General features: G+C 43.9%; 1 protein-coding gene across 1 annotated transcript; it reads left to right on the forward strand.

Annotated features, from left to right (window-relative positions):
• The first annotated feature begins 26,910 nt into the window (after positions 1 to 26,910).
• Positions 26,911 to 32,893, forward strand: LOC123396657 (protein trichome birefringence-like 10). Its single transcript, XM_045091529.1, has 4 exons — positions 26,911 to 27,830; positions 30,053 to 30,448; positions 30,942 to 31,100; positions 32,083 to 32,893. The coding sequence occupies exons 1-4, from the start codon at positions 27,382 to 27,384 to the stop codon at positions 32,459 to 32,461; spliced, it is 1,383 nt and encodes a 460-aa protein (XP_044947464.1). The 5' UTR covers positions 26,911 to 27,381; the 3' UTR covers positions 32,462 to 32,893.
• The last annotated feature ends 39,196 nt before the right edge of the window (positions 32,894 to 72,089 follow it).

The raw sequence follows: 72,089 nt of genomic DNA on the forward strand, positions 1-72,089 counted from the left end.
GGGGGGTATTAGCCATGGAAGATTGAAAGTACAGTAACCCAACATCAACACAAGTAGAATTTAAGTTTGCTATAGTACCTAAGGAAGTGGTGGTTTGCTTTCTTGTACTAATGTTATCACGAGTTTCTGTTTAAGTTTCGTGTTGTGAAGTTTTCAAGTTTTGGGTGAAGTTCTTATGGACAAAGAGATAAAGAGTGGCAAGAGCTCAAGCTTGGGGATGCCCAAGGCACCCCAAGAGATTCTAGGATGTCGTAAAAGCCTAAGCTTGGGGATGCCCCGGGAAGGCATCCCCTCTCTCGTCTTCAATCCATCGGTAACGTTACTTGGGGCTATATTTTTATTCACCACATGTTATGTGTTTTTGCTTGGAGCGTCTTGTATCGTAGGAGTCTTCTATTTTTGTTGTGTCACAATCATCCTTGCAGCACACCTAGAGAGAGAGACATGCACACACCGTGATTTTGTCGAGCTTCACTTATATCTTTTGGTAGACAATTCAGCTCACATGTGCTTCACTTATATCCTTGGAGCTAGATACTTTTGCTCTATGTGCTTCACTTATATCTTTTAGAGCGCAGCGGTGTGTGGCTTGGTAGTTGATCTATGCTTTGAAAGTAGTCTCAAAAGGGGTAGTTATCCAAAGGGATACGAAAACTTCCACCTTCATGTGCATTGAATAGTTAGAGAAGTTTGATTCGTCTCAATTAGTTTTGAGTTGTGGTTATGGTAATATTGAAGTCATGCTAGTAAGGTGTTGTGGATCTAGAAATACTTGTGTTGAAGTTAGTGATTCCCGTAGCATGCACGCATGGTGAACCGTTATGTGATGAAATCTGAGCATGATTAGTATATTGATTGTCATCCTTTGCGTGGCGGTCGGGATCGCACGATGGTTTATACCTACCAACCCTTCCCCTAGGAGTATGCGTTGAATGCTTTGTTTCGATTACTAATAAAACTTTTGCAACAAGTATATGAGTTCTTCATGACTAATGTTGAGCCCATGGTTTAGATGCACTTTCACCTTCCACCATCACTATCTTCTTAGTGCCGTGCAACTTTCGCCGGTGCACAAAACCCACCATTAGCCTTCCTCAAAACAGCCACCATACCTACCTACTATGGCTTTTTCAAAGTCATTCTGAGATATATTGCCATGCAACTACCACCATGACATGTGCCACCACGTCTACTTTGCCTTTGCATGATCGTAAGATAGCTAGTATGATGTTTCCATTGATGTCTATACCATGCTAGATCATTGTCACGGTACACTACCGAAGGCATTCCATATAGAGTCATCGTTACTCTAAGTTTTGAGTTGGAAGTGTGATGATCATCATTATTGGAGCATTGTCCCATGTTAGGAAATAAAATAGGCCAAAGAAGCCCTTAAAAAAGAGAGGCCAAAGAGCCCACCAAAAAAATGAGAGAAAAAGAGAGAAGGGACAATGCTACCACTTTTTCCACACTTGTGCATATTCAGCACCATGATCTTCATGATTGAGAGTCTCTCGTTTTGTCACCACCATATAGCTAGTGGGAAATTTTCATTATATAACTTGGCTTGTATATTCCAATTATAGGCTTCCTCAAAATTGCCTTAGGTCTTCGTGAGCAAGCAAGTTGGATGCACACCCACTAGTTTTCTTTAAGAGCTTTCACTTACTCGTAGCTCTAGTGCATCATTTGTATGGCAATCCCTACTCATTCACATTGATATCTATTGATGAGCATCTCCACAGCTCATTGATATGCCTAGTTAATGTGACTATCTTCTCCTTTTTTTTGTCTTGCAACCTCCACTACATTCCACACCATCTATAGTGCTATAACCATGGCTCACGCTCATGTATTGCCTGAGAGTTGAAAATGTTTGAGAAAGTAAAGGTGTGAAACAAATACTTGGCCAATACTGGGGTTGTTCATGATTTAAATTCGTTGTGCAATGATGATAGAGCATAGCCAGACTATATGCTTTTGTAGGGATAACTTTCTTTTGGCCTTGTTATTTTGAAAGTTCATGATTACTTTGCTAGTTTGCTTGAATTATTATTGTTTCCACGTCAATAGCGAACTATTGTTTTGAATCTAATGGATCTGAACATTCACGTCACATAGGAGGAATTACAAAGGACACCTAACCTAGGTAGCATGAAAGCATCAAAAATTCATTCTTATCACTTCCCTACTCGAGGACGAGCAGGAGTTAAGCTTGGAGATGCTTGATACGTCTCAAAAGTATCTATAATTTTTGATGGTTTCACGCTGTTATCTTGTCTTCTTTGGTTGTTTTATGTACCTTTTATATCTTTTTTGGGACTAACTTATTAATTCAGTGCCAAGTGCCAGTTCCTGTTTTTTCCGTGTTTTTGACTCTTTTCAGATCTGATTTTGGAACGGAGTGCAAACGGAAGAAAAACCCCGAAATGATTGTTTCCCTTGAGGAAGAACACCAAGGGGCTTTTGGGCCAAGCCAGGTGGGCTCCAGGGAGCCCACAAGCCCCCACCCCGCCACCAGGGGGAGGCGGCGCTGGGCAGGCTTGTGGCCTCCCTCGCCGCCGCTGACCTAGGTCTTTCACCTATAAATTCCCAAATATTCCGCAAAAAATCAGGGGAGCCTCGAAAATACTTTTCTGCCGCCGCAAGCTTCCGTTTCCGCGAGATCTCATCTGGAGACCCTTCGCGGCACCCTGCCGGAGGGGACTTTGGAGTTGGAGGGCTTCTTCATCATCATCATCGCCCCTCCAATGACTCGTGAGTAGTTCACTTCAGACCTACGGGTCCGTAGTTAGTAGCTAGATGGCTTCTTCTCTCTCTTGGATCTTCAATACAAAGTTCTCCATGATCTTCATGGAGATCTATCCGATGTAATCTTCTTTGGCGGTGTGTTTGTCGAGATCTAATGAATTGTGGAGTTGTGATCAGATTATCTATGATATATATTTGAGTTTTGCTGATTTCTTATATGCATGATTTAATATCCTTGTAAGTCTCTCTGCGTCTTGGGTTTTGTTTGGCCAACTAGATCTATGATTCTTGCAATGGGAGAAGTGCTTGGTTTTGGGTTCTACCATGTGGTGACCTTTCCCAGTGACAGTAGGGGCAGCAAGGCACACATCAAGTAGTTGCCATCAAGGGTAAAAAGATGGGGTTTTTATCATTGGTTTGAGATTATCCCTCTACATCATGTCATCTTGCTTAAGGCGTTACTCTGTTCTTATGGACTTAATACACTAGATGCATGCTCGATAGCGGTCGACGTGTGGAGTAATAGTAGTAGATGCATAAAGTATCGGTCTACTTGTTTCGGACGTGATGCCTATAGAAACAATCATTGCATAGATATCGTCACGACTTTGCGCAGTTCTATCAATTGCTCGACAGTAATTTGTTCACCCACCGTCTACTTGCTTTCATGAGAGAAGCCACTAGTAAACACTACGGCCCCCGGATCTATTCACATCCATCGTTTACACCTCCCCTTTTACTTTGCTTTGTTACTTTGTTGCTTTTAGTTCTCACTTGGCAAACAATCTATAAGGGATTGACAACCCCTTCATAGCGTTGGGAGCAAGTTTTTGTGTTTGTGCAGGATCTTGAGATACTCCTCCACTGGATTGATACCTTGGTTCTCAAACTGAGGGAAGTACTTACCACTGCTACGCTACATCACCCTTTCCGCTTTGAGGGAACACCAATTCAAGGCTCCAAGGCCACGGGGGAAATCCTTTGCATACTTTCCTAGGAAGTCCCTTAAGGCGTAGCCGCAGCTGAAGGATTCCTGGTGCCGTTGCTGAGAAGTATCAAGCAACACTCCTATTTCTGGCGCCGTTGGAAGGTCTTTTGTTGCAGTAGCAGCCACCCCCCAGGCCACACCGTCAGGGCTTGTGGGGCCCACGTGGCTCTACCACCCCCAATTCGAGCGCTATTTATTCCCTTTCGTCCCGGAAAAAATCAAGAGAGAAGATTTCATCGCGTTTTACGATCCAGAGGCGCCGCCACATCCCGTTCTTGCCTTGGAGGGCAGATCTGGAGTCCTGTGACAGCCCGATGCCGACGTTCCAGAAGATTCCCTTTCCTTTCCGTTTTCGTCGTGTGTCTATTTTATTTTGTCGCATCATCATCGCATCATTCACATCATCTGCATTGCATCGGCATCTCCGTTGCCGCCAGTTTTCAAAAGTGCATCCGTTGTTAGTTGCCGGTTCTCGTTGTTGTCCGTTCCGAGCCCGTCCACACACGCACGCGCCCGCGGCATCGTCAAATCCTTGTTTTTAAAAGTGTGTTGAAAACTTTCTCTGATTGGGTTGGAATTTGGCGTGCGGTCTTATTTTGATATAGCTAGGCCGCCTCTCGAATTTCGTCGCAATCGGAGTCCGTCTGGTACCCGAACGGTCGACCGTAGCGGCACCGTATTCGGTCTATTGTCGGACGTTTTCCGGTGTTTTAAAATTACATTGCCGGGTGCCCATTATACCTCTCATCTCCGCCTAGCCCATCTTCAGAGTGCACCGACCCTACGCGCAACCTAGTTCGAAGACCTCCCGGAACCCAAACCCGGCGGTCGTAACCGTTGGATCCGGATCAACCCCGTTTTACCCTAAACCATCATCGGTCTGTTAAATGGTCTCCCTAACCTAGTTATTTTCCGACCGTCTGATTTAATAGAAGGGTCCAAATGCCCCTTTGGACTAACCAAATTATTATTTGTAGTACACCTAGACCTAACCCTAGCCCAATCCTGATCCCCACTATTTTCCTTGATCTCCTCTCCCTCCTCCCGACAGCGCCGCCTCCCTGCCCAGAATCCCACGCGCTCAGCCTCTCCTCCCGATCCCCTCCTCGATCTCATTGCCCTCGCCCCACACGTCCTGCTGCCCGTAGCTCCCTCCGTCCGTGCCACCCAGCAGGCTCACGATCCGAGTACCTCGCCTCCCAGCTTGAGCTCCGAGAGACTCCCCCATGACGCCATGCGTCCTGTTCAAGCCGAGCACGCAGCACCGCGCTCGTGCAGCAGCACCTAGCGCGAAGCTGGACCAGGTCGTCGGTCACTTCTTCCCCTGCTCTTTCTCCTCTCCTTCCTCCTCTAATCTCTCTCTCTCTCTCGTTTTATTTTTCTTCTTCTCTGTCAGGGAACGAACAAGTTTGCAACACGAGCAGTTGGCGAGCGTGGCCGGCTGCCACTGCTGTAGGCTCGCCCCCACCCGCCCCCAAGGACGTCCTCGTCGGATCAGGAGACCCCGGGTCCTCTCTCCTCCATGCCCTGTACCTCCTTCTGTCCCTCTCTCTATCTGAATTTTGTTCTGTACTTGTCTGAATCGAAGCAGCACCCTAGGGCCGCCATGGATGGTTGTCACCGTTGGAATGAGCCGGTCACCTTCAGCATGCCGCCAAGCGCCGGATCTGAACGGGAACGAGTCGATCCGCCCGTTCTCGCGACCTCCATCGCAGCCCTAGCTCGCCTCCCGCCGCCGCGCTGCGCAGTCCCTACGCCGGCCTCTGGTTCGTTCGCTGTGAGTCTTCCCCCAGTCTGAAGCGTTGTTTTCTTTCTTGATCCAATCGGGCCTATAGAGATTACTAGAGCCGCCTCTACTTTTTCACATGAGTAGTTGCTAGCTGAGTTGGCTAGCGCAGCCAACTACCTTGCTGGAGGTCTCTGGTTCGAGTCCTATGAGCAACACATTTTTTTATGGCCCCGGTTACTTTTATTTAGCCTCACATCTGCCTTGTGTTGTTTAGCTAGTTCTTTTAAAAAGACCTCTATATATTATAAGTCACAAGGAAGTAGCCCACTGGCTAGCACCAGCCAGTTTCATCCTATTGATGTGGGGTTCAAATCCTAGCAAAAACCTTTTTGTTTTATTTTGGACAGATTCAAATGCTTTTTTTTTGTAAAATTCATATAAATTTAACCGTGCACCGGTTTAAAATGATTTCAACTTGTAAGTTGCTTAGAATTTTCCGTAGTTTCACAGAAACCAGCTCTCATGCATGTTTAAGGCTGTTAGTGTGTTGTTTGCATCGGTTTGCATGTCGACGTAATATAAACGGTTTAGGTCGTAACTAATTGTCGGTAGCTCCGTTGGAGATGTGCCATATATGTAAATGGAGCAGAACGACAAGTAGAATCACGCGAACCACTTTGTTTTGCCGTTTAACAAACCTAAAATGTGATAAGGACAAATCTGGACAGAATTAAGATTTAACACGTGGGGTCATTTCAGAGATGTTATATGTCGTTTCCGGCCTCATTTAAAATGCCTAGATAGGTAGTTTAATTTGTGCTTCACCCCTTGCCATGTTAACAACATTTTAATATTTTTGTGTAAATAAACGGGAGTGAATTAAATTATTAAGCGTGGAATTTCGTCAATATGCAACTCGTTGCATATTGAGCTTCACTTAATGTGTAGTGTTTGATTGTTTTGATTGTCATGCCTTGCATTAGACCATTCATGCATCATATGTGTTATGCATCGTGTGGTGAATATCGTGTGTTGATTTGTGTTTCGGTTTGCTTCGCCTCGATAGAGTTCCGCAAGCGTGTCGGATTGTGAGGACCCGTTCGACTACATCGGTTTGTCTGCTTCACGGAGTCATTCTTCTTCCAAGCGGGATCTCAGGCAAGATGACCATTTCCCTAGATATCATTACTATCATTGCCATGCTAGTTTTACCGCTTCTATCGATTATGTCTCGTTGCCTACCACATGTTAAATATCAGCCTCTCAACAATGCCATGAAACCTTCAACCTGTTCGACCTAGCAAACCACTGATTGGCTACGTTACCGCTTGCTTAACCCTGTGTAGCGTTGCTAGTTGCAGGTGCAGTTGCTTCCATGTGATTACATGGGTTCCTTGTTATATCACCATATTTTAATTGCTATTTAATTTAATGCACCTATATACTTGGTAAAAGGTGGAAGGCTTGGCCTTTCTAGCCTGGTGTTGTGTTCCACCTTTGCCCCCTTAGTTTCGGTTACCGGTGTTATGTTCCATAAACGAGCGCTCCTAACACGATCGGGGTTGTTATGGGGACCCCCTTGATAATTCGTTTTAGATTAAAGCTGGTCTGGCAAGGCCCAACATTTGTTCTACATTTGCCCAACATAATAATTTGTTAAAATTTGAGATGCATAGGGCGTCATGAACCCGAGGAGTAATTTTACATAAACAGGGGGGGCCAGTGCTGATGGTGTTGGTCCCAAACGGTCTGCCTGCGGGGCCACCACGGGGAAACTCGAGGTTTGGCACACGTAGCTAGTTCCATCCGCCGTGTCCTGAGAACGAGATACGGGGCTCCTATCGGGATCGTCGACACGTCGGGCGGCCTTGCTGGATTAGTTTTACCTTTGACGAGATATCTTGTGCATCGGGATTCCGGTGATGCTTTGGGTAATCTCAGAGTTGAGGTTTTCCACTAAGGAATCCGATGAGATCGCGAGCTTCGTGATTGAGGATTTCTATGCGGCTTGTGGTAATTTGTGATGGACTAGTTGGAGCACCCCTGCAGGGTTAAATCTTTCGGAAAGCCGTCCCGCGGTTATGTGGCAACGTGGAAACTTTGTTTAACACTCGTTCTAGATAACTTGAAGTTAACTTAATTAAAATATGCCAACTGAGTGCGTAACCGTGACTGTCTCTTTCGTGAGTTCCTTCTCCGATCGAGGACACGATGGGGTTATGTCTGACGTAGGTAGGTCTTCAGGATCATTCATTTGATCAACCGTAGTTCACGTCCGTTATGCGTAGATCATCCCCCTCTTTATTCTTGTACTCGTAAGTTAGCCACCTCATATATGCTTAGCCGCTGCTGCAACCTCACCACTTAACCATACCTCACCCATTAAGCTTTGCTAGTCTTGATACCTTTGGAAATGAGATTGCTGAGTCCCCTATGGCTCATAGATTACTACAACACCAGTTGCAGGTACAGGTAAAGGTTACTTGACACGAGCGCGTTGATTGTTCATTTGGAGTTGCTTCTTCTTCTTCTTCATCATCGATCTAGGATGGGTTTCAGGCCGGCAGCCTGGGATAGCAAGGATGGACGTCGTTCTTATTTTCTCGTTTGTTTTTCGTCCATAGTTGGACCCTGCTCTTACTGTTGATGATTATGTAATGCACTGATGTGACTCTGATGTAGCTTGTGGCGAGTGTAAGCCAATTATATTATATATCTCTTCTTTTCAGTACATGTACTTGTAACGATATCCATTCTTGCGACACGACGAGATGCGCTTCTATCCCTGACGAGGCCTTCGTGCCAAATTGAGGATAGGGTCGCATCTTGGGCATGACAAGTCCGTTTTGGGCTCCGGATCAAGGAGATCGTCGCCATCGTCATCATCAACCTTCTTCCCTCTCCAATTCCATGAAGCTCTTCATCGTTCGTGAGTAATCTATTCGTAGGCTCGCTGGGCGGTGATGAGTAGGATGAGATCTATCATGTAATCGAGTTAGTTTTGACGAGGATTGATCCCTAGTATCCACTATGTTCTGAGATTGATGTTGCTACTACTTTGCCATGCTTAATGCTTTGTCACTAGGGCCCGAGTGCCATGATTTCAGATCTGAAATTATTATGTTGTCACCAATATATGTGTGTTTTAGATCCGATTTTGCAAGTTGTAGTTACCTACTATGTGTTATGATCCGGCAACCCCGGATTGACAATAACTGGAACCACTCCCGGTGATGACCATAGTTTGAGGAGTTCATGTGTTCACCAAGTGCTAACGTGTTGGTCCGGTTCTTTATTAAAAGGAGAACCTTAATATCCTGTAGTATCCATTTGGACCCCGTTGCCACAGGAGGGATGGACAATAGATGTCATGCAACTTCTTTTCCCTAAGCACGCATGTCTACACACGGAATGCATGCCTACATCACATCGATGAACGGGAGCTAGCCACATATCTCTCTGTGTTATAACTGTTGCATGATGAATGTCATCCAATGAATCACCGATCCATTGCCTACGAGTTTGTCCCAGTGCTACTGTTACTTGCTTTGCTCTGCTGTTGTTACTACTGTTGCTGCTATTGTTACTTGCTGCTACTGTTACTTGCTTTGTCCTGCTGCTGTTTGCACTACTGTTGCTACTACTGTTACTTGTTGTTGCTATTTGCTACTGCTATCACTACTGATGTTCCTTGCCACTGTTGTTACTCGTTACACTGCTGCTACATGCTACAATACTTTTCTAGCGCCATTGATACAACAATTAGGAATAGTCTGCCTTGTCAACAGATCGTTTCTCGCACCGTTGCTATCTGATATGTCTCAAACGTATCTATTATTTTTGATGGTTTCACGCTGTTATCTTGTCTTTTTTGGTTTTTTTATGTATCTTTTTATATCTTTTTGGGACTAACTTATTAATTCAGTGCCAAGTGCCAGTTCCTGTTTTTTCCGTGTTTTTGACGTTTTTCAGATCTGATTTTGGAACGGAGTCCAAACGGAAGAAAAACCCCGAAATGATTTTTTCTTGAACGGAAGAAGACCAGGGGATTAAGGGCCAAGCCAGGTGGGCTCCAGGGAGCCCACAAGCCCCCACTCCGCCACCAGGGGGAGGCGGCGGTGGGCAGGCTTGTGGCCTCCCTCGCCGCCCCCTGACCTAGGTCTTTCACCTATAAATTCCCAAATATTCCGCAAAAAATCAGGGGAGCCTCGAAAATACTTTTCCGCCGCCGCAAGCTTCCGTTTCCACGGGATCTCATCTAGAGACCCTTCCCGGCACCCTACCAGAGGGGACTTTGGAGTTGGAGGGCTTCTTCATCATCATCATCGCCCCTCCAATGACTCATGAGTAGTTCACTTCAGACCTACGGGTCCGTAGTTAGTAGCTAGATGGCTTCTTCTCTTTCTTGGATCTTCAATACAAAGTTCTCCATGATCTTCATGAAGATCTATCCGATGTAATCTTCTTTGGCGGTGTGTTTGTCGAGATCCGATGAATTGTGGATTTGTGACCAGATTATCTATGATAAATATTTGAGTCTTTGCTGATTTCTTATATGCATGATTTGATATCCTTGTAAGTCTCTCCGAGTCTTGGGTTTTGTTTGGCCAACTAGATCTATGATTCTTGCAATGGGAGAAGTGCTTGGTTTTGGGTTCTGCCATGTGGTGACCTTTCCCAGTGAAAGTAGGGGCAGCAAGGCACACATCAACTAGTTGCCATCAAGGGTAAAAAGATGGGGTTTTTATCATTGGTTTGAGATTATCCCTCTACATCATGTCATCTTGCTTAAGGCGTTACTCTGTTCTTATGGACTTAATACACTAGATGCATGCTGGATAGCGGTCGACGTGTGGAGTAATCGTAGTAGATGCAGAAAGTATCGGTCTACTTGTTTCGGACGTGATGCCTATGGAAACAATCATTGCATAGATATTGTCACGACTTTGCGCGGTTCTATCAATTGCTCGACAGTAATTTGTTCACCCACCGTCTACTTGCTTTCATGAGAGAAGCCACTAGTAAACACTACGGCCCCCGGGTCTATTCACATCCATCGTTTACATCTCCGCTTTTACTTTGCTTTGTTACTTTGTTGCTTTCAGTTCTCACTTTGCAAACAATCTATAAGGGATTGACAACACCTTCATAGTGTTAGGAGCAAGTTTTTGTGTTTGTGCAGGATCTTGAGATACTCCTCCACTCGATTGATACCTTGGTTCTCAAACTGAGGGAAGTACTTACCACCGCTACGCTACATCACCCTTTCCACTTCGAGGGAAATCCAACACAAGGTTCCAAGGCCACGGGGGAAATCCTTTGCATACTTGCCTAGGAAGTCCCTTAAGGCGTAGCCGCAGCTGAAGGTTTCCTGGTGCCCTTGTTGAGGAGTATCAAGCAACACTCCTATTTCTGGCGCTGTTGGAAGGTCTTTTGTTGCAGTAGCACTATCATACTACCTTTGCTGCCTATATCCTGCTTGCAGATACTAATCTTTCAGGTGTGGTTGAACCGACAACTCAACTTCTAATACTGGAGAATATTCTTTCACTCCCATTGTGTCGAACCAACAAATTTGGGTTGAATACTCTACCATCGAAAACTGCCGCGATCCCACATGCTGGTGGGCCATTGCAAGAAAATTGCTAATTGTTGAGCAACTGGAAGCAACTCTTTTGTGGCGCCATTGCCGGGGAGGCATCAAGTCAGGAATAGTTGCACGTCAATAGGACATAATCCTTTTGTGCAGCAATGAGGACAATCCTCGGTTTACGGACCGAGTCTGCACAATTGCTACTATCATCTTTCAACTTAGTTTTCTCTAGGAACATATCAAAAACAGGGGAGCTACAACACAAGCTAATCATCTACAACATAATTTGCAAAGACATTTTGACTATGTTCATGATAATGGATTAAATTAATCATATTACTTAAGAACTCCCTCTCAAATTGACATCCCTCTGGTCATTCGAGTGGTACATGATCCAAATCCACCAACCCATGTCCGATCATCACGTGAGATGAGGTGGCTTCAATGGTGAACATTGTTGGAATTATGCCCTAGAGGCAATAATAAATATAGTTATTATTATAATTCCTGTATCAAGATAATCGTTTATTATCCATGCTATAATTGTATTGAATGAAGACTCATTTACATGTGTGGATACATTGACAAAACACTGTCCCTAGCAAGCCTCTAGTTGGCTAGCCAGTTGATCAAAGATAGTCAGTGTCTTCTGATTATGAACAAGGTGTTGTTGCTTGATAACTGGATCACGTCATTAGGAGAATCACGTGATGGACTAGACCCAAACTAATAGACGTAGCATGTTGATCGTGTCATTTTGTTGCTACTATTTTCTGCGTGTCAAGTATTTGTTCCTATGACCATGAGATCATATAACTCACTAACACCGGAGGGGTACTTTGTGTGTATCAAACGTCGCAACGTAATTGGGTGACTATAAAGATGCTCTACAGGTATCTCCGAAGGTGTTCGTTGAGTTAGTATGGATCAAGACTGGGATTTGTCGCTCCGTGTGACGGAGAGGTATCTCGGGGCCCACTCGGTAATACAACATCACACACAAGCCTTGCAAGCAATGTAACTTAGTGTAAGTTGCGGGATCTTGTATTACGGAACGAGTAAAGAGACTTGCCGGTAAACGAGATTGAAATAGGTATGCGGATACCGACGACCGAATCTCGGGCAAGTAACATACCGAAGGACAAAGGGAATGACATACGGGATTATATGAATCCTTGGCACTGAGATTCAAACGATAAGATCTTCGTAGAATATGTAGGATCCAATATGGGCATCCAGGTCCCGCTATTGGATATTGACCGAGGAGTCTCTCGGGTCATGTCTACATAGTTCTCGAACCCGTAGGGTCTGCACACTTAAGGTTCGACGTTGTTTTATGCGTATTTGAGTTATATGGTTGGTTACCGAATGTTGTTCGGAGTCCCGGATGAGATCACGGACGTCACGAGGGTTTCCGGAATGGTCTGGAAACGAAGATTGATATATAGGATGACCTCATTTGATTACCAGAAGGTTTTCGGAGTTACCGGGAATGTACCGGGAATGACGAATGGGTTCCGGGAGTTCACCGGGGGGGCAACCCACCCCGGGGAAGCCCATAGGCCTTGAGGGTGGTGCATCAGCCCTTAGTGGGCTGGTGGGACAACCCAAAAGGGCCCTATGCGCATTGAAAGAAAAATCAAAGAGAAAAGAAAAAAAAAGGAGGAGGTGGGAAATGAAAGAAGGACTCCACCCACCAAACCAAGTAGGACTCGGTTTGGGAGGGAGTCCTTCCCCCCTTTGGCTCGGCCGACCCCCTTGGGGCTCCTTGAGCCCCAAGGCAAGGTGCCCCCTCTCCCACCTATATATACGGAGGTTTTAGGGCTGATTTGAGACGACTTTTCCACGGCAGCCCGACCACATACCTCCACGGTTTTTCCTCTAGATCGCGTTTCTGCGGAGCTCGGGCGGAGCCCTGCTGAGACAAGGTCATCACCAACCTCTGGAGCGCCGTCACGCTGCCGGAGAACTCTTCTACCTCTCCGTCTCTCTTGCTGGATCAACAAGGCCGAGATCATCGTCGAGCTGTACGTGTGCTGAACGCGGAGGTGCCGTCCGTTCGACACTAGATCGTGGGACTGATCGCGGGGCGGATCGAGGGACGTGAGGACGTTCCACTACATCAACCGCGTTCACTAACGCTTCTGCTGTATGGTCTACAAGGGTACGTAGATCACTCATCCCCTCTCGTAGATGGACATCACCAAGATAGGTCTTCGTGCGCGTAGGAAAATTTTTGTTTCCCATGCGACGTTCCCCAACAAACATCTCCATGTTTATCATATCTACTATATGACTCATGTTCGACCTTTCGGTCTCCTGTGTTCCGAGGCCATGTGTGTACATGCTAGGCTCGTCAAGTTTAACCCGAGTGTTCCACGTGTGCAAAACTATCTTACACCCTGTTGTATGTGAATGCAAAGTCTATCACGCCCGATCATCACGTGGTGTCTCGAAACGACGAACTATCACAACAGTGCACACTCGGGGAGAACACAATTTTTCTTGAAATTTTAATGAGGGGATCACCTTATAATGCTACCGTGGTCCTAAGCAAAACAAGGTGCATAAAAGGATTAACATCACATGCAAATCATAAGTGACATGATATGGACATGATCCTGTGCTTTATCTCCATCTCCAAAGCACCGACATGATCTCCATCGTCACTAGCACAACACCATGATCTCCATCATCATGTTCTCCATCATTGTGCTTCCATCGAGGTTGTCGCGCCAACTATGCTAGTACTACCATTGCTACTAATTTAGCGATAAAGTAAAGCATCACTAAGCGCCAAAAAATTAAAGACAACCCTATGGCTCTTGTTGGTTGCCGTAGCATCGACATGCAAGTCGATACTAACTATTACAACGTGATCATCTCATACATCAAATATGTAACATCATGTTCTTGGCCATATCATATCACGACATACCCTGCAAAAACAAGTTAGACGTCCTCTAATTTGTTGTTGCATGTTTTACGTGGCTGCTATGGGTATCTAGCAAGAATGATTCTTACCTACGCAAAAACACAATGATGATATACAAGTTGCTATTTAACCTTCTCCAAGGATCGCCACTGTCGAATCCGATTCAACTAAAGTAGGAGAGACAGACACCCGCCAACCATATTTATGCAACAAGTTGCATGTTAGTCGATGGAACCGGTCTCTCGTACGTGGACGAGTAAGGTTGGTCCGGGCTGCTTCATCCCACAATACCGTCGAATCAAGAAAATACTAAGGTGGGTAGCAATCTGAATATCAACACCCACCTTTCCCAACTACATGGGCCTTGAGTGACTTGTGCGCTTGGCCCAATAAGGCCACAATGTCTCCCCTCAGCCCATGCAAACCCTTGGGACGTGGTAGAACCATTGGTGGACTGCCAGACTCCTCCGAAAGTTCCGTAACATTCTAGAAGCTTCCCGGTACAATACCGGAAAAACCCAAAAATTTCCCGGTAGCCAAAATATGACTTCCCATATATAAATATTTACCTCCGAACCAGTCTGGAGCTCCTCGTGACGTTCAGGATCTCATCCAGGACTCCGTACAACTTTCAGTTACCATCATACATAACTCAGCAATACCATATCGTTGCCGAACCTTAAGTGTGCAGACCCTGCGGGTTCGAGAACTATGCAGACATGACCAAGACACTCTCCGACCAATAACCAAATAGCGGGACCTGGATGCCCATATTGGCTCCTACATATTCTACGGAGATCTTTATCGGTTGAACCACGATATCAAGGATTCAATCAATCCTGTATAATGTTCCCTTTGTCCATCGGTATGTTACTTGACCGAGATTCGATCATCAGTATCTCTATACTGTTGGGAACGTCGCATGGGAAACAAAAAATTTCCTACGCGCACGAAGATCTATCATGGTGATGTCCATCTACGAGAGGGGATGAGTGATCTACGTACCCTTGTAGATCGTACAGCAGAAGCGTTAGTGAACGCGGTTGATGTAGTGGAACGTCCTCACGTCCCTCGATCCGCCCCGCGAACAATCCCGCGATCAGTCCCACGATCTAGTACTGAACGGACGGCACCTCCGCGTTCAGCACACGTACAGCTCGACGATGATCTCGGCCTTCTTGATCCAGCAAGAGAGACGGAGAGGTAGAAGAGTTCTCCGGCAGCGTGACGGCGCTCCGGAGGTTGGTGATGACCTTGTCTCAGCAGGGCTCCGCCCGAGCTCCGCAAAAACGCGATCTAGAGGAAAAACCGTGGAGGTATGTGGTCGGGCTGTCGTGGAAAAGTCGTCTCAAATCAGCCCTAAAACCTCCGTATATATAGGTGGGAGGGAGGGGACCTTGCCTTGGGGCTCAAGGAGCCCCAAGGGGGTCGGCCGAGTCCAAGGGGGAAGGCTCCCCCCCCAAACCGAGTTGGACTTGGTTTGGTGGGTGGGAGTCCTTCCTTCCCTTCCCACCTCCTCTTTTTTTTCTTTTCTCTTTGATTTTCTTTCCTAGGCGCATAGGGCCCTTTTGGGCTGTCCCACCAGCCCACTAATGGCTGGTGTGCCACCCTCAAGGCCTATGGGCTTCCCCGAGGTGGGTTGCCCCCCCTGGTGAACTCCCGGAACCCATTCATCATTCCCGGTACATTCCCGGTAACTCCGAAAACCTTCCGGTAATCAAATGAGGTCATCCTATATATCAATCTTCATTTCCGGACCATTTCGGAAACCCTCGTGACTTCCGTGATCTCATCCGGGACTCCGAACAACATTCGGTAACCAACCATATAACTCAAATACGCATAAAACAACGTCGAACCTTAAGTGTGCAGACCCTGCGGGTTCGAGAACTATGTAGACATGATCCGAGAGACTCCTCGGTCAATATCCAATAGCGGGACCTGGATGCCCATATTGGATCCTACATATTCTACGAAGATCTTATCATTTGAATCTCAGTGCCAAGGATTCATATAATCCCGTATGTCATTCCCTTTGTCCTTCGGTATGTTACTTGCCCGAGATTCGATCGTCGGTATCCGCATACCTATTTCAATCTCGTTTACCGGCAAGTCTCTTTACTCGTTCTGTAATACAAGATCCCGCAACTTACACTAAGTTACATTGCTTGCAAGGCTTGTGTGTGATGTTGTATTACCGAGTCGGCCCCGAGATACCTCTCCGTCACACGGAGTGACAAATCTCAGTCTTGATCCATACTAACTCAACTAACACCTTCGGAGATACCTGTAGAGCATCTTTATAGTCACCCAGTTACGTTGCGACGTTTGATATACACAAAGCATTCCTCCGGTGTCAGTGAGTTATATGATCTCATGGTCATAGGAATAAATACTTGACACGCAGAAAACAGTAGCAACAAAATGACACGATCAACATGCTACGTCTATTAGTTTGGGTCTAGTCCATCACGTGATTCTCCTAATGACGTGATCCAGTTATCAAGCAACAACACTTTGTTCATAGTCAGAAGACACTGACTATCTTTGATCAACTGGCTAGCCAACTAGAGGCTTGCTAGGGACGGTGTTTTGTCTATGTATCCACACATGTAAATGAGTCTTCATTCAATACAATTATAGCATGGATAATAAACGATTATCTTGATACAGGAATTATAATAATAACTATATTTATTATTGCCTCTAGGGCATAATTCCAAGAGTCTCCCACTTGCACTAGAGTCAATAATCTAGCCCTCACATCATCATGTGAATTACATTGTAATAAATCTAACACCCATACAGTTTTGGTGTTGATCATGCTTTGGCCGTGGAAGAGGTTTAGTCAGCGGGTCTGCTACATTCAGATCTGTGTGCACTTTGCATATATTTACGTCCTCACCCTCGACGTAGTCGCGGATGAGGTTGAAGCGTCGTTTGATGTGTCTGGTCTTCTTGTGAAACCGTGGTTCCTTTGCTAAGGCAATGGCACCCGTGTTGTCACAGAACAAGGTTATTGGATTCAGTGCGCTTGTCACCACTCCAAGATCCGTCATGAACTGCTTCATCGAGACACCCTCCTTAGCCGCCTCCGAGGCAGCCATGTACTCCGCTTCACATGTAGAATCTGCTACGACGCTTTGCTTGGAACTGCATCAGCTTACCGCACCCCCATTAAGAATAAATACGTATCCGGTTTGCGACTTAGAGTCGTCCGGATCTGTGTCAAAGCTTGCATCGACGTAACCTTTTACGGCGAGCTCTTCGTCACCTCCATACACGAGAAACATCTCCTTAGTCCTTTTCAGGTACTTCAGGATATTCTTGACCGCTGTCCAGTGATCCACTCCTGGATTACTCTGGAACCTACCTACCATACTTATGGCTAGGCTAACATCCGGTCTAGTGCACAGCATTGCATACATGATAGAACCTATGGCTGAAGCATAGGGGACGGAGCGCATATGCTCTCTATCTTCATCAGTTGCTGGGCACTGAGTCTTACTCAATCTCGTACCTTGTAAAACTGGCAAGAACCCTTTCTTGGACTGTTCCATTTTGAACCTCTTCAAAACTTTATCAAGGTATGTGCTTTGTGAAAGTCCTATCAGGCGTTTTGATCTATCCCTATAGATCTTAATGCCTAGAATGTAAGCAGCTTCTCCTAGGTCCTTCATAGAGAAACTTTTATTCAAGTAACCCTTTATGCTCTCCAAAAATTCTACGTTGTTTCCAATCAGTAATATGTCATCCACATATAATATTAGAAATGTCACAGAGCTCCCACTCACTTTCTTGTAAATACAAGATTCTCCAACCACTTGTATAAACCCAAATGCTTTGATCACCTCATCAAAGCGTTTGTTCCAACTCCGAGATGCTTGCACTAGTCCATAAATGGATCGCTGGAGCTTGCACACCTTGTTAGCATTCTTAGGATCGACAAAACCTTCGGGTTGTATCATATACAACTCTTCCTTAAGGAAACCGTTAAGGAACGCCGTTTTGACATCCATCTGTCAGATTTCATAATCGAAAAATGCAGCTATTGCTAACATGATTCTGACGGACTTAAGCATCTCTACGGGTGAGAATGTCTCATCGTAGTCAACTCCTTGAACTTGTGAAAAACCCTTTGCCACAAGTCGAGCTTTATAAACGGTCACATTGCCGTCAGCGTCCGTCTTCCTCTTAAAGATCCATTTGTTCTGAATAGCCTTGCGGCCCTCAGGTAGTACCTCCAAAGTCCACACTTTGTTCTCATACATGGATCCTATCTCGGACTTCATGGCTTCTAGCCATTTGTTGGAATCTGGGCCCACCATTGCTTCTTCATAGTTTGCAGGTTCATTGTTGTCTAACAACATGATTGATAAGACGGGATTACCGTACCACTCTGGAGCAGCACGTGGTCTCGTCGACCTGCGTGGTTTGACAGAAACTTGAACCGGAGTTTCATGATCATCATCATTAACTTCCTCCTCAACCGGCGTCGCAACGACAGAGGTTTCCCCTTGCCCTGCGCCACCATCCAGAGGGATGAGAGGTTCGACAACCTCGTCAAGTTCTATCTTCCTCCCACTCAATTCTCTCGAGAGAAACTCCTTCTCGAGAAAAGCTCCGTTTTTAGCAACAAACACTTTGCCCTCGGATTTGAGATAGAAGGTGTACCCAACTGTCTCTTTTGGGTAACCTATGAAGACGCACTTTTCCGCTTTGGGTTCCAGCTTTTCAGGCTGAAGCTTTTTGACATAAGCATCACATCCCCAAACTTTAAGAAACGACACCTTTGGCCTTTTGCCATACCACAGTTCGTATGGTGTCGTCTCAACAGATTTTGATGGTGCCCTATTTAAAGTGAATGCAGCTGTTTCTAATGCATAACCCCAAAACGACAACGGCAAATCGGTAAGAGACATCATAGATCGCACCATCTCTAATAAAGTACGATTACGACGTTCGGACACACCATTACGCTGTGGTGTTCCAGGCGGTGTTAACTGTGAAACAATTCCACATTGTCTTAAGTGAGCACCAAACTCGAAACTCAGATATTCACCCCCACGATCAGACCGTAGGAACTTGATCTTCTTGTTACGATGATTTTCAACTTCACTCTGAAATTGCTTGAACTTTTCAAATGTTTCAGACTTGTGCTTCATTAAGTAGACATAACCATATCTACTCAAATCGTCAGTGAAGGTGAGAAAATAACGATATCCGCCGCGTGCCTCCACGCTCATCGGACCACACACATCGGTATGTATGATTTCCAACAAGTCACTTGCACGCTCCATTGTTCCGGAGAACGGAGTCTTAGTCATCTTGCCCATGAGGCATGGTTCGCACGTGTCAAGTGAATCAAAGTCAAGTGACTCCAAAAGTCCATCAGCATGGAGTTTCTTCATGCGCTTTACACCAATATGACCTAAGCGGCAGTGCCACAAAAATATGGCGCTATCATTGTTAACTCTAACTCTTTTGGTCTCAATGTTATGTATATGCGTATCGCTATCAAGATTCAATATGAACAATCCTCTCACATTAGGTGCATGACCATAAAAGATGTTACTCATAGAAATAGAACAACCATTATTCTCTGACTTAAAAGAGTAACCGTCTTGCTATAAACAAGATCCAGATATAATGTTCATGCTCAACGCAGGCACTAAATAACAATGATTTAAGTTCATCACTAATCCTGATGGTAACTGAAGTGAAACTGTGCCGACGGCGATTGCATCAACTTTGGAACCATTTCCTACGCGCATCGTCACTTCATCTTTCGCCAGCCTTCGTCTATTCCGCAGTTCCTGTTTCGAGTTGCAAATATGAGCAACAGAACCGGTATCGAATACCCAGGCACTACTACGAGAGCCGGTTAAGTACACATCAATAACATGTATATCAAATATACCTGATTTTTCTTTGGCCGCCTTCTTATCTGCCAGATACTTGGGGCAACTGCGCTTCCAGTGACCCATACCCTTGCAATAGTAACACTCCATTTCAGGCTTAGGTCCAGCTTTGGGTTTCTTCGTCGGATTGGCAACAGGCTTGCCGCTCTTCTTTGAATTACCCCGCTTGCCTTTGCCGTTTCTCTTGAAACTAGTGGTCTTATTCACCATCAACACTTGATGCTCTTTACGGAGTTCAGACTCTGCGACTTTCAGCATCGCAAACAACTCGCCGGGAGACTTGTTCATCCCTTGCATGTTGTAGTTCAATACAAAGCCTTTATAGCTTGGCGGCAGTGATTGAAGGATTCTGTCAGTGATAGCCTCTTGCGGGAGTTCAATCCCCAGCTCAGCTAGACGGTTTGAGTACCCAGACATTTTGAGCACATGTTCACTGACAAACGAGTTCTCCTCCATCTTGCAAGCATAGAATTTATCGGAGGTCTCATACCTCTCGATTCGGGCGTTCTTCTGAAAGATAAACTTCAACTCCTGGAACATCTCAAATGCTCCATGACGCTCAAAGCGATGTTGAAGTCCCGGTTCTAAGCCATACAAGACTGCACATTGAACTATTGAGTAGTCCTCCTTACGTGCTAACCAAGCGTTCTTAACATCCTGATCAGCCGTAGCGGGTGGTTCATCTCCTAGCGCAGCATTAAGGACATAATCCTTCTTCCCAGCTTGTAAGATTAGCTTAAGATTACGAGCCCAGTCTACAAAGTTGCTTCCATCATCTTTCAACTTAGCTTTCTCTAGGAACGTATTAAAATTCAGGATGACTGTAGCGTGAGCCATGATCTACAACACAAATATATTCAAAGTGGACTTAGACTATGTTCAAGATAATTAGAGTTTAACTTAATCAAATTATTCGCTAAACTCCCACTCAAAAAGTACATCTCTCTAGTCATTTGAGTGGTTCATGATCCACTTACACTAGCTCAAGTCCGATCATCACGTGAGTTGAGTATAGTTTCAGTGGTAAGCATCCCTATGCTAATCATATCATCTATATGATTCATGATCGACCTTTCGGTCTCATGTGTTCCGAGGCCATGTCTGCACATGCTAGGCTCGTCAAGCTTAACCCGAGTGTTCCGCGTGCGCAACTATTTTGCACCCGTTGTATGTGAACGTTGAGTCTATCACACCCGATCATCACGTGGTGTCTCGAAACGACGAACTGTAGCAACGGTGCACAGTCGGGGAGAACACAATTTCGTCTTGAAATTTTAGTGAGAGATCACCTCATAATGCTACCGTCGTTCTAAGCAAAATAAGGTGCATAAAAGGATTAACATCACATGCAATTCATAAGTGACATGATATGGCCATCATCACGTGCTTCTTGATCTCCATCACCAAAGCACCGGCACGATCTTCTTGTCACCGGCGCCACACCATGATCTCCATCAACATGTTGCCATCGGGGTTGTCGTGCTACTCATGCTATTACTACTAAAGCTACATCCTAGCAAAATAGTAAACGCATCTGCAAGCACAAACGTTAGTATAAAGACAACCCTATGGCTCCTGCCGGTTGCCGTACCATCGACGTGCAAGTCAATATTTTCTATTACAACACGATCATCTCATACATCCAATATATCACATCACATCGTTGGCCATATCACATCACAAGCATACCCTGCAAAAACAAGTTAGACGTCCTCTAATTTTGTTGTTGCATGTTTTACGTGGTGACCATGGGTATCTAGTAGGATCGCATCTTACTTACGCAAACACCACAACAGAGATATATGAGTTGCTATTTAACCTCATCCAAGGACCTCCTCGGTGAAATCCGATTCAACTAAAGTTGGATAAACCGACACTTGCCAGTCATCTTTGAGCAACGGGGTTAGTCGTAGCGATGAAACCAGTCTCTCGTAAGCATACGAGTAATGTCGGTCCAAGCCGCTTCAATCCAACAATACCGCGGAATCAAGAAAAGACTAAAGAGGGCAGCAAAACGCACATCACCGCCCACAAAAACTTTTGTGTTCTACTCGAGAAGACATCTACGCATGAACCTAGCTCATGATGCCACTGTTGGGAACGTCGCATGGGAAACAAAAAATTTCCTACGCGCACGAAGACCTATCATGGTGATGTCCATCTACGAGAGGGGATGAGTGATCTACGTACCCTTGTAGATCGTACAGCAGAAGCGTTAGTGAACGCGGTTGATGTAGTGGAACGTCCTCACGTCCCTCGATCCACCCCGCGAACAATCCCGCGATCAGTCCCACGATCTAGTACCGAACGGACGGCACCTCCGCGTTCAGCACACGTACAGCTCGACGATGATCTCGGCCTTCTTGATCCAGCAAGATAGACGGAGAGGTAGAAGAGTTCTCCGGCAGCGTGACGGCGCTCCGGAGGTTGGTGATGACCTTGTCTCAGCAGGGCTCCGCCCGAGCTCCGCAGAAACGCGATCTAGAGGAAAAACCGTGGAGGTATGTGGTCGGGCTGCCGTGGAAAAGTCGTCTCAAATCAGCCCTAAAACCTCCGTATATATAGGTGGGAGGAAGGGGAACTTGCCTTGGGGCTCGGGGGTCGGCCGAGTCCAAGGGGGAAGGCTCCCCCCCCCAAACCGAGTTGGACTTGGTTTGGTGGGTGGGAGTCCTTCCTTCCCTTCCCACCTCCTCTTTTTTTTCTCTTTGATTTTCTTTCCTAGGCGCATAGGGCCCTTTTGGGCTGTCCCACCAGCCCACTAAGGGCTGGTGTGCCACCCTCAAGGCCTATGGGCTTCCCTGGGGTGGGTTGCCCCCCTGGTGAACTCCCGGAACCCATTCGTCATTCCCGGTACATTCCCGGTAACTCCGAAAACCTTCCGGTAATCAAATGAGGTCATCCTATATATCAATCTTCGTTTCCGGACCATTCCGAAAACCCTCGTGACGCCCGTGATCTCATCCGGGACTCCGAACAACATTCGGTAACCAACCATATAACTCAAATACGCATAAAACAACGTCGAACCTTAAGCGTGCAGACCCTGCGGGTTCGAGAACTATGTAGACATGTCCCGAGAGACTCCTCGGTCAATATCCAATAGCGGGACCTGGATTCCCATATTGGATCCTACATATTCTACGAATATCTTATCGTTTGAATCTCAGTGCCAAGGATTCATATAATCCCGTATGTCATTCCCTTTGTCCTTCGGTATGTTACTTGCCCGAGATTCGATCGTTAGTATCCGCATACCTATTTCAATCTCGTTTACCGGCAAGTCTCTTTACTCGTTCCGTAATACAAGATCCCGCAACTTACACTAAGTTACATTGCTTGCAAGGCTTGTGTGTGATGTTGTATTACCGAGTGGGCCCCGAGATACCTCTCCATCACACGGAGTGACAAATCCCAGTCTTGATCCATACTAACTCAACTAACACCTTCGGAGATACCTGTAGAGCATCTTTATAGTCACCCAGTTACGTTGCGACGGTTGATACACACAAAGCATTCCTCCGGTGTCAGTGAGTTATATGATCTCATGGTCATAGGAATAAATACTTGACACTCAGAAAACAGTAGCAACAAAATGACACGATCAACATGCTACGTCTATTAGTTTGGGTCTAGTCCATCACGTGATTCTCCTAATGACGTGATCCAGTTATCAAGCAACAACACTTTGTTCATAATCAGAAGACACTGACTATCTTTGATCAACTGGCTAGCCAACTAGAGGCTTGCTAGGGACGGTGTTTTGTCTATGTATCCACACATGTAAATGAGTCTTCATTCAATACAATTATAGCATGGATAATAAACGATTATTTTGATACAGGAATTATAATAATAACTATATTTATTATTGCCTCTAGGGCATAATTCCAACATATACCTAGTTCAATCTCGTTACCAGCAAGTCTCTTTACTTGTTCCCTAATACAAGATCACATGACTAACTCCTTAGTCACATTGCTTGCAAGCTTCTTCTGATGTTGTATTACCGAGTGGGCCTAGAGATACCTCTCCATCATATGGAGTGACAAATCCCAGTCTCGATTCATGCCAACCCAACATACACCTTTGGAGATACTTGTAGAGCACCTTTATAGTCACCCAGTAACGTCGTGACGTTTGATACACACAAGGCATTCCTCCGATGCCCGGGAGTTGCATGATCTCATGGTCATAGAAACATATACTTGACATGTAGAAAACAGTAGCAATAAACTAACACAATCACATGCTACATTCATAGTTTGGGTCTTGTCCATCACATCATTCTCCTAATGATGTGATCCCGTTGTCAAATGACAACTCATGTCTATGGTCAGAAAACCTTGACCATCTTTGGTCATCGAGCTAGTCCTTAGAGGCCCACTAGGGACAATATGTTGTTTATGTATCCACATATGTATTTGAGTTTCCGATCAATACAATTCTAGTATGGGTAATAAACGATTATCATGAACAAGGAAATATAATAATAACTAATGTATTGTTGCCTCTAGGGCATATTTCCAACAAGTAGACATCATAAACCCAATCAATATGAATAAACCCCATTATTTTATCCTTAGTACCAATAATACAAATACGTGACTTGTCCCCTTTCTGTCACTCGGATATAGAGCACCGCAAGATTGACCTACTATAACGCACCACTCCACCTGAGGATAAATCAATCGAGTCAAACCAAATGGATAGATTGGAGAGAAATTCAAAGCTATAACAATCATGCATAATAGAATTCAGAGAATACTAAATTACTTTCAACGAATAATCTAATCATAAACCCACAATTCATCAGATCCCAACAAACGCACCGCAAAAGAAGATTACATCGGATAAATCATCATGAGAATCGCGACGAATATGGTATTGAGGATCAAAGAGAGAGAAGAAGCCATCTAGCTACTAGCTATGGACCGTATGTCTATGGTGAACTACCCACACATCATCATGGAGGCGAGAAGGTTGATGTAGAAGGCCTTCATGATTAATTCCCGCTCTAGCAGGGTACCAAAAAGGTCTCCAAATGGCATTGTGGCGGAACACAGACTTGCAGCGGCGAAGAAAGTGTTTCGGGTGGCTCTCTCATGTTTCTAGAATATTTGAGGATTTATAGAGGCAAAATTATACCATGAGGTGCCACGAGGTGCCCATGAGCTCATGGGTCGCGCCTTACCCCTTGGCCATACCCAGGCTTGTCACTCATGGCTCCTCATGTCTTCTTTCGAGGTCACCTGAGTCTCTTTTGGTTCAGAAAAATTTACCAAAAAGTTTCATCGTGTTTGGACTCCGTTTGGTATTGATTTTCTGCAAAAGTCAAAAGCACACAAAAGATAGGAACTGACACTTGGCACTAGGTTAATAGGTTAGTTCTCCAAAATGATATAAAATAACATATTATTGCATAGAAAGTATCCAAGATTGATAATATAGTAGCATGAAATAATCAAAAATTATAGATACGTTGGAGACGTATGAGGCAACCCTGAAAAGCCTAGCCCGCCACTCCTAGGCATTCGTGAAATAGTGAAGGTCTATAGGTGGCATCCACATGGGCCTTTGGGCCCATTAAGCTGAGCGCCACCCCAAGCCTTGTCCCCCTAAGCTAAGGGGTGCGACTAGGGTATGGGGAGCCCCACGCCTTTGGTGCGTCGCCCCATATGGGAAGGATCCCCTCCTCAAAGGTGGATGCCCTCCCCTCGACCTATATATTCCCAAAGGGGGAGGCCCTCTTTGCACACAATTTTCTGCGCAAAGGATCACCCTTCTTTCTCATTCTACAACAAAGTTATCCCTCCCTAAATGGCTTCTCATCCCTCCTCTTTTACATCGGCATCATCGAGCTTTCGGTGGCGAAGCGCTATTGGAACACATGTGTCCTATGCGTGCAATCAGTAGAGGGATCATACATTCAATTCTTGTTCGAGGGAATTGTTCGTGGGACTTCGTGGTCTTCACCAACTCTTCTTCCGTTGCAACTCGAATTTGGTAGCAATCAGGAAGCCTTATGCATCTTCATAGTGGCCCTAAAAACTTGATTCGTAGGGCACATTTTTTTCCTGTTTTCTACTGCATTTCCTAACACTTGTGAGCCCTTATTGGTGACGACACGGCTTCCCGTCTTGAGCTCGGCTGTCTGCATAATACGAGTGGTGATCAAAACTAAAAGCCCTCCCTCCCTACACCCGTCAATTTGCTTCGTTGTCTTCATTGATGACGTCGTAGCCAGCTATGTCATACCCGTATCCGACGAGGTCCTTGAGAGCCCTCACCGAGAAGCACATGGCCGATATCTACGTGCATGTGCGTGTTGTCAATCCAATTTGTGCCCCATGAGAGACCCCCTAGCAGCGACCGTGTGATCTTGGCGTGCGTGGCCTATTGAATTCATGCTCCAACTAATTCATCTAAAAGTCCGAGCTAATGGAGGGACTTGAACCTGGGTGGCTAGGTTGTACATTCACTCCACAGCCAAGTGAGCTAGTCTCACTGCAGGCAATATATTTTGAACAATTCCTCTCATATTTAGATTGTCTTAGGCTTTAGACGGGAGGTTTGTGTATGTTGTTACTATTTTTAGCCTTGAACTCGAAACCTCCTAAAGCTGATACAATATTGAATCTATGTTTCAGTCAATCAATCGAGAAATGTGAACTCATGATGAGAAATGGGCAACATATTTCAATAATGCCAAGGAGCCATTTTTGACTACATGGAAAAAACGACATTCCAAAGTGAGACTAGTACCCACTCTGTCCCATAATGTAAAAAATGTTTTTATATTACAAAACGGAGTAAGTAATATGTTATTGGTGACATATAAGTAACACATGCTTCGTTGATCAAATTGAGGGCTAAAAAACCACACATGGCCTATAAACCAGATACGGGGAGCAAATGAGAGCGATAAAATTTGATTGTGGATTACCAACTCATTACTCCTACCTATCCTAGCCGGCACGTCCGGATCTGCAGGCTTCCCATCCAGCCTTCTCCCCCGCCTCCACTTCTACCTTGCCCCTCTTTCCACGGCCCCTCACCCACACCAACACTTAACCCGTAATGCCGTAATGGCTCATCATGGCGAGCGAACGGAGTACTTTGGAACTAGCCGTCGTAGTACATGCCAAATACTCCCCACACGCATCGCTTTCCCCCAAATCAAAACCCAGCAGAGAGACGGAGATGATTCGCTTGCTGCTTCCTTCCCCCGCTCGTCCACATCCCCGTCCCGTCTCATAAACTTCGGCCTCTCTGCAACTCCCTCCTCCCCCACTACTTTCCTCCAACTTCCCACTCCTTTAATTGAAGCCAGAGCCGCGGGGGCTCGCGAGTCGTGATTAGCTAGCCTGCTGCGCGGCCGGCCGAGGAGGAGGAGATCTCTTGCCTGTGCTGTTGGTCTCTTTTCTCCTTGCTTCACGAATCACGAGGGTGGGGAGGGGAGGGGCGATGGTGGGGTCGCCGACGAAGCGGCTGGCGCGGCGGGTGATGAAGAGGCCGCTGGAGAAGGCCGGGATGGTGGGGCTCGCCGTGATGGCCACGGCCACCGCCGCGCTCCTGCTGCTCGTCTGCGCCGCGTCGCTCCGCTGCTCCGCCGCCCTCGACTACGCGCTCGCGGCGCCCAGGAAGCTCTGGAGCGGCGGGGTCTCCATCGCGGCCGAGACGTCGCCGTCGCCGTCGGCGGAGAGGGGGCGCGGCGCCCATGCGGCGGCGGCGATGGTGGTAGGGGAGGAGTGCGACCTGTTCAACGGGAGCTGGATGTGGGATGACACCTACCCGCTCTACGAGTCCAAGGACTGCCCCTTCTTAGACGTCGGGTTCCGGTGCTCGGAAAACGGCCGGCCGGACGCTTCCTATGTCAAATGGCGGTGGCAGCCGTCGCGCTGCGATCTACCCAGGTTGGTTGGACTTCACTACTTCTTGCTTGTGCAGTTGTTACTAGTACCCCTCCATTTTTTAAGAATCGACTTGAATCCAGTCACGAGAACCTTAAATTCTTTATCTGTCATGAATTTTAACATGGCGCTCGATGGTGAGATGAATGCAAATTCGCATTTGTATTCACAAGTTCCAATCCATTACGGGTCCTTGGTCACGTGGATAGGTTGGCTTTGCAGTTTGTAGTTTCTTGGGCTAACTTGTCAAAAAGAAGATAATAGGATGGCGATGGTTTGTTAAATAAACGTGATGCAATCTAGCGATCAACATGTTGCATTTTGTACATAATGGGGATTAAAATTGCAGCAGTAGTTCTGACTAGTGAGATGGGTGCGCATTTTATAATCTGAACCCTACTTAACATTAGATTATTCAAACATGGCGCTGCGGACGACCGATTCACCTTAGGAATTGGTACTGTGCACTGCACAGTACGATTGGGAACTCACCTTTTCACACTTTGCTCTGATTGAATCTCCAATGCTCGGAGTTAGCAATCAACATAGTGCATTTTCTATATAATGGGAATTAAAATTGCAGCAGTTGTTCTGACTTGTGAGATGTGGATCCATGGGTGTGCATTTTATAATCTTAACCCTACTTAATATTAGATTATCCGAACATGGTGCTGCAGGCAACCGCCTCACTTTAGGAGTCTGGCACAGCAGTACGATTGTGAATACCCTTTAACTCTTTGCACTGATTGACTTAGAAAATAATGTTATGTGCTGAGTTAGTCTTCGGGTAAATATATTAGTTATTTCGGGAAAATAATGTTATGCGCTGAATTAGCCTTCGGGAAAATAATAATGATATTGTTCAATTATTTGGGTCTGACATGACGTTGCCGTCTTTCTTGCCACATGAGATTGTAACTTGTCTCTTCCTGTAATTTGCCAAATCCTCTGGTATTTCTATTGTTAGTGTTATGTTCAGCTGCACTGTGAAATGTGGGATATGTTGTTGGTTCGCTTTCTTAGTTAAATGTCTTGTTTTCATGCATGTGAATAGCCTTTAATTGAAGATATTTCGTTGTCCTTCATAATTACAATTATAGGTTATCTCACAGAGCTATTCTTTCTTGAACACATTTTACATAGCTATGCTGGAATATTGCTATGTTAGGGTAGTTAATTTGATGGGAATACTCATGCAACTGTAGAATGTTGAATGTTTGTAGATTTCTTTTTCTTTGGGTAACCCAACCCAATTTAGGTGAAGTTAATACTTCAATTTATTTTTCTAAAAAATGATGTCTCAGTAGGCATAGAAGCTCCCACACAAGGTGGGGTCTGGGAGGGATTATACGAACCTATTCTTACCCCTGCGAAGTGCAATGTAGAGAGGCTGGTTTGAACCCAGGATCTCTTGGCACAAGTGGGGAGGACTTCATCACTGCGTCATGCCTGCCCTCCAGTAGGCAATACAAGTCTCACCCAAAATTATTTTTGTGAAACAAATCGCCATCTAATACCATTAGCAGCATTATGTTGTATAATAGTTTTAGTACCAAACAATTAGGGATGATGGCGTTAGTTACATGGGGCTACGCTGACTGTAGCCATGCTTTACCATGGGTCATCATCTTTGCAGGAGTAGCTAAATAACAACACATTGTGCCATTACTTGCTGCCATTTAATTTGTGTCAATGACGGTGATTTAGAAAATCTGCATGTTTGCAACATGTAAGAGGACGGGTGCATGTGTTGGGTCTTATAATAATGTGTATGACTGTGACTGCAGCAAATAGTTTACTGTGCTTAGCACATCACTAATGGACAGACAAATAGTGAGCCTTTATGGTGAAACTGAAGAGCTGTGCATTGTAATGAACTTTGTGAATTGTGATATAGTCCACCTTTACTTAGAATAATCACAGTAACGATCTTACTGAGTGCCAGCGCCATTGAGCAACTTTGAACACTTTGCAAATTGAAATCCTACAAATAACAGCTGATCATCAATTACTTTGTACTCCCTCCGTCCCAAAATAAGTGTCGCTGCTTTAGTGCTAACTTAGTACAAAATTTGCGACACTTATTTTGGGACGGAGGGAGTATCATGTAAGTTCATGATTTTGCTTACTGCTAATCATGTCAATGTGAGAACAATATGCTTTTCTCCTCTAAGCATAATTTATTTCAGCTTCTAACTTAAATCCTTTTTCCTCCCGTTTCCTAGATTTGATGCCAAATTTATGCTCGAGAAGCTACGGAATAGAAGGGTGGTATTTGTTGGTGATTCAATTGGAAGGAACCAATGGGAGTCTCTGCTTTGTATGCTCTCTAGTGCTGTTCCTAACAAGAAGTCCATCTATGAAATTAATGGGAGTCCCATCACAAAGCACATGGGTTTCTTGATTTTCAAATTTAGCGACTACAATTGCACTGTGGAGTATTACAGATCTCCTTTTATAGTCCTTCAAGGCCGTGCACCAGCTGGAGCCCCTAAGGTTGTTAAGTACACAGTTAGGGTGGATGCCATGGATTGGATGTCGGGCCGCGGTAAGTGGAGCAGTGCTGATATTTTGATCTTTAACACCGGGCATTGGTGGAACTACGAGAAAACTACCAGAGGGTAAGCAACTAAGAATATACATTATATCGACTTAATAACTTGTCCTGTTTCACTGTTAAATGTTTCTTGTAGATGTTGTCCTTTTTTTACCATCACTTTCTTCATGTTCACGAATTCACCTTTCAAATTCGAAATTATCATCTACTGGTGATTAGTATACGCACCAGCAGAGTAGCATTTGATTAGTATACACACTCTTGTAATTTGATCACATGTATACTTTTCTGATAGTTATTTAACAGAATTATGATAGCATGATTCGTGAAACTACCGAGGGTATGGAATGAATGCATTAAAAAATAGGCCTATGAACTCTTTTGTTCTTTAATAGAACATACATAGAACTTAATAGTATGCGATTTCTGGTTCCCAACCTGATCTATGTGATGACTATTGACTGATATATCTTTATCTGTGGTTCATTTCTTTTGGAATCACCACAATTGAATCTGCCATAATCGGCTTAAAACTAGGGTTACTTTGTCTGTACCAGGGGCGCCTATTTCCAAGAAGGAAGTGAGGTGAAGATGGAGATGACTGTTATTGATGCGTACCAAAAATCAATACGAACACTATCCAATTGGCTTCACAAAGAAGTTAACACAAGCAACACCCAGGTCATCTTCCGTACTTATGCTCCTGTGCACTTCAGGTCTGTATAACGAAACACTTATCAACGCTATGTCTTCCTTTTTATGTTTCCTTGCTAAAGCATTTTCATTGACAATGCTTATGTTTCCAGGCCTTGAAACATAAGCATTCTCTTTTTTTTTCCCGCAGAAAAAAGAGAATGCTTATGTTTCGAGGCCAAAATAATCATCACAGGCTGCTTGGCTTGACACAGTAAATTTTGGAGTCGGAAGTTACTCATTATATTTTTGATTCGAAGCTTTATGAATTCCACTTCATCAAAACATCTTGTGCAATATATGATCAACCTTTCACCAGCCGTTTTGCATTTTACCAATACAGTATATGACAGTATGGGTTATATAGGCACTTAAAAAGGCAGATAAATGGTGGCTTCCTGACTTCTTTTCTACTCCCTCTCTTCCTTTTTTTTCGAGAAAGCGCAAAGGACCTTTGCGTTTCATTATATTGAAAAGATAGAGTTTGTTACAATCCTCCTAGGAGGCAGGATACAAGCATTCTAATGCTACTTAGTGTACATCCCATGTCTGCGGTAGGATAACCCGAAGCCCTTTGGCTCCAGCCCGTGCCCATAAGGTAGCCTCCTCCTTGATTTTTGACATTAGTGCAGCAATGGAGGGCTGTGCCCTGTCAAACACGCAATCGTTGCGGTGCTTCCATACCATCCAGGGTAGTAGCAGGGTGATGGATGCCATCCCTTTCTGCTGTGGGTGGGGCCCTCTCTTCCTAAATATAAGTCTTTTTAGAGATTTCACTACGGACTACATACCGAGCAAAATGAGTGAATCTACACTCTAAAGTGTGTCTATATACATCCGTATGTAGTCCGTATTGAAACCTCTAAAAATACTTATATTTAGGAACGGAGGGAGTATCATACACTGCATTAATTTCTCTAGTTGATGTTTTTTAATCTATTCAACTATTTAAATACATAAATAAATTGACTGATCTTTAACTAGAGTAATCCATGTTTTCCTCAGAGGTGGTGACTGGAGGAGTGGAGGGAGTTGCCACTTGGAAACTCTTCCTGACGCGACGCCACTCAAATCACTGGAGCAATGGGCTGACATGCTTCAACCTGTGCATAATGTTCTTGGGAGCAGCATCAGGCCCAAGCTGGCTGGGTTGGCTATATTGAACGTGACACAGATGACAGCGCAGCGGAAAGATGGTCACCTCTCAGTATACCTCAGCCCTTCAGGGCCTGTCCCTCTGCACAGACAGGATTGCAGCCATTGGTGCTTGCCTGGAGTTCCTGATACATGGAACGAGCTTCTGTACGCTGTCTTCATGAAAAGGCAAACGATGATGAACCAAAATGTTTCTCTTGCTGGCTCAACAACACTGAACACAGGCTGACTAAAATCCTGGGGTAGGTTACCTGATGCTCGCCCGGTGAAGCTTGGCATCTAAGGTTCGTGCCTGTGACGATGATGCTGTCGATGTGCTTCCCACTTAGGTAGCCTAATGGTGAAATGCATTTTTGGCACAAGATAGGAGCTGGCTTGCAGGAAGCTGCACCAATCTGCTCTGTTGTATGCCGAGAGGTTAGTGAGTATAAGAGCAAAATTGAAGAAAGTCGTACATATAGCTGAAATGTGATAGTCTGTGTTTCGTAGAGGCGGCAAAAGTGTTAGCCGATGTGATCACAGATTAGGGGGGCTGCAGTCGGTGATGCAGGTAGTATATTGGCTGCTGTCATAATGAGGGTGTTACCGTGGTGACTGTATGTAATTCATGAATTTTTTATCCTTCACGGCATATTCTCAGTGGCTACAGCAGTTTTTTTTAGTGTTGGTAGATTGTCTGCCAAATCCATTGATTAGGGGTGGAAACAATTACAGAGGTACCCCAGGTGCAGTGGCAGACCCAGAAATTGAAGTTTGCTGGGGCGAGCATTTAGTGCTTAATTCTTTTCCAGTACAAATGCAACTCTATTCAGCCAAAACTCGTAGCATTCAACAACAAAAGAATAAACATGTTCTTAAAAACTACTAGTAAGCTGCTAGCATGGACTCTTGTCATTTGAAATGCTTACTTATGACAAAATATGATCCCATAATTCTAATTTCCAAATGAGACCCACAAAATTATGAATGCATTAGCACAAGTGTGATGGGAGTTGTATATTTTGTTATGGTCATATGATGGTAATTGGGTGGTAGTATACTTTTAAGATGTAATTGCATAATAAATACAGGGTTGTGGAGGTAGATAATCTCAGATGGCTCTTCAAGGCATGAAAATGAACCATAATCTCTTTATCACTAATTTTAGCAAATATCTAGCACTCAACAAAGAAAACCATCAAATCATTAAGCAAATCATCACCTATCTTGTTTTGAAGATCCGTCTTTTATAATATTCATGGCCAAGAACGCCGTCTTGTGGAGGTAGATAATCTCAGATGGCTCTTCAAGGCATGAAAATGAACCATAATCTCTTTATCACTAATTTTAGCAAATATCTAGCACTCAACAAAGAAAACCATCAAATCATTAAGCAAATCATCACCTATCTTGTTTTGAAGATCCGTCTTTTATAATATTCATGGCCAAGAACGCCGTCTCAACTGATGCAGTTGCCACTGGTAATGGCAATGCAAGTCTGATGAGCCGATAAACCAACTGAAATACCAGATCTTGTCCACTTTGAATCAACTTGAGAGCAAGAGAACTCAAACTATTGCAAGCTAAGAATTCAATACTTCTTTTCATCACATCAATATATATTTTGAGTTGACCAGTCAACAAATAGCGCTCTTGTGAAGAGAAATCAACATAGTAAAAATTTGCAAGCTCAACTAGCTTATCATGCTGCTGGTGGTGGTCGTTGGATTCATGTGGTCACTTCCGCGTGGTTGATCTGCCTAGTCCAGCTCCATCATATGATCTTGGCGCCTAAGCTTCCGCCCCTGCCACAGTCGCAGCCTCATCTTCAACTTCTTTGAAAGCACAATTGCTCCCTGATACGTCTCAAACGTATTTATAATTTTTGATGGTTTCATGCTGTTATCTTGTCATCTTTGGATGTTTTATGTACCTTTTATATCTTTTTTGGGACTAACTTATTAATTCAGTGCCAAGTGCCAGTTCCTGTTTTTTCCGTATTTTTTGGCTCTTTTCAGATCTGATTTTGGAACGGAGTCCAAACGGAATAAAATCCTCGAAATATTTTTTTCCCGAACGGAAGAAGATCAGGGGGCTTGAGGGCCAATGCAGGAGAGCTACAGGGGGCCCACAAGCCCTGTAGCCGCCACCAGGGGGCGGCGGCTACCAGGCTTGTGGCCTCCCTGGCGCCCCCCTGACCTAGCTCCTTCGCCTATATATTCCCTAAAATACAGAAAAATAGGGGAATCCACGAAAACACTTTTCCGCCGCCGCAAGCTTCCGTTTTCGCGAGATCTCATCTGGAGACCCTTCCGGGTGCCCTGCCGGAGGGGACTTTGGAGTTGGAGGGCTTCTACATCAACATCATCGCCCCTCCAATGACTCATGAGTAGTTCACTTCAGATGGGCTTTTATCGTAGATATGAGATTGTCCATCTACATCATGCCATCTTGCTTAAGGCGTTACTCTGTTCTTTTGGACTTAATACACTAGATGCATGCTGGATAGCGGTCCACGTGTGGAGTAATAGTAGTAGATGCAGAAAGTATTGGTCTACTTGTTTTGGACGTGATGCCTATAGATATAATCATTGCCATAGATGACGCCACGACTTTGCGTGGTTCTATCAATTGCTCGACAGTAATTTGTTCACCCACCGTCTAGTTGCTTTCATGAGAGAAGCCACTAGTGAACACTACTGCCCCCCGGGTCTATTCACACCTATCGTTTCCACTTTCGCTTTTATTTTGCTTTGTTACTTTGTTGCTTTCAGTTCTCACTTGGCAAACAATCTATAAGGGATTGACAACCCCTTCATAGCGTTGGGAGAAAGCTCTTTGTGTTTGTGCAGGTACTTGTGATATTCCTTCACTCGATCGATACCTTGGTTCTCAAAACTGAGGGAAATACTTACCGCCGCTGTGCTACATCACCCTTTCTGCTTCGAGGGAACACCAATGCAAGGCTCCAAGGCCATGGGGGAAATCCTTTGCATATTTTCCTAGGAAGTCCCTAAAGGCGTAGCCGTAGCATAAGGATTCCTGGTGCCGTTACTGAGGAGTATCAAGACAAGAATAGTCTCCCGTCAGCACGTGTTTCTGGCGCCGTTGGAAGGTCTTTGGTTGAAGTAGCACTCCCTACGGTGGTTTTGATAATTGATCACGACGTATTCATCATTGGACTAATATGTTTTCCAAGTATATTTTAGAAAAAGTTCAAAAGATGCTATGGCTTAAGGTTTATGTGGAGATGCCCCTGGATGCAAGAAAGGAACAATGTTGGCTCAAGCTTCACGCTAGAAGACTCTTCATTTTATATTTGTGAGAAATCACATTTCGAGTCCATAGGAAAGCCAATACTATTAAAAGGGGGTGAGGTAGTAAAATGAACTGATTGCTCAAATGCTAAAAGTTAGCCACCAAAACACCCAGTCATTTTTCCCACATATCCACTCTGTCAAGATCCACATACACAAATTCAGTGTCACCAACATTTCCATATCGGACCCACCGAGTTTGACCTCAAACAAAAACTCTAGCCATTCCCACCAAATCGGTGCAACCAAAACCAAGTCGGTGCTACCGAGTTCAGTGTGACCAACATTCTATTGGCAAGATATACAAAATCAGAATTTCTGAGTTTGAGTATCGGTGCCACCGAGTTTGGCCATCTGAACGTTAGTAACCTTTTCGGTGCCATCGAGCTTCGTATATCGTTCTCACCGAGATTCAAAAGTTCACACTTTTAGTGCTAATCGGTACCACCGAGTTTTCAACTTCGGTGTCACCGAGTTTGCCCTATTGTGTGTAACTGTTGGATTTTGGCTGCTACCTATATACACCCTTTCACCCACCTCTCATTCGTGGGAGAAGCACTCAGAGCACACACTTCATTGCCAAATCCATTTTCTCAGAGAGAACCACCTACTCATGTGTTGAGACCAAGATATTCCAATCTTATCATTTGAAACTTGATCTCTAGCCTCCCAAACTGTTTTTCCACCAAACCAACCTCTCCTACCCATGCATATTCTGTGAGAGAGTGATTTGTGTTGATGAGACTATCTTTAGAAGCACAAGTGCAAGGAGTTCATTGATCTACCACATCTATTACTTTTTGGAGGGTGGTGCCTCCTAGATTGGTTAGGTGTCGCTTGGGAGCCTCCTACTTCGTGTTGTGGAGTTGAACCAAGATGTTTGTAAGGGCAAGGAGATCGCCTACTTCGTGATGATCTACCGTGAGTAAGGCTAGTCCTCCGTGGACGGAAGCCATGGTGGAATAGACAAGGCCGCTTCTTTGTGGACCCTCCATGGGTGGAGCCCTCCGTGGACTCTCGCAGCCGTTACCCTCCGTGAGTTGAAGTCTCCACTAACATGGACGTACGATAGCGCCACCTATCGGAACTATGTCAAAATCGCCGTGTCAACCTCATGCGTTTGATGTCCCTACCTTACTCCTCTACTTTACACTTGCATGTTTTATGTTCCGCTGCTATACTATTAGAATTGCATGTGTAGGGTGTACTTGACTTATTATAACTATCATAGCTGCTTCTCAAGTAAAATTGGGAAAAGGTAATTTTTTTTATCTTGTCAAGTAGTTAATCACCCCCTCTAGACATACTTTCGATCCTACAAGTGGTATGAGAGCTTTGGTCTCTATTTCATTGGTTTAACAACCTAGGAGAGTATGGCATCCAGTGAGGGAAATATCATCGTAGAGGTCCATATATCGATGGCACTAATTTTGCTAGTTGGAAGCATAAAATAAAAATGCATATTCTTGGCTTTAATCCTCATGTTTGGGATGTTATTCATGTTGGTGTGCAAGGTAACTTCTTTGGAGAAGGGCACGAGCCAGATCGTGATGCGACAACTGATGAACTGAAGATGTTGCAACTTAATGCTCAAGCCCATGACATCATCTTCTACTTCCTATGCCCCGAAGAATTCAACAAAATCAGTCATCTTGAGAATGCAAAATAAATTTGGGATACTTTGGTTGATATGCATGAAGGTATTGATTCTATCAGAGAATCTAAGTTGGATGTGCTTCAAAGTCAGCTTGACAAGTTCAAGATGAAGGATGGTGAAGGTGTCGCTGAAATGTACTCCAGGCTAGCTCTCATCACCAATGAGATTGCCGGCTTAGGAAGCGAAGAGATGACCGACAAATTCATTATCAAGAACATACTTAGAGCTCTCGATGTCAAGTATGACACAGTGTGCACATTCAGCCAAATGATGCCAAATTACAAAGATATCAAGCCAACAGAAGTCATTGGTAGTATTATTGCTCATGAGATGTCACTCAAGGACAAAGATGAGCTGCACAACAAGTCAAGCGGTGCTTATAAAGCTTCATGTGATGCTCTCACTACTTCAAAGGACAATCTTGTCACTGATGAAGAGATAAGGCTCATTATCAGAAAATTAAACAAGTTCTATAAGAGTAGAGGCAAAGAGAGAAGCTCAAGCTCGAGACATGAAGAGAAGCATTCGTCCAGTCATGACCGAAACTCCTACAATTGTGGGAAGCCCGGACACTACTCAAATGAGTGCTCGGGTCCCTACAAAAGAAGGGAAGAGTCACCTCGAAGACGAAGCTCAAGAGATGAGTCACCTCATAGAGAGAGAAGGAGTAGAGAAGATCACTATGAACAAAGACACTCACAAAGAGGCAAGGTATCGGAGAAGAAGGACAAATACACCAAGAGCAGTTCAAGAAGAAGACATCAAGCTCGTGTTGGTGAATGGGTGTCTAGCTCCGAGTCTGATCACCACTCCGAGAGAAGCTATCACTCCAACTCCGACTATAGTCAAGATGAAGGTGTTGCCGGTATTGCACTTGTTTCCACCAACTCCTATGACTTATTTGATTGACCAAATAAGGGAGTCGGAAACTGCTTCATGGCTAAAGGCCCCAAGGTATCACATCCCGAGTATCTTGATTTTAATAGTGATGAGGATGAATTGTTAGGAGAAGATGACTTGCTTCTTGATAAAACTAGTGATTGCATTGAAAATGAACTTAGTAATTATCATGCTAGTCAAGAGAAATCGAATGATGATGATAGGAAAGAAATTGAACGGCTAACTCAAGAATTAAAAACTCTTAAGGTAGCTCATGAGACTACTCTAGAAGATCATAGAGAGCTTGCATGAACCCATGAGAAGCTACGCTTCGAGAAGCTAAATTTAGAGCAAGAGCATGAGTTCTTAAAAGTGATCAATGATGATATTTGAAAGATGAGTTCTTATTATCTAGCCAAACGATTACCCTTGTCCAACTTTGTTCCACAAGTTAAACCTAGGAACACTAGTAACAAAGACAAGAAGGTTTCTTCGTCTAGTAAGAACTATGATAAAGCTAGATCCAGTAATGTTGTTGCTAGTAGATCTATTGATTCCACTAACAATTCTCTTAGCCAAGTTACACTTCAGCAAGAAAATGATCTATTAAAAGGGATTATATAGAAAGGTGTCTTCAAGAGCCTTGCCTGAAGTAAACAATTCAAGGAAATTGTGCGCAAGCAAGGAGGACATCGGAGGAAACAAGGTGTTGGCTACTTCAATGTCAACGTAGATGATTGGGAAGAAGGTCCATATCCCACTTCTAATTTTGTTCCCCAAGAGGAGAAGTGTGATCCCACTCCTCCCAAAGGAACAAGCTCACAAGATGGCCTTCTACCACAATACCACAAAGGCAAGGGAAAGCTTCAAGATGACATTGACCTTTTTGAAGAAGAACCCCAAGCCAAGGTCAAGTGGGTTCCCAAGGACACTACTAGATCTACCTCAACAAGTGCTACCACAACTCCAAGGATTCCCGTCAATTTGATGTGGATCCCCAAGAGGAAGAACTAGGGAAATTCTTGAGGGATGACTCCGCGAATGAAATTCACTCTTGTTCATTTTGGCAAGAACTATTTGCAATCAACCTCAACCATATGCATTAGTTCAAGGAGTCGCACATTCCCTCAAAGGTGAGAAAGGAACATGGTAATTAATGCATCTTTGGACATCATCCCATTTGTGTTTCACTCCATGTCCATAGATATTCTTGCATATGTTCCTCGTGCTTTGGGACTAACCCATGTAGGTGAGAAGAGTATGAAAACAACAAGGATTGCTCCCAACTCAAGATGATCTTCATCAACATTGAGCATCCACCACTATTTCACCTACTTGAAGTCTTCTACGACAAAACCCAAGGTTAGTTGGTCCCTCTTAGTGGGGATGTCATATCAAGGGGGAGCTTTAATCTATGACTTGAGTATAAGCATCTCCTAAGGATATGAACACATTAATGCTTATGTAGAAGTGGTAACCCCACTTGTGCTTAATGATGAGTATGACCTATGATCAAGTATTCTTACTTGGATCCTATGTCAATATACTCATATATAGACGACTTTGTCATCGCCCAAGTGCTTGATAGCTGCTAGGATGTTTGTGCATGCTCACCATGTTTTTCTCTATCATTCTTATTACGTGAGCATGTTGGTCTGCATGTGTTTGCTCATTCGAGGACATCCAATTGTTGTTATATGGCTCTTGATTTATCTTTTGCCAATTGGATGGACAAGAATGCCTAGGATCCTTCTCTAGCTATCTATGCTATCTCATCTGAAGTTCTATTCATGCTTCATCACAAAAATGGAACAAGCACTTGTCGATCCTTCTGTGTGAAGGTGCACTCGGAGTTTCGCATCGTCAATGGCTGACCTCCAAAACCTCCTTGTGAATGAACTCGGTGAAACCAACTTCACAAACTCGGTTCCACCGAATTCCAGAGTTGATCTAGGTTTTCCATCTCGGTACCACCAGAATCACAAACTCGGTTCCACCGAGTTTCCCTGTCAACTGACAGTAGAGGAACTCGGTGACACCGATTTCGTAATCTCGGTGACACCGACAACGAATGGGTATATATTCCAGCAGACCAAACCTTTGATTTCACTTCATCAAAGCCATTTCGTCCCAAAACTCTACGCTGCCTGTGGACCCCTAGTCGTTGCCCTTGAATCCCCAAGCGTTTCCGCCGTTGGGAATCGCCTCCGCCGACGGAATCCTCACCGCCGTCGCCGCCGTAGCCGGACCACCTCCGAGTTAGGGTATGGTTCGGATCCCCTCTGTGTCCCCCATCTAATTATTACGTAATGGGAAGATTTATCCACAAGCCACCATCTGCATCCTCTCCATCTACCACATGAATCCATAGATTAGAGAACTAGGAGATTTTTAGGGTTAACCGTCCGCAGACTCCATCTCGGTGCCTCCGAGTTGCAAAACTCGGTGCTACTGATTTTGGACCTAGGGTTAATGAGAATGAACTCGGTGAGACCGAGTTGTCGTTTTCGGTTCCACCAAAATGATGACCAAGTTTCTGTTAAGGAGTTCATGTGTCTCGGTGATACCGAAAGTTCGAACTCGGTTCCACTGATATGTGTTGTGCAGAAAGTTAAAACTAAGGATTTCTCGTTTGAATTTTTTTAAAAACATCTGAATTTTGTGATGCTCATCCTTTATGTCTTTCCTATATCTACTTCACAGGTTTTGCTGTTTGCTGCTGAGTTTGTGCGTGTGTGTCAGATATGTGTGGTTCAGAAGATAGTCAAAATGACTTGAGAGAGCAGAGCGTAGAGATGGAATCGGGCACTAGTCCAGAGAAGTCTGCCTCTGACCCAAGTTCTCCCAGCTCCCATGGTTTTCCCAAGGCAGCCACTAGGAAAAGTCCTGAGGAGATCCCAGTTCCTCCCAAGAATAAGAAGCTGATGGCTGATGCTATGAGATTTGTTCCTAAGCCTCCTACCAAAGCAAAGAAGGTTGTAGCTCCCAGAAGGACTACCAAGGACATACCTGCAGTTGTCAATAGAAAAGTCCCTGCATCAAGTGCCCATGCTGCAAAGGAGGTAGAAGATGAGAATGCGCCAATTCTCAGGAAGCTCAGACCAACCCTGCCTATTCACATTGCTTCTCATCCAATAGCAGAAGATATGAAGAAGAGGAAGGATGTCAGACTAAGAAAGTGGAGAGCTAATGATCCATATGATGTCAGGAGAAGAACTTTTGTTGATCCAAGGTTTCACACTAAGGAACAACAAGATTTTTATGAGACTATCATGTTTGACAAGAGTCCTGCTATCAGTGATAGGAGGTATGTAGACTGGGCATATATCAAGGAAAATGAGAATTTCTTTCCCCATGTCCAATAAAACTTCTGGCTAGTGGACATTGAAAAGTTTGTTGGCAAAGAGATGGCCCCATGGAATGACGAGCTGATCATGCAATTCTATGCAACTATTCATTTTTATGGAGATGGTTCTTTAGTCTGGATGACTGATGTTCACAAGTATGAAACCACAATTGATTGATGGGCTACTATCGTTGGTCCCCCCAAGCAGGAAGATCGAGATGTAGATGTGTACTCAAAAGCAAAGCAGAGTCACAATTAAATGGCCAATATGTATAAGACAATTCCACACTAGTACTTGGCTAGTCACAAGATGGGTTCTCTGTACTTTCTGCAAGCAGTCGTTCCTACTACAAACACTATTCTGAGACACACCATGATGCCTAAATCAAGGGATGAAAATATGATCAAAGGACATTCCATCAACCTACTGCACCTGATAGACACCCATACCAGATTCAGAGTGATGGATTCGATAGTAGAGACTATCCGGAGGACTGCTGCGGATCAGAAGAGATCATGTGGATATGATCCTTACATTCAAATGCTTATCAATGCCAAGCTAGGCAAGCATGCATATCTACTTGATCGTCCCCATCTACCTCTTCACCCAGAGTTTGAAGAAAATGAAGTGGTAATGGACAACAATGATCCCAACTCAGTGATACGTCTCCAACGTATCTATATTTTTTGATGGTTTCATGCTATTATATTGTCAGACTTTGGATGTTTTGCATGCCTTTTATATATTTTTTGGGACTAACTTATTAACTTAGTGCCAAGTGCCAGTTCCTGTTATTTCCATGTTTTGACCCCTTTCAGAGGAGATGGTGAAACGGAGTCCAAACGGAATAAAATCCCCAAAAAGAATTTTTCCGTAACGGAAGAAGATCAGGAGACTTGAGAGCCAAGGCAGGGGGGCCCCAGGGACCCCACAAGCCGTCACCCCGCGACCAGGGGGGAGGCCATGGCCCACAGGCTTGTGGTCCCCCTGGACGCCATTTGCCCTAGGGGTTGCGCCTATATATTCCCTAAAAATCCCAAAAAAATCAGGAGATCATCGAAAGTACTTTTCCGCCACCGCAAGCTTCTGTCTCTGCAAGATCCCATCTGGGGCACGTTCTGGTGCCCTGCCAGAGGGGCGATTCAGACACGGAGGGCTTCTTCATCAACACCATGACCTCTCCGATGATGCGTGAGTAGTTCACCATAGACCTACGGGTCCAAAGCTAGTAACTAGATGGCTTCTTTTCTCTCTTGGATCTTTAATACAAAGTTCTCCATGATCTTCATGGAGATCTATCCGATGTAATCTTCTTTTGCGGTGTGTTTGTCGAGATCCGATGAATTGTGGATTTATGATCAGATTATCTATGAATCTTATTTGAGTTTCTTCTGATCTCTCTTATGCATGATTTCATATCCTTGTAATTCTCTTCAAGTTGTGGGTTTTGTCTGGCCAACTAGATCTATGATTCTTGCAATGGGAGAAGTACTTGGTTTTGGGTTCATACCGTGCGGTGACCTCACCCACTGACAGAACGGGTAGCGAGGTACGCATCGTGTTGTTGCCATCAAGGGTAAAAATATGGGGTTTTCATCATTGGTTTGAGATTATCCCTCTACATCATGTCATCTTGCTTAAGGCGTTACTCTGTTCGTCATGAACTCAATACACTAGATGCATGCTGGATAGCGGTCGATGTGTGGAGTAATAGTAGTAGATGCAGAAAGTATCGGTCTATTTGTCTCGGACGTGATGCCTATATGTATGATCATTGCCTTAGATATCGTCATGACTTTGCGCGGTTCTATCAATTGCTCGACAGTAATTTGTTCACCCACCGTGATATTTGCTATTTTGAGAGAAGCCTCTAGTGAACACTATGGCCCCCGGGTCTACTCCACACCATATTTTCAGCCTTATAATTTTTACTTCGTTGCACTTTCCGCCTTCAGATCTCACTTTTGCAAACAATCTTGAAGGGATTGACAACCCCTTTGAAGCATTGGGTGCAAGCTTGTTTGTGTTTGCGTAGGTACTCTGGACTTGACGATACCCTCCTTCTGGATCGATACCTTGGTTCTCAAACTGAGGGAAATACTTACTGCTCCTGTGCTGCATCACCCTTTCCTCTTCAAGGGAAAAACCAATGCAAGCCCAGTCTCCGTCAACGTGTCAATTTCTGGCGCTTTTGTCTGTTGCCGTAGCAGAAGAATTTCTGGCACCGTTGCAGGGGAGGAAGATCAAGTCAAGAACTCATCCAAGTAGGTGTCGCAAACTCATCTCTTGCATTTACTTTGTTTGGCAGTTGCCTCTCATTTTCCTCTCCACCACTTCACAATTTGCCTTTTTTGTTTGCCTTTTCGTTCGCCTTTTCGTTCGCCCTTTTCTCTCGCTTACTTTCTGTTCGTCTGTGTGGGATAGTCTATCCTGATGGCTAGATCCACCACTTCGAACGATACTCACGAGAGCGAAGTCCTCAATTTCAAACAAATCGAGGAAGAAAACTTAAAGGACGCTTGGTATAGGATTTGCAATGCTCGGAGTAGATCCACTCATAAGCACTCCACTACCGTCCTGCTTCACAGATTTTATGTGGGTGTTTCTCCTTGGAATAGGTACATTCTTGACACCACCGTAGGTGGAAATTTCTTGGGTAGCCATACCGTTGATTCTTACGGAGCTGTGATAAATTTGGTAGGCTCACCCCCACTCATGGTTAATGGAACTACCTTAACTCTGGAACATGTGATGCGTAGGCTGGACGTCATTGAAAATAAAGTTGCTACGATTGAACTCATTGAGAATTTGGATAAAAAGATCCACAATCAAATCTCTCAATACGGATCCAAGGTGGGAGTGGTTTTGAAAATTTAAAGGAGAAGGAACCCATAGTTAACGAAAAACTAGGTCATGATTCCACTAGGATTGGCAAACTAGAGGATGTTATAACCAACTTGGGTTCCGCTTTTGCCGCTGTGTAGAATACTCCAAACTTTGCCCACAATAAGGTCACCAAATCTGTTTTTGTTCCCAAAAATAGTGGTGATTCATCTATCAAGAAAGATGAAAACCTTAAGATGATCAGTGATCACGTTACTTATGGTTTGAGCACCAAAGACGACGATACATGATTCTATCGCTTTTATGCCTAGCTAGGGGCGTTAAACAATAGCGCCTGTTGGGAGACAACCCAATGAATTTATCTTTTTCTTTCTGTTTTGTTGCGTCTACACCATCAAAATTCTGTTGTGATTGCGTTTTTTGTGTTTCCTTTTGTGTTTGAGCCGAGCAAAACCTTTATCACTAGTCCTGGTAATGGTTGTTTGATCCTGCTGGAAAAAGACAGAAACTTTCCGCTCACGAGATGATTTTTCATTTTTATTCAGAAAGAGATTTTGAGTTGATTCTTTTTGCTGCTAGTTGATATGCCTTTTTGCCAGGCCGTCGTAATTTGTCAGATTGTTTGAGGTACCAGAAGTATACGAAGTATACAGATTGCTACAGACTGGTCTGTTTTTGACAAATTCTGTTTTTATTGAGTTTGTTGCTTGTTTTGATGAAACTATGGTTAGTATCGGGGGTACTAGCCATGGAAAAGTGAGAACACAGTATCCCAACACCAATATAGGTAGAATTCAAGTTTGCTACAGTACCAAAAGAAGTCGTAGTTTGTTTTCTTGTGCTAATGTTATCATGAGTTTCTGTTTAAGTTTTGTGTTGTGAAGTTTTCAAGTTTTGGGTGATGTTCTCATGGACAAAGAGATAAGGAGTGGAAAGAGCTCAAGCTTGGGGATGCCCAAGGCATCCCAAGCCAAATTCAAGGACACCAAAAAGCCTAATCTTGGGGATTCCCCGGGAAGGCATCCCCTCTTTCGTCTTCAATCCATCGGTAACATTACTTGGAGCTATATTTTTATTCACCACATGATATGTGTTTTGCTTGGAGCGTCTTGTATCTTAGGAGTCTTTTCTTTTTGTTGTGTCACAATCATCCTTGCTGCACAACTTTTTGAGAGAGAGAGACATGCACTCATCGTGATTTTGCAAGAATACTCATAGTGCTTCACTTATATCTTTTGAGCTAGATACTTTTGCTCATAGTGCTTCACTTATATGTTTTGAGCTAGATACTTTTGCTCTTTGTGCTTCACTTATATCTTTTAGAGCATGGTGGTGCGTGATTTGGAAGTTGGCTTATGCTATGAAAGTAGTCCCAAATGTGATAAGTACCCAAAGAGGATGCAAAAACCTCCATCTTCATGTGCATTGAGTAGAAAGAGAAGTTTTGGTTCCTCTCAATTAGTTTTGAGACATGGATTTGGTAATATTAAGAGCTATGTTAGTAGGGTGTTTTGAATCTAGAAATACTTGTGTTGATGTTAGTGATTCCCGTAGCATGCACGTATGGTGAACCGCTATGTTAGGAAGTCGGAGCATAATTGATCTATTGATTGTCATCCTTTGTGTTGATGTCGGGATCGCGCAATGGTTAACACCTACCAATGCTTCCCCTAGGAGTATGCGTTAGCACTTTGTTTCGATTACTAATGAAAACTTTCGCAACAAGTATGCGAGTTCTTCATGAGTAATGTGAGTCCATGGTATAGATGCACTTTCACCTTCCACCATTTCTAGCCTCTCTAGTGCCGCACAATTCTCGCCGGTGCACAAACCCACCATATGCCTTCCTCAAAACAGCCACCATGCCTACCTACTATGGCATTTTCATAGCCATTCTGAGATATATTGCCATGCAACTCCCACCGTTCCGTCTCATGACTTGTGCCGTCACTCTCATATTGCCATTGCATGATCGTAAGATAGCTAGCAAGATGTTTCAACGTCATACGCCATGCTAGATCGTTGCACATCCCAGTACACTATCAGAGGCATTTCCTATCGAGTCATCATCATTTTGAGCTGTGAGTAAATAAAAGTGTGATTATCATCATTATTAGAGCATTGTCCGATGTGAGGAAATAATAATAAAAAAAGAGAGGCCTAAGAGCCCAATTGAAAAAAATAGAGAAAAGAGAGAAGGGACAATGCTACTATCTTTTTTCACACTTGTGCTCCATAATAGCACCATGTTCTTCATGATTGAGAGCTTCTTGCTTTGTCACTACCATATGCTAGTGGGAATCTTCATTATATAACTTGGCTTGTATATTCCAATGATGGGCTTCCTCAAAATTTCCCTAGGTCTACGTGAGCAAGCAACTTGGATGCACACCCACTAGTTCTACTTTTGAGCTTTCACATACTTATAGCTCTAGTGCATCCCTTGTATGGCAATCCCTACTCATTCACATTGATATCTATTAATGGGCATCTCCATAGCCTTTTGATATGCCGAGTCAATGTGACCATCTCCTCCTTTTTGTTTCACAATCACCACCACAGTCTATTCCACTTATAGTGTTATGTCCATGGCTCACGCTCTTGTATTGCGTGATAGTTATAAAAAGTTTGAGAAAGTAAGAGTGCGGAAACAATTACTTGGCCAATACCGGGGTTGTGCATGATTTACATCAGTTGTGTGAGGATGATGGAGCATAGCCAGACTATATGATTTTATAGGGAGAACTTTCCTTGGCCTTGTTATTTTGAAAGTTCATGATTACTTTGCTAGTTTGCTTGAAGTATTATTGTTTTCATGTCAATAGCAAACTATTGTTTTGAATCTTACGGATCTGAACATTCATGTCACGTGAAAGAAGTTGCAAAGCACAACTATGCTAGGTAGCATTCCACATCAAAAATTCATTCTTTATCACTTCCCTAGTCGAGGACGAGCAAGAGTTAAGCTTGGAGATGCTTGATACGTCTCCAACGTATCTATAATTTTTGATGGTTTCATGCTATTATCTTGTCAGACTTTGGATGTTTTGCATGCCTTTTATATATTTTTTGGGACTAACTTATTAACTCAGTGCTAAGTGCCAGTTCCTATTTTTCCATGTTTTTGACCACTTTCAGAGGAGATTTTGAAACGGAGTCCAAACGGAATAAAATCCCCGAAAATAATTTTTCCATAACGGAAGAAGATCAGGAGACTTGAGAGCCAAGGCAGGGGGCCCCAGGGGCCCCACAAGCCCTCACCACGCGGCCAGGGGGGAGGCTGCGGCCCACAGGCTTGTGGGATCCCTCGACGCCCTTTGCCCTTGGGGTTGCGCCTATATATTCCCTAAAAATCCCAAAAAAATCAGGAGATCATTGAAAGTACTTTTCTGCCGGCGCAAGCTTCTGCCTCCACAAGATCCCATGCGGGGCACGTTCCGGTGCCCTGCCGGAGGGGGGATTCGGACACGAAGGGCTTCTTCATCAACACCATGACCTCTCCAATGATGCGTGAGTAGTTCACCATAGACCTACGCGTCCATAGCTAGTAACTAGATGGCTTCTTCTCTCTCTTGGATCTTCAATACAAAGTTCTCCATGATCTTCATGGAGATCTATCCGATGTAATCTTCTTTTGCGGTGTGTTTGTCGAGATCCGATGAATTGTGGATTTACGATCATATTATCTATGAATCTTATTTGAGTTTCTTCTGATCTCTCTTATGCATGATTTCATATCCTTGTAATTCTCTTCAAGTTGTGGGTTTTGTCTGGCCAACTAGATCTATGATTCTTGCAACGGGAGAAGTGCTTGGTTTTGGGTTCATACCGTGCGGTGACCTCACCCACTGACAGAACGGGTAGCGAGGTACGCATCGTGTTGTTGCCATCAAGGGTAAAAATATGGGGTTTTCATCATTGGTTTGAGATTATCCCTCTACATCATGTCATCTTGCTTAAGGCGTTACTCTGTTCGTCATGAACTCAATACACTAGATGCATGCTGGATAGTGGTCGATGTGTGGAGTAATAGTAGTAGATGCAGAAAGTATGGGTCTACTTTTCTCGGACGTGATGTCTATATGTATGATCATTGCCTTAGATATCGTCATGACTTTGCGCGGTTCTATCAATTGCTCGACAGTAATTTGTTCACCCACCGTGATATTTGCTATTTTGAGAGAAGCCTCTAGTGAACATATGGCCCCCGGGTCTACTCCACACCATATTTTCAGCCTTATACGTTTTACTTCGTTGCACTTTCCGCCTTCAGATCTCACTTTTGCAAACAATCTTGAAGGGATTGACAACCCCTTTGAAGCGTTGGGTGCAAGCTTGTTTGTGTCTACGCAGGTACTCTGGACTTGACGAGACCCTCCTTCTGGATCTGTACCTTGGTTCTCAAACTGAGGGAAATACTTACCGCTGCTGTGCTGCATCACCCTTTCCTCTTCAAGGGAAAAACCAACGCAAGCCCAGTCTTCGTCAATGTGTGAATTTCTGGCGCTGTTGTCTGTTGCCGTTGCAGTCAGCTGCAACAAGAATGGGAGCACAGGCAGCAGAAGCCGAGGTTGCTAGAAATAGGCCACCACCAGTTCCATAGCTCAGAACTCAAGTTGCGCAAATGGCATTTCAAGTTAGCTATGTCCAAGGCATGGAGAAGAACATCGAGGAGATACTTCAAAGTCAGAAAAGCCTTGAGAGAGTTGTGGAAACTAAGTTTCATGACATGTATGTGAAGGTTTCTGAGTTGACAACTATAGTCAAACAACTTCAACATGAAGTTGACTCAGTGGAGCTCCCGCGCTCAGATGAGGAAGATGATGATGATGGTGAGGAAGAGTCTCCTCCTCCCAGTACTACTTAGTTCAACACGAGGCCTAGGTCAGCTATTGTACCTGCTCAGGAGACAAGACAGGCATCTTGAGCACCTTCAGCACCAGCTCCAGCTCAAGCACCTTCAGTATCAACTCTTCCAGCTCCAGGACATTCAGGAGAAGCCTTCGCGGACGCTCTTTTGTCGACTCCGTCATCTGCTGCCCAGAGAGGCGAGTAGTTCTATACTTTTGAACTTTTTGGTAACTTGTTGCCAAAGGGGGAGAAATGTATAGATCATTGACTTCAATATATATATATATATATATATATATATATATATATATATATATATATATATATATATAGAGAGAGAGAGAGAGAGAGAGAGCTTTTGACCTTATTTGTTCTCATTTTGTTTTAAAAACTTTGGTCTTTTGGATGACTTTATCCTATCTGTGTGATTGATCATACGCTTTGCTTGTTTGATGCTACACTATTATCTCTTAGCTATCTTTGTGATGATCATTCACTTATCTTGTTGGTGCCATGTGCATTGCTATTCATTCCAATTTTGTATGCGCACCACCAAGACGTACCTGACATGGAAGAGTGACCAATGATCTTAATCAATTGTGATTTGCATTCAAATGCAAATTTTAAATAATGCACAAATTTAGGGGGAGCTCTTGCTTTTCACATACTTATCAAAGCGTCGATGCTAACCATTCATTATATCTGTTGCCGAAGCTTTGATCTATATGCTGTCATCTATTACCAAAAAGGGTGAGATTGAAAGCACAATTGATCCCTAGGGTGGTTTTGATAATTGATCACAACATATGCATCATTGGAGTAATATGTTTTCCAAGTATATTTCAGAAAAAGTTCATAAGATGCTATGGCTTAAGGTTTATGTGGATATGCCCCTGGATGCAAGAAAGGAACAATGTTGGATCAAGCTTCAAGCTAGAAGACTCTTCATTTTATATTTGTGAGAAATCGCTTTTGAGTCCATAGGAAATCCAATACTATTAAAAGGGGGTGAGGTATTAAAATGAACTGATTGCTCAAATGCTCAAAGTTAGCCACCAAAACACTCATTCATGTTTCCCACATATTAACTCTGTCAAGATCCATATACACAAATTCGGTGTCACCAACATTTCCATATCGGACCCACCGAGTTTGACCTCAAACAAAAACTCTAGCCATTCCCACCAAATCGGTGCAACCAAAACCAAGTCGGTGCTACCAAGTTCAGTGTGACCAACATTTTGTTGCCAAGATACACAAAATCAGAATTTCCGAGTTTGAGTATCGGTGCCACCTAGTTTGGCCATCTCACTGTTAGTCACATTTTCGGTGCCACTGAGTTTCGTATATCGGTCTCACCGAGATTCAAAAGTTCACACTTTTAGTGCTAATCGATACTACCGAGTTTTCAACTTCGGTGTAATCGAGTTTGCCCTTTTGTGTGTAACGGTTGGATTTTGGCTGCTGCCTATATATACCCTTTCACCCACCTCTCATTCGCGGGAGAATCACTCAGAACACACACTTCATTGCGAGATCCATTTTCTGAGAGAGAACCACCTACTCATGTGTTGAGACCAAGATATTCCAATCCTAGGCTTTGAAACTTGATCTATAGCCTCCCCAAACTCCTTTCCACCAAATAAACCTCTCCTACCCATCATATTCCATGAGAGAGTGATTTGTGTTGAGGAGACTATCTTTAGAAGCACAAGAGCAAGGAGTTCATTGATCTACCACATCTATTACCTTTTGGTGGGTGGTGCCTCCTAGATTGGTTAGGTGTCGCTTGGGAGCCTCCTAATTCGTGTTGTGGAGTTGAACCAAGATGTTTGTAAAGGCAAGGAGATCGCCTACTTCGTGATGGTCTACCATGAGTAAGGCTAGTCCTGCGTGGACGGAAGCCGTGGTGGAATAGACAAGTGTTGACCCACAAGTGTAGGGGATCTATCGTAGTCCTTTCGATAAGTAAGAGTGTCGAACCCAACGAGGAGCAGAAGGATCTGACAAGTGGTTTTCAGCAAGGTATTCTGTGCAAGCACTGAAATTATCAATAACATATAGTTGTGTGATAAGATGATTCGTAGCAAGTAGCAAGTAACAATAGTAACAAAGGTGCAGCAAGATGGCCCAATCCCTTTTGTAGCAAGGGACAAGCCTGGACAAACTCTTATAGGAGGTAAAGCGCTCCCGATGACACATGGGAATTTCGGTCAAGCTAGTTTTCATCATGTTCATATGATTCACGTTCGCTACTTTGATAGTTTGATATGTGGGTGGACCGGTGCTTGGGTGCTGCCCTTACTTGGACAAAACATCCCACTTATGATTAACCCCTCTCGCAAGCATCCGCAACTACAAAAGAAGAATTAAGACAAAGTCTAACCATAGCATTAAAATAGTGGATCCAAATCAGCCCCTTACAAAGCAACGCATAAACTAGGGTTTAAGCTTGTGTCACTCTAGCAACCCATCATCTACTTATTACTTTCCAATGCCTTCCTCTAGGCCCAAATAATGGTGAAGTGTTATGTAGTCGACGTTCACATAACACCACTAGAGGAGAGACAACATACAACACATCAAAATATCGAACGAATACTAAATTCACATGACTACTTATAGGAAGACTTATCCCATGTCCTCAGGAACAAAAGTGACTACTCACAAAGCAAAATTATGTTCATGACCAGAGAGGTATTGAATAGCATCAACGATCTTAACATATAATCTTCCACCGAGTAATCCAACTAGCATCAACTACAAAGAGTAATTAACACTACTAGCAACCTTACAAGTACCAATCGGAGTCGCGAGACACAGATTGGTTACAAGAGATGAACTAGTGTGACGCCCTCGTTTTAATCGTACGCTAATCATACACGCAAATGCGTACGATCAAACTCAAGGACTCACGGGAAGATATCACAACACAACTCTAGACACAAATAAAACAATATCAGCTTCATATTGCAAGCCAGGGGCCTCGAGGGCTAGAATACAGAAGCTCGATAAACACACGAGTCAGCGGAAGCAACAATATCTGAGTACAGACATAAAACATGGGGTGCCTTAGAGAAGGCTAGCACAAAAGAAACACGATCGAACGAGGCGAGGCCTCCTTCCTGGGAACCTCCTAACTACTCCTATCTTCGGCGGCCTCCACGAAGAAGACACCATTGGGGCGGCAGGCATTGGCAGGAATCTCCATTTCCTGGGCACTATCATCTGGTCGCAACAACCGATCAAAGGGACAAAGGGGGAGCAAAGAAACGGTGAGTACTCATCCAAAGTACTCGCTAGTCTTACATCAGAACTATTCTAAGTATGCATCAGTATCAAAGAAGGGGTTTATATGTGGACTGACAGCAGCAATGCGAGAATAGAGAGAGAAGGCTTAGTCCTATCGAAGACTAGCATCTTCAGGGTCTTGCAGCAATAGACGAGAGTAGAACAGGTGTAACACAATTAATAGTCATATTGTTGCAGCAATATTAAAGTGAGGTCATGCCCAGAGATCCTCCCTTGACTTCCTGCGAGGAAGCGATCCCGGGGCAACTAATTCCAGTTAAGTAACAATTGTAGTTGTATAAGATCAGGGGTCAACTCCAAGTCGTCCTGTAACCGTGGACACGGCTATTCAAATAGTTAATTTTCATCCGTGCAGGGGTGCACCACATTTCCCGTCACGCTCGATAACACTCTGGCCAGACACACTTTTCTGGGTCATGCCCGGCCTCGGAATATCGACACGTCGCAGCCCGACCTAAGACTCAACAGAGAGGCCACCCCGCCGGTCTAACTCCTAACCACAAAGGGTTCGTGGGCCCAATTCCCCTTCACGCTCCTGCACGATGCGTGGGCGGCCGACGTCAGTCCTAGCATCCCTTAATCACAAGAGCGATGCATCTCGGGACCACTCGGGTGCGCGCCGCTCTATTGCTAACATCTGAAAAGCTCCGGCTGATACCGCGACGTCAAGTACCCATAATTCTTCCCGCGTAGCCGGTTAGTGCGAAAAGGTCTCCAACCAATCCAGATCAAATACCCAAATCCATTTTCATTTTAATTAGGCAATCGACACAATCTCACGGGAATCCACCCGTCTAACAACAAATCACCAATGATCCCAGTAACATGGTCGAGTAACTGTGTGGTTGTAACATCGGGGGTGGGGGGAATCCGAGGTATCACCCTCGTTGGATTCCGAACAATGTATCCGTGAAGGTGGGCTTAGAGGAATCACCCTCGGGGGTCCCACACTTGAGGGGTTGCACGACATAGGCATCGTCGGGAATGGTGAAAGAAGAATCACCCTCGATAACCACGACCAACTAGCAGTTCTACAAAGATATCATCAGGAGTACTTAGCGAGGTGTCACCCTCGGTACCCGATAGTATCTCTGTAGTGTCGTACAACTAAGGGGGGTGTATGTGCTGTGTCGGGTCTGACTCGTCGATCAGGGATCGAGATTTGAAAACAAAGCGGGGCAACTGGACTACGGGGTCAGAAGGGATGACTGCTCCACCTATACTAAGCAGATTTAAAGTATAGTACTGAAAGTAGCAGTTCATCAAAATTAGGCTATGCATCAGATATAGGAGCTAAGTACAACAGTAGCAAAATTATAATGCAAGCATGAGGGAGAAAGACATAGGCGATATAGGGATGATCAAGGGGGGGGGGGGGGGTTTGCTTGCCTTGCTGCTCTGCGGCAAAGGACTGATCGGCAGGGTCGTAGGAGTACCCGGCAGCAGCGTCAATCTCGGGGTCTACCGGTAAGAAGAGGGGGAATAAACAATAAATAATAGCAACGGTGCAACACAATGCATGACATGGGAAGAAGCAGGTTAGGCATGAGCTAACGCAGCAACATCCGTCATAGACGGGTCGGAAGAATATCTCACGATATTTTTCGGGTCTGTGGCTACTACCGGTCAGACGAGAAATGATGGAAAAGTTCCATGTTTGCTATGCTAGGGACGCGTGACACACGAATGGACCATGTATCCGGGTTCGTCTCGTTCTGCTGATCAACTTTCATGTTGAAAATATTTTGATGTGACTTACGGATTATTTTATATAAATTTTAAAGTTTTATTCAATATTTAGGAATTAAAAACAGATTTAATTAATTTAATTAAATGCAATTATGACATCAGCATGATGTCATGCTGACATCAGTAGTTGACTGGTCAACTGACCAGTGGGTCCTACATGTCATAGACACAAGCTTTTAATTAAGATATAATATTAATTAATCAGATTAAATTAGTGGGGGACCCACGTGTCATACTCTAATTATTCTAATTACTTAATCAACCATTTAATTAATTAAATAATATATCTATCTATCTATTTATTTATTTAATAAAAACATATATTTATTTTTATATTTTTATTTTTATTTTCATTTTTATTTGACAACGTGTGGGGCCTCCCTGTAAGTGGGAGTGGGGGTTTTGCCCCACCGGTAAGTGGCATAGGCCACATACACACAAAACACACATATACATATTGTATTATTTTTACATACATGCATATATACGCAATACATACACACATACGTATAATACATAAACAATATAATACATACATGCTTTTAATACATTCTTATTTTTCTTTTCTAACTTCTCATCTCCAACCTTTGTGTTAACATGCTCTCTCTCAACAGAGAGAGAGAGAGAGAGAGAGAGAGAGAGAGAGAGAGAGAGAGAGAGAGCGAGAGAGAGAGAGAGAGAGAGAGAGAGAGAGAGAGAGAGGAGGCAACTCGACCTCCACCTCCCGGAGCACAACGGTGCCGGAGCACGACAACAATCGCCAGAACGGAACAAAGAGAGGGAGGAGGAGAGGATGGCCGGGGCCCGGAGCTCACCGGCGTTGACGGGAAGGCCCGGTGAAGCCGGAGTGCACGGGCAGTCGGCGCAGTTCCGGCGAGGAGGAGCCCCCGGTGGTGGTGGTGGCCGGCGGGGAAGCTTTGGTGACGAGGGGGGGAGGGGGGGCGGCCGGATCCGGCCCGGAGGAGTCGAGGCGGCCGCCAGAGGGCCGCCGGAGGGGCTCGACCGGCGGAAGTGTGGAGAGGCGCCGACGAGTGGAGGTAGAGGCGCGGTGGTGGGGTGGATCTGGGTGGGATGGGGCACCGGTCCTGGAGGCAGGGGGCGATGGGGGGCTCCGATCGGCGTGGGGGTGTAGGGGGAGCGAGCTCCGGCCTGTGGGAGGTGGGCTCGGCCGCCGGAGGTGGTGAGGGACGGGGGTCGAGTGGAATGGAGGGCGCCGGCGTGGGGCGCTGAAGAGGCGCCGACGCTGGTGGCGGGGGTTGGGGCGACGGGGTTCTGGAAGGGACGGGAAGGGCGCGAGAGGGGGGGGGGCGCTGGGGAGGGGAGCTTGCGCACGGGAGCGCTAGCGCTTGAGGGGAGAAGGTGGGTAGCGACGGGAAGGTAGGTGGGGCACGGGAGGGCGCTCGCGAGGCTGGGTTCCCCTGACGAGGAGGGTAGGTGGCGAGGGGGGGGGGGAGGGAACCGCACGGTTCCCTCGTTGCTGGCAGCGGCGGAGGGACTCGCTGGGGGGGGGTGTGCCCTCGATAGGGTTGCCCCGGTGGGGGGCTTTATACCCCACCATTAGGTGGGCTGAGAGGGAGATGGCGAGCTGGGCCACTTGGCCTAGTTGGCCACGGTTTTTTTCCTTTCTTTCTTCATTATTATTTATTTTAATCTTTTTTATATTCTTTTTCATTTTTTTATACTTTCTTTTATTTAATTTTTTTATTCTTTTATTATTCCTGTTTTAAATATATAGGGTTTTAATCAAATTTAAAATGCCTGATTTATTTTTATAAATCATTAGGGGATTTTTCATCCAACCGTATTGCATTCGAAACTTTCCCCATTTCATTTTATTTTCAAACCTCGAATTCGAATTGTTTTGAAGTAATGCGAGATCAACGATAGAATCACGGTGACGTGGCATCATTAGCGTGTGATCACTGTAGCTTAATTACAATCATCACTGTAGCTAAAGTTGAGGATGCCACAAGTCTCCCCTACTAACAAGAATTCTCATCCCGAGAATTTAGAGGTCGAAGGAGAGAGCTCGGGGTATTCATCACGAAGATGATCCTCGCGTTCCCAAATGGCTTCATCTTCAGAATGATTTGACCACTGCACTTTAAGGAATCTTGGTGACTTTGCGATGAGTCTTACGTTCAGCCTCGTCGAGAATGTGGACCGGATGCTCTTTATAAGAGAGCTCCTGTTACAACTCAAGCATATCATGATCCACTTCTCGAATAGGATCCTTGAAGCAACGACAGATCTGAGAAACATGGACGACATCGTGAACCTGAGAAAGGTTCGCCGGCAGTTCCAATTGATAAGCCACTCTTCCACGCCTTTCGAGAATAGTGAAAGGACCAATATAGCGAGGAGCTAACTTGCCTTTGATCCCAAAACAAGGTGCACCTCTCATTGGTGTTACACGAAGATAAGCCTTTCCGTCAGGTTGATAGACCATATCTTGATGATGACAGTCATACTGACTCTTCTGACGAGACTGAGTAGCCCTCAGATTCTCATCAATAATGCAGACTTGATCTTTGACATGTTGGATAATATCCGGACCGAAGAGTGATCGGTCCATTGAACGGTGGCTCGAGAATTACATACGAAGCCAAGTGTAAAGGATACTTTGGAGTCAAAGATGCACATGAGAGCCAAGTTTCAATCCTGTGGAACTTTGGGTTATGGGTCCACCATGTGGGCCGAGAGTAGGTAGAGGGGTGACATATTATACGGTCTTGGTAGCAAGACATGCCAGATGATAAGCTGCTAGTTATGTCGGCAACAACATCGGTACCAAGGGCGGGGGGGGGGGGGGGGGGGCGAATAGAACCATTTTCCCGCTCGTTGAAATGAGGCGGACCAATAGGCAAGGTTCTCGTCCACCGGCGGCTACCGGAATGTTATCCACAATAGTAATAGGGTTTTACTGAGAGAGTTGTATACCGAGATTTCTACCTAAGCAGGGAATTAACACTTCTTAGATAAGTTATGCCACAAGAAAGGTCAAATAGACCAATGGGAAGGAAATGTGTTCACACACATACGTATTAAAGTATACCATTCCCGAGGAAAACATAGAGTATGGTATACATGATAGGCCATCCAGTACATAACCATTATGATATATAGGCAAGAAGAATCATGATTTTTACCCATACCATATGGTTTGGATAATTGAACATGAACAATTTAGCATTGCGCTTCCAATGTTCCTGTTGAAATTTGAAGTACTACATCCATGTTTTGAGGTAGTACTGACATGGTCATCCGATAAAGGTCGGACCAATGGGTACACAGAGAGGATCCATGAGGAACAACTTATGAAATAAGTCATATAGTTTCCGCATGAAAGGATGACGAATCTTACATATGGAATAATTTATAACAATAGGTCCTTCGGCCTAGTGCATTGGAAAGACAACACCGTACTGATTTACCTGAAGACCAAAGCTGTAATTATTGGAAATGTTCCAACCATCATATCTGCCCGAGATTCAGATCTGATTGGTGTCGGGACATCTCAGACTCAAGATGCTTGAGAAGAAAGACGAAGACACAAGATTCTCATGATATGAGCTACACAAGCAATTCTTGAATCATTAGTTCGATTGTAAGACATATGAACACAATGTCAAGACATTCGTGCCCACAAAGAATTCTTATGCCAGAATGCAACTGAGTTCTGATTTGAGAACCCTCATCGAGGATATCAAGGCCCTTGTGTAAGCCTCGATTAGCTCTTCTGAAGAAACTTCTTTTCCTTGATCAAACCAGTCAGTGGATTGGCGTGCTAAGAGAAGTTATATGAAGTGAAGATAACAAATCTTCAAAACATATAACACTTCGCACATGCGTGAATGATTTGGTATGATCCCAGAGAAATCAGAACAAAACTTTCACATATTCACGGCGGAAAGAGTGCATGTGAACTTTGGGAAATACACTTCTTCTATCCAACATATTCTTCATGAGCTAGGCACAAGGATAATGCTTTCAAGAGCTTCATCGTGGGACATGGAGAAGTTGAGGGTGTGGCTGATGGGCTCAGCAACAATCCCTCAAGATTTTGACAGGGATGAATTTCCAAAATTATAATATCTAGGAGATAGCATTTGTCAAATCAAACGGTATAATTCCGTATGCTCGAGCGAACAACAACAATTAAACATTGGTCGAAGGGTGCACTCGGAAATATGGACTGAGTAGCACGACCAATGTTAAAATAGTGAGTCAACAACCAACACAGCAAGAAAGGATCAATCATTTGTTAACTTCAAGGCAATAGGGTTGCCAGAAGTATTGGGATCACACAACAAAGTTCACTTGTTGGTATTCCGGTTTGAAACAACACGGGACCAAGAAATGAATGGTGATGGCGAGAAATATTATTATATCAAGAATTCTTAAGACGTGTGCAATCCTCACGACATTCTTGACATACCAGATAGTAATACTCCAAGGTAGAAGATAACATAAGCTGAATAGCAAGGAACTTAAGGGACAACACAAAACAAGAACACGTTTGTGTTGGAGGGAAGGCAAACAAGGATGTCGATGATAATGCAAATCATCGAGGGGCAAGGATGGTATTTCTCATCTTGCATTCGATTAATACCCTGGAAGAGCTCAGGATGCTGATGATGATCAAGACACATTTGTCGAGAACTTCACGAAGATGTAATCGATCAGCGACGACATCAAGCAAGGGAATGGTGAAGATACAGGTTGCCAGAAACACAATTAAGACTGCTAGCTTAGAATTGAGATTGCCTTTCAGGACAACCAGCATGATGTGGAAAGCTCGATGCAAGCTTAAAGCATAGTTGGAATTGTGTTCCAGGGATGAAGGGTATATATAGCATAGTCGAGCTCCAACATGATGATGATGATGTAGCTTAACAACATGGAATGACATGATCGAGTACAAACTCGTAAACAAGGAAGATTACTAAAAGTTGTTGAATCGCAATGCATACTCGATTCAGTTATCGATGTACTCGCATGTCCAACAACTCAAACACGAGGAAACTGGAATTAATGAAAATATCATAGTTGATGAGGAGCTCACAAGAAGTTTTATAGCTCCGTGATATCCTCGAGCTACAAGGGATAATACTCGGAGGTAGATCAACATTAAGGTTTGGAATGATGTATTGATCTGAAGAATACAAGTACTTTAACTCGTCTGAGAATGAAATCAAGGTAGGACAACATGGTTGGAACCACGATTGCAAAGGACAAGATCATAGATACCAGATTTAAACCACAGAATGAATGATTATTAATATGAGAAGTTTCTATGATAGGATCAACATCGTTTCCATGGGCATGAACACAAAGTTCAAGGTCGACTCCCACTTCATCAATGTATTGATACGTCTCCAATGTATCTATAATTTTTGATGGTTTCATGCTATTATCTTGTCAAACTCTGGATGTTTTGCATGCCTTTTATATATTTTTTGGGACCAACTTATTAACTCAGTGCAAAGTGCCAGTTCATGTTTTTTCCATGTTTTTGACCCCTTTCAGAGGAGGATTTTGAACAGAGTCCAAACGGAATGAAACTGGCAAAAATATTTTTTTCGAAACAGAAAAAGATCGGGAAGCCGGAGAATAAGGGCAAGGGGCCTGCAGGGACCCCACAAGCCCCCTAGACGCGGCCAGGGGGGCCCGCACCTCCCTGGCTTGTGGGCTCCCTGGGCCACCTCTGCCCTAGGTTTTGCGCCTATATATTCCCTAAAATCCTAGAAAAAATTAGGAGATCATCGAAAGTACTTTTTCGCTGCCGCAAGCTTCTGTCTCAGCAAGATCCCATCTGGGGCACATTCTGGTGCCCTGCCCGGGGAGGGGGGGGGGATTCGGACACGGAGGGCTTATTCATCAACACCATGACCTCTTCGATGATGCGTGAGTAGTTCACCATAGACCTACGGGTCCATAGCTAGTAGCTAGATGGCTTCTTCTCTCTCTTGGATCTTCAATACAAAGTTCTCCATGATCTTCATGGAGATCTATCCGATGTAATCTTCTTTTGCGGTGTGTTTGTCGAGATCCGGTGAATTGTGGATTTATGATGAGATTATCTATGAATCTTATTTGAGTTTCTTCTGATCTCTCTTATGCATGATTTCATATCCTTGTAATTCTCTTCGAGTTGTGGGTTTTCTCTGGCCAACTAGATCTATGATACTTGCAATGGGAGAAGTGCTTGGTTTTGGGTTATACCGTGCGGTTACCTCACCTAGTGACAGAAGGGGTAGCGAGGCACGCATCGTGTTGTTGCCATCAAGGGTAAAAAGATGGGGTTTTCATCATTGGTTTGATATTATCCCTCTACATCATGTCATATTGCTTAAGGCGTTACTCTGTTCGTCATGAACTCAATACACTAGATGCATGCTGGATAGCGGTCGATGTGTGGAGTAATAGTAGTAGATGCAGAAAGTATCGGTCTACTTGTCTCGGACGTGATACCTATATGTATGATCATTGCCTTAGATATCATCATGACTTTGCGCGGTCCTATCAATTGCTCGACAGTAATTTGTTCACCCACCATAATATTTTCTTTTTTGAGAGAAGCCTCTAGTGAACACTATGGCCCCCGTGTCTACTCCACACCATATTTCCAGCCTTACACTTTTTCTTCGTTGCACTTTCCGCCTTCAGATCTCACTTTGCAATCAATCTTGAAGGGATGGACAACCCCTTTATAGCGTTGGGTGCAAGCTCTTTGTATTTGTGCACGTACTCTGGAGTTGACTAGATTCTCCTACTGGATTGATACCTTGGTTCTCAAACTGAGGGAAATACTTACTCTTCCTGTGTTGCATCACCCTTTCCTCTTCAAGGGAAAAACCGACGCAAGCAAGAGAAGTAGCAAGAAGAATTCTTGGCGTTGCCGGGGAAGGACTTTTGTTGCCGTAGCAGAAGAATTTCTGGCGCCGTTGCCGGGGAGGATCAAGTCAAGAACTCATCCAAGTAAGTTTCGCAAACTCATCTCTTGCATTTACTTTGTTTGCCAGTTGCCTCTCGTTTTCCTCTCCCCCACTTCACCAATTTGCCTTTTTTGTTCGCCTTTTCGTTCGCCATTTTTCTTGCTTGCTCTTTGTTCACTTGTGTGCTTGCTTGCTTGCCGAAGTGACCATGACTAAAAACACCAAACTTTGTGACTTCTCGAATGCTAATAATAGTGATTTTATTAGTACTCCGATTGCTCCCGCCACTAGTGCGGAGTCATACGAAATCAATGCCGCTTTGCTGAATCTTGTTATGAAAGGCAATTCTCTGGCCTTCCTAGTGAAGATACTGCATCCCATCTCAATAACTTCATTGAGCTTTGCGATATGAAAAAGAAGAAAGATGTGGATAATGATGTGATTAAATTGAAGCTTTTTCCTTTCTCGTTGCGAGATCGAGCAAAAACTTGGTTTTCGTCTTTGCCCAAAAATAGTATCGATTCTTGGGATAAGTGCAAAGATGCTTATATTTCCAAGTATTTTCCGCCGGCTAAGATTATCTCTCTCCATAATGATATCATGAATTTTAAGCAACTTGATCATGAACACGTTGCACAATGTTGGGAGAGAATGAAATTGATGATTAGAAATTGTCCCGCTCACGGCTTGAGTCTTTGGATGATTATACAAATCTTCTACGCTGGCTTGAATTTAGCTTCTAAAAATATCTTGGACTCCGCCTCAGGTGGAATGTTCATGGAAACCATGTTAGGGGAAGCCACAAAGCTCCGAGACAATATCATGACGAACTACTCTGAGTGGCACACTGAAAGGTCACCTACTAGTAAGAAAGTACACGCTATATAAGAAATTAACTCGTTGATTGCTAAGATGGATGAGTTAATGAATTTGGTTGCTAGTAGAAGTGCTCCTTTAGATCCTAATGATATGCCCTTGTCTTCTTTGATTGAGAGTAGCAACGCTAGCTTGGACATTAATTTTGTTGGTAGGAATAATTTTGGCAACAACAATGCTTTTAGAGGAAACTATGTTCCGAGGCCTTTTCCTAGTAACTCCTCTAATAACTTTGGCAACTCCTACAACAATACTCATGGAAATTACAATATATTACCCTCTGATCTAGAGAGTAATATCAAAGAGTTTATCAACTCGCAAAAATATTTCAATGCGTCCATAGAGGAAAAACTACTCAAAATTGATGATTTGGCTAAGAGCGCTGATAGAATGTCTAGTGACGTTGATGCTTTGAAAGTTAGATGTGCTCCTCCCAAGATCAATATGGATGAAACTTTGAAAGCTATGCGTGTTTCCATGATTGAGAGCAAAGAAAGAACCGCCAAAATTTGTTCTAGACATGAATGGCTTAAAAATGCATGTTCCCGTGATAAGAATCACGAAGATCTTAAAGTGCTTGGCGTGACTCCCATTGAATCTTTGTTTTCTTGTGTCAAACGTAATGATGATGGGTCTGGATATGAATCCACTTTGGTTGAAAAGTGCCCCAATGATTCGGAGTCCATCTATCTTGATGCTAAAAGCATTGAAAGTGGAGTAGAAGATAATAAAACTTTGAGTAGTAATGAAATTACTACCTTAGATTTCAAGGAATTCAATTATGATAGTTGCTCCTTGATTGAATGCATTTCCTTGATGCAATCCATGTTAAACTCTCCACACGCTTATACCCAAAACAAGGCCTTTACCGATCATATCGTCGAAGCCATGATAAAATATCTTGAAGAGAAACTTGAATTGGAAGTCTCTATCCCTAGAAAGCTTCATGATGAGTGGGAACCTACTATCAAAATCAAAATCAAAAACTATGAATGCAATGCCTTGTGTGATTTGGGTGCTAGTGTTTCCGCGATTCCAAAGTCTTTATGTGATGTTCTGGGTTTTAATGAGATTGAAGAGTGTTCTCTTAATTTGCATCTTGCGGATTCTAGTGTCAAGAAACCCATGGGAAGAATCAATGATGTTCTTATTATTGCAAATAGGAACTATGTACCCGTGGATTTCATTGTGCTTGACATTGATTGCGATCCTACATGCCCTATTATTCTTGGTAGACCTTTCCTAAGGACTATCGATGCTATCATCGATATGAAGGAAGCGAATATTAGATTTCAGTTTCCTTTAAAGAAGGGCATGGAGCACTTTCCTAGAAATAAAATAAGATTGCCTTATCAATCCATGATGAGGGCCTCTTATGGTTTGAGCACCAAAGACAACGATACATGATTCTATCGCTTTTATGCCTAGCTAGGGGCGTTAAACAATAGCACTTGTTGGGAGGCAACCCAATGAATTTATCTTTTTATTACTGTTTTGTTGCGTCCACACTTTCATAATTCTGTTGTGATTGTGTTTTTTGTGTTTCTTTTGGTGTTTGAGCCAAGCAAAACCTTTATGACTAGTCTTGGTGATGGTTGTTTGATCCTGCTGGAAAAAGACATAAACTTTTCACTCACGAGATGATTTTTAATTTTTATTCATAAAGATCTTTTGAGTTGATTCTTTTTACTGCTGGTTGATATGCCTTTTTCCCACGTAGTCGTAATTTTTCAGAATTTTTGAGGTACAGAAGTATACGAAGTATACAGATTGCTACAGACTCGTCTGTTTTTGACATATTCTGTTTTTGTTGAGTTGGTTGCTTGTTTTGATGAAACTATGGTTAGTATCGGGGGGTACTAGCCATGGAAAAGTGAGAATACAGTATCCCAACACCGATACAAATAGAAATCAAGATTGCTACAATACCTAAAGAGGTGGTAGTTTGTTTTCTTGTGCTAATGTTATCACGAGTTTCTGTTTAAGTTTTGTGTTGTGAAGTTTTCAAGTCTTGGGTGATGTTCTCATGGACAAAGAGATAAGGAGTGGAAAGATCTCAAGCTTGGTTATGCCCAAGGCATCCCAAGACAAATTCAAGGACACCAAAAAGCCTAAGCTTGGGGATGCCCCGGGAAGGCATCCCCTCTTTCGTCTTCAATCCATCAGTAACATTACTTGGAGCTATATTTTTATTCACCACATGATATGTGTTTTGCTTGGAGCGTATTGTATCTTTGGAGTCTTTTCTTTTTGTTGTGTCACAATCATCCTTGCTGCACACCTTTAGACAGAGACATGCACTCATCGTGATTTTGCTAGAATGCTCATTGTGCTTCACTTATATCTTTTGAGCTAGATAATTTTGCTCTTTGTGCTTCACTTAGATCTTTTAGAGCACGACGGTGCGTGATTTGGTAGTTGGCTTATGCTATGAAAGTAGTCCCAAAGGTGATAGGTACCCAAAGAGGATACAAAAACCTCCATCTTCATGTGCATTGAGTAGAAAGAGAAGTTTTGATTCCTCTCATTTAGTTTTGAGACGTGGATTTGGTAATATTAAGAGTTATGTTAGTAGGGTGTTGTGAATCTAGAAATACTTGTGTTGAAGTTAGTGATTCCCGTAGCATGCACGTATGGTGAACCGCTATGTTAGGAAGTCGGAGCATAACTGATCTATTGATTGTCATCCTTTGTGTTGAGGTCGGGATCGCGCGATGGTTAACACCTACCAACCCTTCCCCTAGGAGTATGCGTTTAGCACTTTGTTTCGATTACTAATAAAAACTTTCGCAACAAGTATGTGAGTTCTTCATGACTAATGTGAGTCCATGGTATAGATGCACTTTCACCTTCCACCATTGCTAGCTTCTCTAGTGCCGCGCAATTCTCGCCGGTACACAAACCCACCAAATGCCTCCCTCAAAACAGCCACCATATCTACCTACTATGGCATTTTCATAGCCATTCCGAGATATATTGCCATGCAACTCCCACCGTTCCGTCTCATGACTTGTGCCGTCACTCTCAAATTGCCATTGCATGATCGTAAGATAGCCAGCGAGATGTTTAATGTCGTACGCCAAGCTAGATCGTTGCACATCCCGGTACACTGCCGGAGGCATTTCCTATAGAGTCATTTCTAAGCTTTGAGATGTGAGTAAATAAAAGTGTGATGATCATCATTATTAGAGCATTGTCCCATGTGAGGAAATAAAAAAAAGAGGCCAAAGAGCCCAAAAATAAAAAAAGAAAAGAGAAAAGAAAAAAAGAGGCCTAAGAGCCCGAATAAAAAAAAAGAGAAGAGATAAAAAGAGAGAAGGGACAATGCTACTATCCTTTTCCACACTTGTGCTTCGTAATAGCACCATGTTCTTCATGTTTGAGAGCCTCTCGTTTCGTCACCACCATATAATAGTGGGAATCTTCATTATATAACTTGGCTTGTATATTCCAATGATGGGCTTCCTCAAAATTGCCCTAGGTCTTCGTGAGCAAGCAAGTTGGATGCACACCCACTAGTTTTCCTTTTGAGCTTTCACATACTTATAGCTCTAGTGCATTCTTTGTATGGCAATCCCTACTCATTCACATTGATATCTATTAATGGGCATCTCCATAGCCCTTTGATATGCCAAGTCAATGTGACCATCTCCTCCTTTTTGTCTCACAACCACCACCACACTCTATTCCACCTATAGTGCTATATCCATGGCTCACGCTCATGTATTGCGTGATAGTTATAAAAAGTTTGTGAAAGTAAGAGTGCGAAAACAATTACTTGGCCAGTACCGGGGTTGTGCATGATTTACATTAGTTGTGTGAGGATGACGGAGCATAGCCAGACTATATGATTTTGTAGGGATAACCTTCCATGGTTTTGGTTATTTTGAAAGTTCATGATTACCTTGCTAGTTTGCTTGAAGTATTATTGTTTTCATGTCAATAGAAAACTATTACTTTGAATCTCACGGATCTGAACACTCATGTCACATGAAAGAAGTTGCAAAGGACAACTATGCTAGGTAGCATTCCACATCAAAAATACATTCTTTATCACTTCCCTACTCGAGGACGATCAGGAGTTATGCTTGGGGATGCTTGATACATCTCCAACGTATCTAGAATTTTTGATGGTTTCATGCTATTATCTTGTCAAACTTTGGATGTTTTGCATGCCTTTTATATATTTTTTGGGACTAACTTATTAACTCAGTGCCAAGTGCGAGTTCCTATTTTTCCATGTTTTTGAGCCCTTTCAGAGGAGGATTTTGAACGGAGTCCAAACTGAATGAAACTGCCAAAAAGATTTTTTCTGAAACAGAAAAAGATCGGAAAGCCCGAGAATCAGGGCACGGGGCCTCCAGGGACCCCACAGCCCCCTAGCCGCGGCCAGGGGGGGCTCCTCCCTGGCTTGTGGGCTCTGACTGGCACTCTTTGGCAATAGCTAGATGAATGCTGATTATGTGACAATAAACCTTCCCCTGCAATGGCACCAGAAGAATGCTGCTAGCACTCCCCGGCAACGGAACTAGAAGAATGTTGTTGATGGCCCACCAGCGCGTGGGTTCGCAGCAGTTTTCGAGGGTAGAGTATTCGGCCCAAATTTGTTGATCGCCAAAGAGGACGTGAGAGAATACTCTCAAGCATTAGCAGCTGAATGTGTCAGATTCAACCACACCTGAAAGATTAGTATCTGCAAGCAAAGTAGCGAGTAACGGCAGTGGCAAGGAACAGCAGTAGTGACAGCAGTAGCAAGTAGCAACAGTAGCAAGTGACATTAGTAGCAATAGTAGCAGCAGAGCAAGCCAAGTAACAACAGCACATCAAGACAAGTAACAACAGCAGCAACAGTAGTAACAACACTAACAACAGTAGGACAAACTTGTAGGCAATGGGTCGATGATTTGTTTGGATGATATTCATCATGCAACAGTTATAACACGGAGAGATATGTGGCTTGCTCCCGTTTGTCAATGTGATGTAGGCATGCATTCCGTGTGTCGTCATACTTGCTTAGGGAAAAGAACTTGCATGACATCTATTGTCCATCCCTCCCGTGGCAGTGGGGTCCAAAAGGAAACTACGGGATAAGGTTCTCCTTTTAATAAAGAACAACGCATTAGCACTTGGTGGACACATGAACTCCTCAAACTATGGTCATTACCGGGCGTGGTTCCGGTTATTGTCACTCCGGGGTTGCTGGATCATAACACATAGTAGGTAACTACAACTTGCAAGATCAGATCTAAAACACACATATATTGGTGACAACATAATAATTTCAGATCTGAAATCATGGCACTCAGGCCCTAGTGACAAGCATTAAGCATGGCAAAGTAGTAGCAACATCAATCTCAGAACATAGTGGATACTAGGGATCAATCCCCATCAAAACTAACTCGATTACATGATAGATCTCATCGTACTCATCACCGCCCAACGAGCCTATGAATAGATTACTCACGAACGACGAAGAGCTTCATGGAATTGGAGAGGGAAGAAGGTTGATGATGACGATGGCGACGATTTCCCCTCTCTGGAGCCCAAAACGGACTCCAGATCTGCCCTCCAGATGAAGAACAGGTTGTGGGGGCGCCTCCGTATCGCAAACGCGACAAAATCTTCTCTTTTTATTTTTTTGGGATGAAAGTGAACTTATAGAGCTGAGGTTGGGGGCGACAGAGCCGTGTGGGCCCAACAAGCTTACCCACCGCCACCAGGGGGGTGGGGGTAGCGGAGCCAGGGCTTGTGGAGAACTTGGCGCAGGTATTTTTCATATTTTCCAAAAATGTTCCCCGTAAATTTTCAGGATGTTTGGAGAACTTTGATTTCTGCACAAAAATAACAGCAAGGCAATTCTGCTGAAAACAGCGTCAGTCCAGGTTAGTTCCATTCAAATCATGCAAATTAGAGTCCAAAACAAGGGCAAAAGAATTTGGAACCTTTATCAACTCATGGAGACGTATCAACTCCCGCAAGCTTGAAACCTTGCTTCTCCTCAAGCGACTCAGTTGACAAACTGAGAGAGAAAGAAAAACTTTGACAAACTCTATTTGATCTTGTTGTTGCAACTATGTCTAACTCACAACCAGAATTTCAGCAAGATCACAAGTTAACCACATAAGCAAATGACACAAAGGTCTCGCGGTAAACTAATATCAATGGCATAATCAGCTAACGAGCAAATAATAATGAGTTTCAAATACCAACACTTCAATCAAAACAAGCATGAAGCAATATGAATATGTGGTATCTCGCTAGCTCTTTCTGAGACCGCAAAACGTAAATGCAGAGCACTTTCAAAGATCAAGGGATGACTAAACATTGTAATTCATAGCAACGAAGATCCAGTCATAGTCATACTCAATATCAATAAAAAACAAAGCATAAAGATGACATAGGTGCTCTCTAATTGGTGCTTATACAAGAAGAGGAGGATGAATCAACGGGAAAATAAATAGACAGGCCCTTCGCACAGGGAAGCATTGATTTGCAGAGGTGCCAGAGCTCAAGCTTTGAAAACAGAGATAATAATTTTGGGTGGCATGCTTACATTGTCAACGCAATGACCAAGAGTTCTCATTATCTTACATGCTACTCATGCTATAGGCGGTTCCCAAACAGAAAAGTAAAGTTTTAACTCCCCCACCACCAATCAATCACACTCCACGGCTAGCCGAATCCTCGGGTACCGTCCATACTAACATCAATCCGGGGGGAGTCTTGTTTTACAGTTATGTTTTTGATTTAAGCGTGGAACTGGGAATTCCAATTACCGGCGCCTTTCTCGTGAATGACAGTGAATAAACACATGTCGAGGATAACACTCCTAGCATGGAAGATGCCAATAGCCCTCTGTCACCACATGAGCGGTTCGGGCATGCAAAACAGATTATTTCTTGAAGATTTAGAGAATGGCACATGCAAATTTACTTGGAACCGCAGGTAGATACCGCAAAATAGGTAGGTATGGTGGACTCTCATGGAAAAACTTTTGGGTTTATGGAAGTGGATGCACAAGCAGTATTCCGCTTAGTACAAGTGAAGGCTAGCAAATGACTGGGAAGCGACCAACTAGAGAGCGACAACAGTCATCAAGATGCAATGAGTTTGACTAACATTGAATGCAAGCATGAATAGGATATAAATCACCATGAACATGAACATCATAGAGGCTATGTTGATTTTGTTTCAACTACATGCATGAACATGCGCCAAGTCAAGCCACTTGAAACATCCAAAGGAGAATACCATCCTATAATACTACATCATAGTCATCTCAAAATCTATGTTGGCATTCAAGACAAACCATTATAAGCTCCTAGCTAAATAAGCATGGCATCAGAAACTATGATCTGCAAGTTGTCATTGCAAACATGGTTCTCTCACAATAAAGCTGAATCTGGATCGATAAGCTAGTCATATTTACAAAAACAAAATAGATAGAGTTCATACCAGCTTTTCAGTCTCAGTCACTTCATCATATATCATCATTATTGCCTTTCATTTGTACGACCGAACGTTGTGAATAATAATAAGAGTGCTCGTGCATTGGACTAAGCTGAATCTGTAGGCAAACACAAAGGAGAAGACAAAGTAATATGGCTCTTTGAAAGCTAAACAGGTATGCATGCAAGAACCACTAAAGATTGTAACCAATATCTTCTACCTTGACCCAAAGAAAAAGGAAACTATTTACACGGGAAAGCTCCCAACAAGCAAAAGAAGAAAGAAAAATCTTTTTGGGTTTTCTCAGAAGGACACAAAACAAGAAAACAAGAAAATGAAAATAAACTAGCATGGATAATACAGTGACAAAGTGTGAACACCGGCTAACAAAGTGAAAGAATAAGCATGAATGTAAAGTCGGTGAAAACACGTACTCCCCAAGATTAGGCTTTTGGCCTATCTTGGTCTACTCCCATGGTGGGAAATCACCAGCTCCAGGATTCTCCGGAGCAGACTGTGGATGCCACTGCTGTTTGAGCTCCTCTGGCTCCCACCGATAAACTGACGTCTGGTACTCGACTGGCGGCTCGGGCACGGGCGCCTGTGGTTGGGTCAAGCCCCAATATGCGTAGATGTCCGAGGGCATAATAGTGTACCTGCCTGCATGAAGATCCGACAAAGAAGGAGTAGGCAAAGTAATAGTCTCTCGAGTACCCTCACTAAATACCAGGTTATAAATCATCCGTCTACTAGCATCTCTATCCAGAAAATCATGGCGAACCATGCTGTCATAATCCAGATATTTTTTGGGGAGAAGCATTTGTCCTTCCTCTCCTAGTCTAATGGGTATCTCAAAGTGTCTCGCAAGACGGGTGGCATAGATACCTCCATATACGACACCCTTGGAACGGTTGATGTTCAACCGCTGGGCCACTATAGCACCTAGGCTGTAAGTCTTATCGTTATAAAGACCTTCGTGCAAAACCACAAGGTGTGGAGAACTAAGTGATCCAGCCTCCCCACGGACAATCAAACATTTTCCCACAAATAATGAGAAGTACTGAAACACAGGAAAATGTATGCTAGCAATTCTAGCGCGAGACACTCCTCTCTGCTCTCCAACAGCAATAGAACCAATGAAATCCTCCAAGTCCCGTGGACGAGGGTCACGGATATCCCCAACACAAGGTAATTTGCATACATTGCAAAAATCCTGTATTGTCATGCACTGGGGGATGTCGTATATCATGAACTCAACCATGGGAGGATTGTTCCTCGAATAAAAGTTGAAGCTTTGAACGAAAACATTGGTGAGGAGGAGCTATTGTGAGCACTTATCTTCAAGGAACGCAGTAAGACCTGCGTTCTCCACCAAGTAATAAAAGTCTTCATAAAGCCCAGCGGCGCGCAAAAATTCATCACTTGGCCACTCGCACGCTCGAACTTCTGTGACTCGAGGGACTACGTACTTGGGGTGGTTCTTCTCATCCTCCTTGGGGTTACGGCTTGAAGAGCCTCTCAAGAACCTCTTCATCTTTTCCTTTCTCTAGGTCTGAAAAATTCTGAAATTTTTAGAGACTTTGAAAGAAAAGTGAATAAAGATTAACCCAACTTGTAGCAACTACTCCTACTAGTGCCTAGAGACCGTATCACGCGCTAAAACTACTTGGGACCAGCTAAAATCAACCTTTCTAGCTCAAGAACATGGTCACCAAGGTAGCAAGAATACGCGAAGGATAAAGCACTAGAGCAAAAACTAATTGGACGAATGGAGGAGTCACTTACCAAGGAGTAATTTCCCAAAAACGGTTCGGAGAATGGTGCTTTGAGGAAGGAGATCGAAAATAACAGCCAAATGAGCAAGAACACGGGTTTGAGCTGTGAAACAATTTTTTCTGGAGGTGGAAGAAGAGGCTGGGAGCTGGATTGAGTGGAGGGGGTCCCTATGGGCCCCACAAGCTTGCTCTCCGCCACCAGGGGGGTGACGGTGGCAGGGCTTGTGGCCCACTGATCTGGCCCCCAGGCCAGCTCTCAGTCCCAGTAATTTTCAAATATTCCAGAAAAAATCATACTAAATTTTCAGGACCATCGGAGAACTTCTATTTTCGAGGTATTTTTCTCCGGGATGCTAAAACAGAAAACAGGAAAAACTAAACTAATCCTATCATTTTTCTTCTAAGAAAAAGAAAATGAAAGCTCAAAACAGAGGTATGTGACTCTTTGATTCATCTGTTTCATGGTCATCGAAAGAAATCCGTCAATGGGGTTGATCAAGTCCTCATGACAAAACTTTCTTGAATCGCAAGAGAGAACGGAGAATTTTCGAATAGCCACTAAGTCACCTCAATGGGGATATGTATCTCCCCAACAAGCAAATCATACTTCATCTTGACACGAGGAATAGGGCATTCAAAGCTCCCAATAAGAATCGATGAAGTCTTTTCGATAACATTGATGCAATGTACTTGATATCGTTTCTTCGGAAAGTGCACTGTGTGCTCATTACCGTTGACATGGAAAGTGACATTGCCTTTGTTGCAATCTATAACAGCCCCTGCAGTGTTTAAAAAGGGTCTTCCGAGGATGACAGCCATGGCATCGTCCTCGGGATTATCCAAGATAACAAAGTCTGTTAAGATAGTGGTATTAGAAACCACAA

This window comes from Hordeum vulgare, chromosome 5H (assembly GCF_904849725.1).
Source record: "Hordeum vulgare subsp. vulgare chromosome 5H, MorexV3_pseudomolecules_assembly, whole genome shotgun sequence".
NCBI classification, from domain to species: Eukaryota; Viridiplantae; Streptophyta; class Magnoliopsida; order Poales; family Poaceae; genus Hordeum; species Hordeum vulgare.

Bases quoted from the DNA above. Each gene is read 5' to 3' on its own strand.
- LOC123396657 (XM_045091529.1), top strand. From the start codon at position 27,382: ATGGTGGGGTCGCCGACGAAGCGGCTGGCGCGGCGGGTGATGAAGAGG. The intron at 27,831-30,052 runs GTTGGTTGGACT...CCCGTTTCCTAG, and splicing joins TCGCGCTGCGATCTACCCAG to ATTTGATGCCAAATTTATGC. The intron at 31,101-32,082 runs GTCTGTATAACG...TGTTTTCCTCAG, and splicing joins TATGCTCCTGTGCACTTCAG to AGGTGGTGACTGGAGGAGTG.